This window comes from Manihot esculenta, chromosome 1, assembly GCF_001659605.2.
Source record: "Manihot esculenta cultivar AM560-2 chromosome 1, M.esculenta_v8, whole genome shotgun sequence".
NCBI lineage: Eukaryota > Viridiplantae > Streptophyta > Magnoliopsida > Malpighiales > Euphorbiaceae > Manihot > Manihot esculenta.
In genome coordinates this window covers 5,709,837-5,770,784 of record NC_035161.2, presented here as the reverse complement: position 1 = coordinate 5,770,784, position 60,948 = coordinate 5,709,837, and the positions used below count along the sequence as shown (strand labels likewise).

The following is a 60,948-nucleotide window of genomic DNA, read 5'->3' as shown; positions in this document are numbered from 1 at the left end:
GTCCTGCAAATGATAAAAAGAAAAATACATTTACCATCAATTGTTTTTTAATGGATTTCTTTTCTTTGCCAAGTGTAATAATAATAAAAAAAAAGAGATCAGTTTGAGATTCTCCCAACTGTACATGAACTTTTCTCTTTTCTTGGAAGAGAAAGAAAAGAGACTAACACATCATACCAACTTGAATTTCAAAGCTCTAAGAATTTAAATAACTGATCAAAATGCCCCACAAGTGCAAGAATACAAAACAGAATTTCTCATTTCCATATCACAATCTTTATAAAAAACTTGGATGTCAAAGCTCAAGGATTTAAATAACTTATCAGAATTGAATTTCTCATTTGGGCTAAAATTAGAAAGGCCAACTACAAGCTTCTCTGGTGCAAGAGTACAAAAATGAATTTCTCTTTTCCACATCACTATCTTTATAAACAACTAGAGAACCAATATCATCAGCATGAATGAGATTGTTACAAATAATAGTTGATTATAATTGAATTTCTCATCTTGGCCAACATTATAAAGACAAAATACAGGCTTTAAAAAATGCAATAGAGTTCCTATAGGATCCCATTTTCCAACTATTTTCATCAAGTCTGTGGTTGGGTTCAAAACTTACTGTAAAAATAAGCCATACATGAAATAAATCAAAGCAAAGTGCAGACCTTCTCTACAGAGGAATAGTTTGAGCATCTTCATAACAAGCTTCTCTAGCAAATTCAACAATCAATTTTGCAACAGAATTGGGCTTTTCCACATGGGGAATATGGCCACACTCCGGGATCTGTCGTATGATTGCATTTGGAAGTTCAGAGTGCAATCTCTGTATCATAGGATTTAAGAAGCTATGTAAGTACACTAATTTAAATTTCCAAATGTGATGCATGACAAAATATTCAGTTAACTGAAAGTCAAATAAGTTAGTTGAGCAGAAGAATTTCACGCTAATACGTCCAATCTACCAATTGCCTGCCATCCGTATTTCTAAAGCATGTTGCATAAATTGTTCCAAGTTCCTTCACTTAGAAACATATATAGAAAGAGATTCAGTGAGTACTAACCACTGCTAGTTTGTTGCTGATAATTTGGTCATCCTCACCCCAAATTATAAGTGTCCTCTTCTTAACCTGTAGTAATCAATAACCAGCAATCAGGACCACCCCATAAAAAAGGAAGGAGACATTTCCAATAAGGAAGCAAATGCTGAGATATTTCGCTAATAGAGTATGCAGGACTTAGGGCATGCCAAGATGTTCGCTTTCTCTAAATTTCATTCGCACAAACTCTACGTGTTCTTAAACATTAAATGCACTTGGACAAAATTCTGTAGAGACAACCCAATACAACTATACAAGCAACAAAGCTAAAAGATTGGATATTTGTGTCATCTACATCAAACACACATTACTCTATCCACTAGAATGTCACTTTATACACAATCAATTAAAACGTTACTCTCAGTGGAGCAATCAGTTCAATATTTACATATTCCCACTTCCAATAAACCACAGATGAAACTAAGAACATTGAAAAATGCATATTTACAATTATTTTAATTCTATATAAAGTTTTGATGGTGGGATCTTGGAGTTGGAAGAAGCTGTATTATTTGAAGCCAGATCTTCTATCTGTTCAACTTATTGTTCTCATGCACAATATCCTAGCACATTGGAAGAGAGAAAATGAGAGGCTTCTTATAATGAAAAGCATCAGATTGCCCTTGGAATATACCCTCAAAAACCCATCAAAATTCAGCAATACTGCAGGCAAGGCATATGAATAGGTAAGCAAAGCAGACATCATATAATATGGTTGAAGGACCGACAGTTCATACAGTTTTAGACAAAAATTTTGCAGGTACCTTGTCTATCTGAGCATTGACATTATAACCACCACTAACCATAAAATTCACAGTTGCATCTTCCCACCAAGGATATAAACAATGTAGGCGTCCCACCTATTCACAATCAAAGGGATCATTAATTCCAGCTTCAGTCTTGCAAAACTCAAAATGACTAGAATATAACATAGGTTAAATGTATGTGCAGGCCCCTATTATCTTTTGTTTCAATGTGCAATATCACCTTTTCTTTTTATTTTGTTCAATTGATACGTAACTTTTATTTTTGAACAAATAGACCCATCTGAGAACAAAACAATAGACATATGCATATATAGAAATACAATGAAAAATGTAGAAGTATGTACTTTTACTATTATTACTATCAATAGAATTTGTTTACTCTTTAGAAAGAAAAAATCAATGTTCTGTTTGGCTGTCAGGAAATAGAATTTCTCTAGCAGATTCTATTTCTCTCTGTTTCATCAGCAAACAAGATTTTGAGAAGTGGAATATTTGGTTTAAATATAGTGCTTCTTCATGCATTTGGCCTATAACATACAGTAACAACGTGGCTTCCCTTTTAGCAAGTCTGGTATGAGAAGAAAAACTTGTGTTCATCCAATTTATGAGAAGAAGCACTTACATTCATCCAGTCAATGCTGGTGCTCAATGATATTTCATTGAAGGCCAGCAAATTAACATATAAACGGAGCGGGACACTCTTCAATAAATAAACCTGAATAGAAAAGAGTAATTATGTTTATTGCAATAATCAATAATACAATTCAAAAGAACTGGGGGAAGGGGGCAGGGGCAGAAGCTTAAAAAAAAAAAAAGAGGTTTGTGGGGTTCTGGGTGAGGAATGGGGGGGTCCACATAATTTTGGACATAGGATCTGAAAGAGTGAGGCAAAAGTTCTTTATCATTCTTTTTCTCAAAATGAAGTGCTGCATATACTTAATAAGGAGATTGACTGAATAGAGTTTACGCAGAAAAAATAAATTATTGGGGATTCAAGACTTTCTAAGTGAATAGAACTCACACCCCAGCATATGCTAATGCTCTAGGTAACTTTGCAAGGTCTCCGGTGCCTTCAGCATACACACTTGCATCAATCAAAACCAGTTTCTCTACCTGAAAGGATAACCTAAAACATATTAATTTAAGGCAATCAGTTGCAATATAACTTACCACTTTAATAAAATATTTACAATCTTTCAAATGGGCTCAAGGCACAAATGCAAATGCTCAGTTACCGATGATGTACTCAATACTTACAGCTTCTGGATGGTTGGCAGCAAAATCAATTGCAACAGCAGCACCAAGGCTTGGTCCAACCAAGATGATGGGCCTCCTTATGTGGGACCTCCAAAACTGCAGTTGGTGTGAAGTAATCCAAAATAAGTCTTAACGCACAGAAAAAAAAAATGATAACCAAAATTGTTCAGATACTGGCTGCTTCAGACCTTGACACCATGACCATCCCACTTCACCAAGGAAAAACAACAAGGAAAAAGTCACAATTTGGAAACTCATAATAGAACACAAAATATCTTTCTATTTCTGCTATAGCAAATTTGATATCATAAGTCAATGTTATGTTATTGATATGACCTTGATATAAAATTAGCAGTTTTCTTAGATATACTAGTGTAGAATAAAATTTGCTTCATATACCCAAGTCCTCAAAATTACAAGAAAATCTAGAAACTAGGAAGTACCTGATACAAGTGATCACGCTTAGATGCAACATCACATGATGGCAGTCTTTCTGAAAACCATAGGGAACAGTGGTATAATTCGGTGCAAGCGAATAAGAAAGAGGTTTAGAATTTCAACCACGTGGAAACATGCTGAGGCATTCACAACAAACCTAAATCAGAGAAACCCCAACCAAGAATGTCAACAGCCCAAGTCTCCATGCCAGCCTCCTCAAGCAGTGGAAATGTATATCTCCATTCTAAACAAGAGCTGAATTATAAGATGTAGTGAACTCTAGAGACAGATAAATCAGCAACTTGTTTTCTTTTTTATTGTTGGTGAAACAAACTGCATTATTGAATACATTATAGAGACCTGTCAAAACCATGGAGCAGAACCACTGGACTAGTCTTGCTTTGCACCAAAGGCTTGACGCAACTACTCATGATACATCTCTCTGAGAAGCTAACCTACATTTTGAGCACAAATACAGCTGTTAATGAAACACACCCAAATTGGGATGTCTTACAAATTACAAAGAACCAAGATCAAATTTGAGACTGCAGATTCATGGCTGCCTGAGATAAGTGAATTTTTTCTTACATTCAGAAACTCTGATAAATTTTGCTTAAATAAATATTAAACACCAATATTATGTCAATTTTCATCAGAGACTCCTAGTATCCCCATCCCTCCACACACAAATTCCAAGTCCCAACTTTTTAAAAACCTCAAACATTGTTAATTGCAACCCAAATCCCATAAAACTGTAGTTTAAGCATTTAAGTGTTAATCCATCATCCGGCTATCCTTCCGGAACCAAAAGATCATTAGCCAGGCTTGAAACAGCAATAAAAGCAAAGGCTATTACACACAAGTCAAGGAGAAATGAATTTCTGCTCTGGCATTAATGGGTATATGTATATATCCTGAATTCTATCTTATCCACCTACCTTATGTGTAGCCTTTCAAAGAGGCCATGAACACTCAATTATCAGAAACAAACTTACATGCAACCAAATACCAAAAAAACCTGAGAAGCTATCAGATAAACTAATCATTAAAGGAGAAGCTAAACAATGAAAGACTAAAAAGAGACAAGTGCGTGTACAGGCAGCCTTTCGATTCTTGAAGCTAGCTTTCTAGCAAAAGGGTCTTTAATATTCTCAACTTCACTGGGCAGAAACGAAGGAAAATTTTGCGCAGAAATAGAGAAACGCTCTCGGGTTCTGAATTTTCTAGGCATTAACAATGCAGGTGTGGCTGTAAGGGTGAACATTTTCACAGCTTCCGGGGCTTCTCCGTCCGTCGTAGATTAGAGGCACCGGGAGAATTGAGGAGTGGGAAACGTCGACTGAGAACCAGTGCCGTTTAACCTCTACGACTGCCTGTGGACTGCGTTTTGCCTTATCGGATAATTTTTTGAACGTTATGATTCGTCTCTTCTCACGGTATTTAGAGGCGCGTGTCTTAATCACGCCTAGAATTCTTCGGCCCATGGGCTTTAGTTTTTCACGGGTTGGGCCTTATGGCCGGAAACAGCAACTTCTAAGCCAGAAAAATATCCAATTTAAATTTGAATTTAATTAATAATTTATTTTTTAAATCACAATAAAAAATTAAAAAATAAAATATAAAATTTCTCAAATTTATTTAGATATATTTATCAAATTAAATCTGTGAATATATATTTAAATTTAACTTAAATTTAATTAAAACTTTATAAATAATATTTTTAAAAATATAATTTAATAAAATATTTATATAAATATGTTTATAATAAAGACCCAACTAATAAAATTTGAATATAAATTTAAATTCATCCTATTATTTATGCAATTTTTAATGATAGAAAAATCAATTAAAATTCTAATGTTATTATTACTTATTATTATTTTTTATTTTTAAATTTAATATAAATACTTAATCAATTTGTAAATTAGAAAAATTAATTAAAATTTCGATATGGAATAATTATTGAAGTGTCATTTTTCAAATTCCTTTCTTCGTTAAAGCCATCGAAAATTCATGCTAAGAGCAACGAAGAAGCCAAGCGGACGACTATGGTGTTGCCAAGTCAATTAACATACACTCTATCCAACGGTCACGATTCGTTGATACGGTACATACAAATCCACCAGATTATTTATTATTATTAATATTCCATTTCCACTTTCACAAGCTTCAATCAAAACAGAATTCAGTGTTTTATCACCCATGGATCCACAGCACCACACTGGAACACCACCACATGCTCGTCCGCCGCCCCCCAACGGCGACTTCTCTCCCATTCTCACCGTTTTCTTCATCTTCATCGCTGTCATCTCCCTGGTAATCTGCCATACTCTCTCCGTGTGCTCTAATTCACTTATTTGGATTTCTTCCAATCTTAAATGTGGAGGATTTGCTTGCTTCGTTGATTAAATCATTCCGTTAAGCTCTCATTCAATCTCAAAGAATCAAAATTTATTGATTATTCGTTAATCATAATTCCCGTTTTTGTATAGACCATTTGTGATTAAACTCTTTTAAGTGTAGTAAAAGATGTTCTTTGTGCAGTTTGATGGGTGATGAACTCTAAAGTCTAATCCTGTGATTTATTACCTAGATATTACGTCAATTATATATGTATGTATGTAGTATATTGGGTGGAGAACTAGCCATATTGTGTACTTGCATTTTGCTGACTGTCCTTGTTTCAGTGCTGTTTCTGGATGTATTATGGCCCAAATATAGTTTCTGAAAAGAGATTACCTTATAGTTTCAAATATGCCATCTCTAGCACTTAGTTCCTTTTGTCATTTTATTGCACTTTTCATGAAGATCTGGAGCCTTGAATGAAGCTTTTGCATTTTATAAGACCAATACATCCAGGATTAGACTTTTGCTCTTTTCATATATGCTTACTGTTGAGTTAGAGATACTTCAGAAATTTTCTTCTTCATCGTTGACCAGGAGTTTGAATCTAAGAAAAATAGTAAACTGCACTGGCGCACTGGCATCTCTGTGGCATTGGCTTTTTGTTTTAGTGCTCGAGAGACCATGAAAATTGAGTTTGTTCTTTCTTAATTTGCTGGTTTCTTTCTGTTTCATCATGTGTTGGATTCTTATAAGCTGGATTGCTGGAGTATCTGTTCCGGAAATTTGTAATGTTTTATGATCACATCACAGATAATAATACCATCATCCTCGAGTATTCAGAATAGCCTATCCATCTTGCACCAAGTCCCAGAAGGTCATGTTGGGGTGTACTGGAGAGGAGGTGCCCTTCTAAAAACAATTACAGATCCAGGTGTGAATGTGGTACACTTTTTTGTTAAGGACTTTGCTTTCTGCGAGTGATATGATCGTGGGCTCATAATTTTTTATCAGGTTTTCATCTAAAATTGCCTCTATTAACTCAGTATGAGCCTGTTCAAGTGACACTTCAGACAGATCAAGTAAACTTTGGTTTCCAATTTATGAAGATCAAGGATTCTATTGCCACAATTGTTATTGAATCCTTCTTCTGTCTTAATATGCAGGTGAGGGATATTCCATGTGGTACTAAAGGGGGTGTCATGATTAACTTTGAGAAGATAGAGGTAAGAACGATGATATACTCATAAAAGGCTCAAGGCTTGACATTTTGTCCTTATATGCACTGATGGAATTCATAATTCAGGTTGTTAACCGGCTTCGTAAGGATTATGTATATGAGACACTGATCAACTATGGTGTGAACTATGACAACACATGGATATATGACAAGATTCATCATGAAATCAATCAGTTCTGCAGTTCTCACTCTCTCCAACAAGTCTACATTGATGTGTTTGACCAGGTGTGGAAGATTGCTAAATAAATCATAATTGTAAGATTAGTGTGCAATTGGATGTTGTTTACTCTTTGCTTCTAATTTTTTGTGATGTAACATGGGATATGAAAGGAAACCTGCTGGTGTGGTGGTTATTTTTATATTTTCTTATTTTTCTCCATAATGCTTTTAGATAGGCCATGAACCTTTCGGTATTATCTCTATCAGGGAAAAACAATAGTTGATAGGCAACTTACCATTTCCTTGCTCCGTTAGTGCCATCTGTATGCTTGTGCCTGTCAAAGATAGAAATCATTTATGAGTTATAACAACAAACTGTCAGGGTTTGATGAACTGTATTGTCTTCCAAGTTGCTTAAAGCTTATTCTCTCTTTTTTTCTGTTCTTCCCTTAATCTTGTTTTTTATATACTGATATAAACATCAAAATTCAATTTTCTCAGATTGATGAAAAGATGAAAGAAGCTCTTCAAGTTGATTGCACACGCTATGCTCCTGGAATTGAAATTATAAGTGTGCGTGTCACAAAGCCTACCATTCCAGAAAGCATAAGAAGGAATTTTGAGCAGATGGAAGAAGAGCGCACTAAGGTATAGTTATGCTGTTCTTGAAGTCTGATCAAGCTAGTTCATCCTTCATATCCTACCTTGCCTAAGACGATCAAGTTGGTCACTAGTACATGTTAAACTGTGATCTAAGTTTGTACTGAGTACAAGGGTTGACCAATTATCTCCTTGTCTCAGATTGATTAGATATTCCATGTTGGGAGGATTTCTAATGATTTATTGTGTTTTTTGAAGATTTGCATGCATTTGAAATTTTGAATATTGCATAATTTTTCAATTGTACATTTGCAAGTCTGTTTATGCTGAAAGAGTGATTTTGCATGAATTTACGAGCATCACAGATAGGCAGTCTGATACTTCTTGTGTGTTACTTTATAGGTCTTGATTGCTGTTGAGAGGCAGAAAGTAGTTGAGAAAGAATCAGAGACAACAAAGAAGATGGCTATAAGTGAAGCTGAGAAGAACGCCAATGTGAGCAAGATCCTAATGGAACAGAAATTGATGGAGAAGGACAGTGCAAGGAGGCAGCAAGAAATTGAGAATCAAATGTATATGGCTCATGAAAAGAGCCTGGCAGATGCTGCCTTTTACCGGTGAATCCACTTTGCTTGGTTTTTCTTTCTTTCAAAACATTTTTAAACAGACCTTATGAAGGCAATAATCCGCTGCTTGCTCTTTGTTTTCAGTGTGATGAAAGAAGCTGAAGCAAACAAGTTAAAGCTTACTCCTGAATTTCTTGAACTGAAATTTATTGAAGCTATAGCTGATAATACAAAAATTTTCTTTGGGGACAAGGTTTTTATCCCTAATTCTCAAAATTTAAATAAAAATTTATTACAGCCATAGCTTAAATTAATTGGGTATCTTCTTTTATGCAGGTACCAAATATGGTACTTGACCAGAGGCTGCTAGGCAATTTCCTGCAAAGGTTTTCTGGTGAGATGGCTAAGGAGGGAAACTTGGAAGAGGGACCAACAGGGATATCAGAAGCTTAGACCAAATTCAGTAACAGTGACAAGAACTTACAGTTACTTTTGAGTTGATGTCTTGATTTTGTACATTACAATTAATTGTAGCTATTTTTCCCCCTCAAAGATAGAGTGCATGGAACATATCATACGTATTTGGAACTATGAAATTTTTTCACGCATCTGAATGCATATAATACTTTTTCATAAATAAATGGTAGAAATCACAAATCGAAATAAAATTATTAGCTTTTAAATAAAATAAACTATAATTCCTTAATATTATTTCCTAAAATCTAACTTACAACCTTTATAAATACAATAATTGTATTATAATAATTAATTATGATAGATTTTAAGTATCATGAATCATGAATATTTCGCTTGATCTCACTAATCATGAATATATTGAATAAAAAATTCATTTTTTTTCCTGAGAAAACCCTCCAATTTCTTATACAGCTATACATAATAATTAAAATAAAAATTTTAACTTGTTCTTCACAAGCTCTGATCTTTCAATGGATCAGCTTCTTTGAAAATATTTCTCTACTATTCTGAAGAATGCTTCTGTTTCTCATTTATCAATCTCATATTAAATATCTAGTGGAGCAGCTGCTTCATCTGCTTCCCCACTCTTAACACTCTCCTCGTAACCTTCACTATACTCTTATGAAGCTTCATCAATGTCACTAACTTGATCTGTGAAATTCATGCCAATCTGTGCAGATGATTGTTTCTCTTTCCAATACAAGTCCCTTGAAGAGATTATGGTTCTATCAGATTCCATGGCAATGGCACGAAGCCTCTTCTGGGTGTTCTCCAGTGCTGCCTCTAGTTCTGTTATGCGTTCTCTGAGCCTTGATTGAATTACACCATGAAGACGCAAGCTCAGATCCTGAGGGGACACAGCACCAGTTGCTGCTCGAGTGTGAGCAGAGGATGTTCCACTTAAGTCATTATCTGATTCAGATAAATTGTAGGGTTGCTCATTCACCTTGTCTAAATGAAAATCTTCAAGGTTAGAATCCTTCTGTAAGCAATAATAAGAGCAGATCAAATCTAGTTAATGCCACTGTCATGGTGTGTCATCTCATCTGATTTATTAAAGTTAGGGTAATTTTTACCCACCGTCCCTGAACTTTAAAAGTATTTTATTATCGTCTTTCAATCATAAAAATCATCAGATTTTAATTTAAGTCGACAAAAGTAGTAAAGTGAAATAAAGTATGTGCTACATGAAGATAGAGAAATTATTTTAAAAATGATTTCATCCATGTTTGTATCTACACATAAGCAATTAGTCGAAAATCTCATAAAAAATGGGTGAGAGGGATTTTGGTTGACTTAAATCAAAATCGGAGGATTTTTGTGATTTGAAATTGAAGTTGAAGAACGGTGATGAAATACCTTCCAAAATTCAGGGACAGTTTGATGAAAATTGCCCATTAAGGTTACCTGAAAGAAATTGTAAGCACTCCCCAAGCTAGATCCTTTCATGTTTAGTTCCAATCTCTCTAGTTCAGCTTCAAGCTCTGCCTCAATTCTACTCATTGCTTCAGAGTTCTTCATCTTCTCATCCTCTAGTTCTTTGCTGTCAAATTTTGCAGATTTATTTGATTCCTGGGTTTGGGAAGATGCATTAGGTGTGATATATGAGGAATCTCCATTGGCCTTGGAACCAATGTTTTTCCAAGTTAACTGATCTTTTGTTTCGAGTTCGTCGTGTAATTCATGAACTAAGTTCTCAGTCTGCTGCAGCAGTTCATGTAAATTGTCTACTTCTTTTCTATTATCACCACTGTTTGACATCATGCCTAGAGTTATTCCCAAGAAGAAGAAAAGCATACCATCACTGGAAAACCCTGAAAGAAATCACAAGAGTAAGCTAAGTGATATATCTGGTACTAGATTCTATAATAGTCAGGAGTCCTAAACTGGATCTAAGACTCAAAATCCGGAAAATATCAACACAACATCACTAAGGAATAATTTTTAAGTCTTCATAAGTTCTTTGTGGACATGTTCACTAACATCAGAACTATGTAACATAAAAGATCAGTAAAGAAAACAACCTTGAAGATTTCTTGACCTGCTCAATCTAGTCTGTCCCATTTCACTATGTTGCTTCGATTTTCTTGGAATCAACTGTTGAGTTTGTGTTTCTAATTCCATCTCCATGTAAGTTTCTGCTGATGGAAGTGAATTACACACACACTTCTCTAATCTGCTGGGTTCCCTGCACAATTCAGCAGTATGACAACACTCCAAAAGCTTTTGTTGTTTCAGGACATACCCATCAAGTCTTCCCCTCAGTTGCCAATCTATTGGTAATCTTTGAAAAAAACCCACTTCTTGCATTACAAATTCAGGCAATAATTCATTAGATAAGTTGAAGAATCTATCATTCTCATAAGTCTGCAACTGCAGTTCACCTTTGATTCTTGCAGCTGTTGTGTAATCTCTCTTTACAGAAAAATTTGCAGATGTTTCTGAAAGAGAGGCAAGTCTGCATAAGGGGCAAGTTCTGTCACGAATTTGCTGCAGCAAGTTCCATGGATGAGAATGGCTGTGAAGCTCACAAGAATGTGTCTTCAATGAGCTATCTGATATTCTTGATGTAGAATTTTTCAAGTAATTTGCTTTAGCTACATATCCTGCACCAGCAGTTGCTGCAACTATCCATAAATCCATGGCCTTTCTTGCTTAACTAGAATAGAAAACTGAGTACAAGGTCATGGGAAAATCCATCAGGAGAAAGAAAGAAAGAAAGAAAGAATTTTCTTTTTTCTTTTTTTGTGAAATATGATGATCAACATCAGAGATGCAGGTTCAAGAAGATTGAAGCAGGTGCATAGAATGAAAACTCTATTAAGAAATCCAAGCCACTTAAATTGCTATTTATCCAAAAAATAAGGGAAAATAGAAATATTTGGAATCTCACTGAGTATCACTTTCTCAGCAGCAAGAATGTGGACTGAAATACTGGATGATCCTCTGAAATTATTTTTAAAAAAATGAACCCATTGTTCAACCTTTCTTCCTTCTGTAATTTTTGTTTTTTTTTAAAAATATTTTAAAATTATTATTTACTCTTATTTTTTAGACTATAATAATATATAAATGATTTATAATAATTCTATTTTATTTTATTTTATTTTTAAAATATCTCCTAATATTTAATAAAATTTAAAGTATTATTCGATGATTAATATTGCAAATTCTTAATTAATTAATTAATTAATTATATTTTAATCAATTCAATTTTTAATTTCTTGCCTTTTTATTAAAAAATTTATGTATAAATAAAAAATAAATTATTATTTAATCTTTAGATATTAATAAATATATTTTAATTAATAAAATAAAGAGCATGGAACAATCATCTCTCTAAATGGCTATTATTAGTATTTATCTTATTAAAATTATTATTCACATTATTTTACATTATAGTAATATATAAATTTATTATTATAATTTTATTTTATTTTTAAAATAATATTTTATTAAAATAATAAAATTGAAAAATTAATAAAAAATAATTTTTTTTAATATATATAAAAAGATAAAATAAATAAAAATTACAGCACTGAGAAATATTATTTTTTATTTTAAAGAAAAAAGCGGTAGATTCTGATTATTAATTTATACTTTTGGCGAATCTGTATTTGAAATTTGCAGCTTTTAAGAAGATTCTTGGACAGCGATTGTGACGTGTCATGTGTGGACTGGTGGGCTCTCCCGAGTAATACAGAAAATACCTGCGCATTATTTTTCTCTTTATTTTTTTTTTCTTCGTCATCCGAGAATTTATTGCATATACTGACTGATTAATGCTAAAGAGCATCTGGGTTTCTGCATTTATGCTTCAGAAACAGAAAATGGTATGCTTTTCGTTAGATGTTTCAGTGTTTTCACTTGATGTTGTTCATCTGTATCTTTTTGCTTCAAGATTCCCATATTCTCATCTGTTTTCCATTGTTCTTTTCAATTGGATATTCACATCTTTCTTTTTCAACGGATTCTTATATTTTTCAACAGCTTTAATTTCTTGCCAAACAAACAATGGGTTTTGTTTGATTTGACCTCCATAAGGTCCCATGATGTATGAATTTCTGAACTGCTTGCTGGGTTTTCATTTGCAGGAGTTTTTAGGAATCCCCAAATTGATTGATCATCCGATTGAGGACATTGTCTATAGTGGGTTGAAAACGTATGTGGTTGAGAGCAAAGGAGGAGCCATAACATGCATGGTGCTGTCTTTGTTCTTCTTAGGGACTTGGCCTGCTATTTTTACTCTGTTAGAAAGACGAGGTCGTCTTCCTCAGCATATTTACCTGGATTATTCGATTACAAATCTCTTGGCTGCTTTATTTTTTGCTTTAACTTTTGGTCAGATTGGGAAGAACACACCAGAGAAACCAAGTTTTATAACCCAAATTTCTCAGCTGAGAGTATGTTGACCCAATTACTTCCACAGTTTCATCTTTTGTTAATTTTTTCATACTTCTTTTTTTGGAATGTCATAGCTCTTAAGAAAATGGACTAGACTAACTCATCAAAACAAAATTTCATGGGTAGTGGTGCATTATTCCATTATAACATAATAACCAAATCCAACAGATGAATTTCGGTAATTTAGATAGAAGAATTCGACTATCAGTTAATGATTAAATCGAAACCTAATTCGCCTCCAAGCTCAAGGCGGAGGATTGAGTGTTTTATCTTTACAAGGCGCATTACTACTATCCAAAACCAAAGTGGGAATTTAACAATAACACCATCTGAAAGTGATATTTGAATCTTGTTGTGTGATTGATGCAGGAAAATTGGGTTTCAGTCATGTTTGCCATGGCTGGTGGTGTGGTGCTTAGCATTGGAAATTTATGCACACAGTATGCTTTAGCTTTTGCTGGTTTATCTGTGACTGAAGTGATTACTGCTAGTATGACTGTTGTCGTAGGTTTGTTTGTCCTCATGATGAAAGAATTTATCTATTGAAGTTTATAATGGACTATTTTTTTAAAATTCCCTTTTGAATATTTGGTTTGGTTATAACAGGGACAACCTTGAATTACTTGTTAGATGACAAAATTAACAAGGCTGAGACTCTGTTCTCTGGTGTTGGTTGCTTCTTGATTGCAGTGTGTCTTGCTTCAGCTGTTCACTCATCCAATGCAGCTGATAATATCGCCAAGCTCAGCAGTTTGTCAAGTTATTACAACCTTTGAACAGAATATGCTTTTTCTAGTTTTCCTATTTAAATTTCTGATGCTTAAGAAACCCCACCCACCCCCCCCCCCCCCAAAAAAAAAAGAAAAAAATTGCTAACTATTCTACTATGCTGATATTTTTGTTATTCATTGATATTACCACTTAAATTAAGGGAAGTTTACTATATAGTCCCTTATAGTATAGAAAAACTCATTAGTTTATAGTATAGGAAAACTCATTAATTGGTCCATCGATATTGAAAAATATATTAAAATGCCCTTAAGATTTCGAAAAATCTATTAATTAGTCATTCGTTAATTTTAGCCATAAAATATTTTACTATTTAGTCCTTGTAATATTAAAAAACTCATTAATTGGTCATTTAGTTTTGTGAGAATGTATACTAATTAGTCCCTTCGTATCAAGGATATCTTAGATTTTTATGCGATATCTAATGGTTAAAATTAATAAATAAACTAATTAATAGATTTTTTAAAATATCAGTAATATTTTAATATATTTTTCAAAATTGAGAGACTAACTAATAAATTTTTCATTACCGTAGGGACCAAATAGTAATTTTTTCTTAAATTAACCTTGTACCAGGTTACAAGTACTACCCATACAAGGAAACATTTCACACAAATCTATGGAGCCTTTCTTGTTCATCATTATTATTACTATTATTTTTTGCGGCAGTTTAGTAGTATCAACTGGCCTTTGCTTGCTTGATTTTATTGTTCTGTAGGAATAGAGGATCTGGAAAGTAGAAATGATACTGAAGAGAAGATGAAATTTGGAACGGCAGATTTTCTTGCAGAGCTTGAGAAAAAAAGAGCTATTAAGGTTGGTGATCTGCTTTTTTTTTTTTTTCCGAAACATTAACTTAAGAACTTGTGGAGGCCATCTGTTTCCTGCATGCAATTTTGTTAATTTGATAAAATGCTATAGGATCTCACAGCCAAAGCAGTCACATTCTATTTATGACTTGCAGGTTTTTGGGAAGAACACTTTTGTTGGACTATATATAGCCTTGTTTGCTGGTGTTTGCTTCTCATTATTCTCACCAGCTTTTAACTTGGCAACAAATGATCAATGGCACACCTTGAATAAAGGGGCTGCTAAGTTGGTTGTCTACACTGCGTTTTTCTGGTTCTCACTTTCTTGTTTCGTACTTGCGATCATTCTCAACATTACCTTCCTTTATTGCCCAGTGTTGAATTTACCCAGATCATCAGTTAAGTCTTATCTGAAAGACTGGAATGGCAGAGGCTGGTCCTTTTTGGCTGGTCTCCTTTGTGGGCTTGGCAATGGTCTCCAATTCATGGCTGGTGAAGCTGCAGGTTATGCAGCAGCAGATGCAGTTCAGGTTTGTTCTGTTCCACATATAAATGTTAAATGAGATCATCATTTATCCAAAGAAGTGAGATGGGATAATTTGGGTCCCTTCTCAAAATCTCAAGTTCAAATTCTGTGTTTAAAACTTGAAAAGGAACATTTTGCCCTTGAATGGGCATTGCCTGGCGCAAAACTTCCATTCATAAAATTTACGTTCAACATAGAAAAAGTGGGTTTGATTTGCCTTCTGGGTTCACCAAAACATCCAAATTTCTGGCGGTGATTTCAGGCATTACCACTTGTTTCGACTTTTTGGGGCGTAGTTTTGTTTGGAGAGTACCAGAGATCATCAAGAAGAACATATGTATTACTGGCTAGCATGCTGTTAATGTTTGCTGTAGCTGTTGTGATCCTAATGGCATCAGCAGGGCATCGAAAAATGGACATAGTAACGTGTCCGGAAACTTTACAGAAAACAGATTCTTAAGCAGTTTCCAGGGTTGATCAGCACACAACCCTTGGAAGGGAGGTGCTTCCTAGTTCAAGAAAAGAATCCAGGATTTTCTGTCTTTGAAATTATAATAAAGCAATAGTAATAGATTGGTTATTGGAGGGAGATGGGCAGACAAGAACATTTGATTGGTAAGCTTGAAGGATCCTCTGTCAGGAGCTGGTTGTCTTGATTTATTTAATAAATTCTGAAGTAGAGTCCAGCTTTTGGATGCCTGTATTGGTTTAGTCTTGTTTTCTTCTTTTATTATTATTATTTTTTGTTTTTCTCCTTTACATCAACACCATTACTTCTATGCTTCTCAAGGGTGGAGATTCAAGTGTTCTTCAAAAATCTGAAATGAAAAGACAAACATGTGAATTGTTTATATCTAAGAAAATTTACTGTTTAGTCCTTATTGTATAAAGAAATTCATGAGCAGGTTTTTTGCGTTTCAAGAATATATAAAACGTTGTTGAAATTTTAAAATGTACTGATTAATCCTTTTATTAATTTTAGCCGTTTAGTATTTTATTATTTAATTCCTTTATGTTGAATGTATTTTAAATTTTTAAGCAATATTTAACTACTATTAAAAATTTTTAAAATTTTTAATATATTTTTTAAAATTTTTAATATATTTTTTAATACCGAGAGATGAATTATAAGTTTTCATATACAATAGAGATTAAATAGTTATTTATTTTAATATTTATATATCACGTTTTTAAAATATTTTTTTAAAAAAATTATTTCATGCAACTATTAATTACGTATTAATTTTCACCATTGATTATGATGAATCTATATAAAACCAAATTGCTAATGACTAAAATAAAATTTCTAAATTTTATTTTGTTAAATTTTTCATTTGTTCAAGTTCAACACATTGGATGAATGGGATGGCTATTTGCATTGTAAAGTAAAAATGGGTATCCCTATAATATCATCAAATTTAAAGTTAAAATTCTTACATTATCTTATTAGAAATTACTAAATACATCCTTAATAATAATAATTTACTCACATAAACTTTAAATTTCATAATTTTTTAAAATACTATTTCAGAAAAAAATAATTGAAGAAAGCATCATACATATTAATAATTTCAATAAAGAAGTCAATTTAAACTAAACGAAAGCTTCACGTAAAGCAATAATAGCATCTGCCACGAGGAGTGGAATTTAATTCCGATGAAAAACATCTAATAATATAGAATAATGTTTTATCTAAATCATCTAATGTTGAAAAATTATTGGTTCCGTAGCTACTCTGATATCTAACTTCAATCTACTGATAACGACCTAAAAAAAAAATAAGAAAATAAAAAAAAGAAAGAAGAAAAACAGAGAAGAAAAACACAGAGAGTTTTATGAGTTCAGATCGATCTTATGAGAGGATCATCTTACGTCTCGGAAGAGAGAATCCTTTATTCACGAAAAGTTACAGAGAGAAAACAATCATACACAAGCACAAACTCGATTACAGATCAATAATGATAGAAAAAAATAATCTTGACGCTCTTTACACTTTGTCTACTTTTTTTCGCACACTTTTCACACACAAAACAGAGAGATGTCTGCTTTTTAAATAGCAGACTCAACGACCTTGGTTTCCAACGTAAAAAATTAAAAAACCCCTCAATTCTTTTAAACGAAGGCAGAAAAATAAAATGTCGTCATTCCTTTTAATCCTCTCAGACGTTTTGAGTACTTTAAAAAATCCATGCATTCTGAGCTCCCGGGCATTCTGAACTTTTGCATCCGAGCTACTCTTGTCCTGACAAGTCCTCAAGCTTCCATACTACCCTTGCCCTCCAGCCTTCCGGGCTTCCGAATTCTCCAAGCATTAATGAGTCTTCGAGCCTCCGGCCTTTCCTTTTTGCCTTGCAAGATTCCAAGTATTCGAACTCTCCTAGATAACTGGCTTGCCACTAGCCTTACGAGCATCTCGGACACTCCAGCCCTTCTTTCATCAAGCCTGCCTTGCTTAGCCTTGCTTCCATTAGGCAGGTCAGCCCTTTCTTCAGGTAGTTCTGCCCTTTAACAAATCACCCTGTCAACAAGTCGTCACATCTCATTATAGGTCGTCACCTCGTCTGACTATCTGTCAGGTCATCTACTAGTCGTCTAATTTCTCTTTCTATTTTTACTCAAAAGTTCCGAGCTCTTTTGAAAATTTCAAGTATCAGTCCTTCAATTCTCCACCTTACTTGAACTTCTTCAACTCATGTGAATCCTCATCCCTTCTTCGACCTGACCCTCTTCATTCTTCAGTCAGCCTTAACAAACTTAGCGTCCTTTTGAACTTGTTAATCTGTAAAGTCTTAGTGAGTGTATCGACAGGGTTTTCTTCTGTGTGGATTTTCAAAATCTTGATAATGCCTTTAGATATTAAATCTCTAATGAAGTGCAATATGATATTTATGTGTTTGGTTCTTTCATAATGCATGTTGTTCTTTGACAAACTGATGGCACTTTGAGAATTACAAAACACCTCCATTGTCTCTTGTTTGAATTCGAGCTCCTCCATCAGACCTTTTAACCAAATTCTCTCTTTAATGGCTTCTGTTAATGCCATATACTCGGTCTCTATGGTCGAAAGAGCTACGACATGCTGCAGATCTGACTTCCAACTTACAACATTTCTACCAACAATGAGTATATACCCTGACACCGACCTCTTTTTATCCAAATCAGCTGCATAATAAGAATCACAAAAACCTCTGACCTTTAGACCTGATTCCCTTATATAATTGAGTTTCAGCTTCTGAGTTCCTCTAATATACCTGAGTACCCATTTCATAGCATTCCAGTGATCTCTTTCTGATTTGCTCATGAACTTGCTGATGGCTCTGACTGGATAAGCTAACTTCGGCCTTGTTCCGATCATAGCATACATGATGCTACCAACAACACTTGAATATGGGACCATTTCTTTGAACGAATCATCAAACTCCTCCGAATCCTTACTCGAACTTAGTTTGAAATGAGCCCTAATGGAGTATTCACAGTCTTTGCTTGGTTCATTCCAAATGTTGTTAAAACTTTCTACACACAATCCTCTTGAGATAGAGTTAATCGATTTCCACTTCTATCTCTCTAAATGTTCGTTCTTAGGATTCTCTTTGCAGACCCCAAATCCTTATATCAAATTCTGTTCCAGCATTTCCTTCAATCTTTTAACCTCTGATTGATCTTTTGCTGCTATTAACTTGTCATCTACATATATCATTAGATATATTAGAGACTGATCTTCAAGCTTTCTAAAATAGACACAGGAATCAAAATTACTTCTCTAAAATGCATTATCTTGTATAAAAGAGTCAAATCTCTAGTTCCATTTCCTAGGCGACTATTTTAGACTATAAAGAGATCTTTGAAGCTGACAGACCCAATCTTCTTTCCTTTTTTCCTCAAAACCCTCTAGTTGTTTTATGAAGATATGCTCTTCCAGAGTTTCATGTAAGAATGCAGTCTTCACATCCATTTATTCCAATTCCAGATTCTGATATACTACTAATGATAACAGAACCCAGATTGAAACATGTTTCATCAAAAGAGAAAAGATTTCATTATAATATATTCTTTCTACCTGTGAGAAACCCTTAGCAACCAATCTTGCTTTGAATCTGGATTGTTCCACATATGGAATGCCCGACTTTCTCTTCAAAACTCATCTACATCCTATAACCTTCTTCTTTTTCAGGTTTCTTAATGAGAATTCAAGTGTTACTTTGCTTCAGTGACTTTATTTCCTCCTCTATTGCTTCTTTCCATTTTCTCTAGTCTTTGGATCACTTCGCTTCTTGATATGACTTTGGTTCTTCGATTTCGATCTCTTTTATAGACGTGAAGGCAAAAGCCACATTCTTAGCCTCATTATATCTTGAAGGGGGGGGGGGGGGTTGATCTCTCTTCTACCTCTATCCCTTGCAAGCATATAATCACTAAGATTTTCTTGTTCGGAATCCGCCTCTTCCTCTGGCCCTTGTCATGATTCTACATCTTCAGCATTCTCGGATTCATCATCTGAAGAGATGCCCTTCTCTTTAAATTCGGATGAATTCTCGATTGTTCTTTGAGAAACTCCACCTTGATCTTTTATCCACTTACTGTTTTTGATCTACACATTAGGAACTTGAAGGGTAACAGTCTCCTTACTTGAGATTTGCCTTGTAACCTCTTCCTCTTTCTGCAGGTCCTTGAATACTTGTTCATTGAATCTGACATCTCTGCTAATGACATCCTTCTTCTCTTCCAGCAGCTAGATCCTGTAACCTTTGATCCCTTAAGGATATCTAATGAATATCCCCTTTCTTGCTTTGGGTAATAGTTTATCCTGATTTGTATGGATGTAAGCCACACAACTAAACCTCCTCAAGTGTGAACAGAAAGGCTCAGTTCCTGACCACATTTATTCTGGAACATTTAACTCTATAGCAGTAGATGAGGACTTATTGATCAAGTACACACACGTAGATGCAGCTTCAACCCATAAATTTTATGATAGACCTGACTCACCGAGCAAGCTTTGGACCTTTTCCATTATTGTACTATTTATTCTAACACCATTCTGCTGTGGTGTATAAGCACATGTTCTGTGCCTTTGGATTCCCTGCTTCCTACAAAATGAATCAAACCTTTGATTATAGAATTCAAGACCATTGTATGTCCTCAATTTCTTGATCTTCTTTCCTGTTTGATTCTCCACTAAACATTTCTATTCCATAAACTTCTCAAAAGCTTCATCCTTTGATTTTAGAAAAAGAATCCAAACCTTTCTCGAGTAATCATCAATAAAGGAGATGAAATACTGACATTTTGACAGAGAGAAAGGAATATTTGGTGATCCCCATAGGTCTGAGTGAATGTAATCAAGAATTCCTTTTGTTTTATGTTTTTCGGTCTCAAAGGACAACTTGTGAGATTTACCAAAGGTACAGTTTTCATAGAAACTTAGAGATGATAGATTGGTACCTTGAAGCAGACCCTTTCTGACCAAAGTCTCCATTCCCTTTTGACTCATGTGTGCAAGCCTGCGATGCTAAAGGCAGGTTTGATCCTGAGTAGCCTCGGATGGATTTGCTTCACCAGAAATCATTTTGCCTTGCAAAACGTACAGTCCTTCTATTAGCTGTCCTTTCATGATAACTCTGCAGCCTTTGATAATCTTCAGTATGCCTTTTTGAGTCTTGTACTAGCAATCCTGCAATTTAAGTGCATCAAGAGAAATAAGATTTCTTTTGAGTTCAGCATTATACCTCACTTGAGTTAACATCACAGTCGTGCCATCATGTATCATGATCAGTACTGTTCCGACTCCTTTGACGTTGCAGGTTGTGTTGTTTCTCATCTTGACTCTTACTCTATCTTTTTCTTCAAATGTGGAAGAATATTCTTTTCTTGAGGTCATGTGGAATATGCAGCCTGAATCCAATATCTACTGTTCTTTAATGTTTGACTCAATGGTGGATAATACTTCTAAAGTTTTTACAGTCAAAACTTTAGAATTTTGCATATTGTTGTTTGCAATTATTGCTTCACCCTTCTCATTCTGAGAACCCTTTTGATTGTTTTTCCTCGAGTAGCAGTCCTTCTTGAAATAGTCTTTCTTGCCACAATACTAGCATTCGGCTTTGCTCTTGGACTTCGATCTTGCTCTCGATTTGCTTTTGTCCCTATTCTTGTAGTCTCTATACTCAGATCTTCCTCTTGCTACCATACTTTCACTCTGATTTCTTGTACCCTTACGAGCATTGAGCTCTGCTTCTTTGGACCTTGTTGCAGTCTTCACCTCTTCAGCCATGTTACTAGTTCTTGAATACTTCAGAACCTCTCTCAACTGTTCATAAGGGGGAGACAAAGAATTTAACAGGTACACTGCTTGGAATTTTTCCTCTACCTGAAGATTCTGCAAGTCGAACAACATCTTTTGAAAAATATCCAAGTTCTCCACAATAGTCTTGCCCTTGTCTATCTTGAAACTCGAAACCCTCTACATTAGATACATTCTGTTAGGTAAAGATTATTCCAGGTAGAATTTTTTCAAAAGTCTCCAAATTCTAAAAGCAGTCTTATCATGTATCACTTTTTTGAGAATATGATCCGAGAGAAACAGAACTATCAAGTTCTTAACCTTCTTACTCCTTTCTTTTCTTGACCATTTGACCGGCTCCTCAATCTCTTTCTCTTTGGATCATACTTCTTGATTCGAGATGATGATTAAAATAACCCCAGGAGATTCCGAGGTTTCTGGAGTTAAAGAAAGAATTCTTTTCTGGACTGGAGTTCTTGGTTTCTTTGACTCATTCTCTTCCTCAAGATTTCATGTTTCTGAATCATCATTAAGAGCATCTTGTAGCCCCATGATCTCGAGACTTATCTCGATCTTTTCCTTCTAAAAATGAAATCTCCTCTCCCATCAAACTTCTCAACATCAAGTTTTTGCATCATCAACTTCATTCCTTTCTTAACTAGACTTCAAGAAAATTGACCGGTGACGAAGCTTCCTACTCACAAACCTTGCTCTTATACAACTTATAATTACTTTGATATAGTAATTTCGATCTCCAGTGAGCGACGTAATAGAAAACAAGAAAAGAAAGAAAAGAAAGAGGAAAAACAGAGAAGAAGAAGAACACAAAGAGTTTTACGAGTTCAGATCGATTTTTTGAGAGGATCATCGTACGTCTTGGAAGAGGGAATCCTTTATTCATGAAGAGTTATAGAGAGAGAACAATCACAAATGAGCATAAACTCGATTACAAATCAATAATATGAAAGAAAACAATTTTGATGCTCTTTACACTTTGTGTACTTTTTTTCACATACTTTTTACACATAAAACAGAGAGACATCTGCTTCTTAAATAGCAGACTCAACGACCTTGGTTTCCAATGTAAAAGACTGAAAAACTTTTAAATGAAGGCGAGCAAACAAAATGATGTCATTTCTTTTAATCCTCTCAAACGTTCTGAGCACTTTAAAGAATCTATGCATTCTTAACTTCTGGGCATTCTGAACTTTCGCATCTGGGCTACTCTTGTCCTGACGACTCCTCAGGCTTCCGGGCCTCTTGCCTTCCAGCCTTCCGAGCTTCCAAGTTCTCCAAGCCTTAGCGAGTCTTCGAGTCTCCAAGGTTTCCTTCCTGCCTTGCAAGCTTCCGAGTATCCGAGCATTCTTGGACAACTGGCCTGCCTTGACAAGAATTCCGGGCACTCTAGCCCTTCTTTCATCAGGCCTGCCTTGCTTAACCCTGCTTCCATCAGGCCTGCCTTGCTTAACCCTACTTCCATCAGGCAGGTCAGTCCTTTCTTCAGGCATGTCTGCCCTTCAGCAAATCACTCCGTCAACAGATCGTCACACCTCGTTATAGATCGTCACCTCGTCTGACCATCTGTCAAGCCATCTACTGGTCGTTTGATTTCTCTCTCTGCTTTTATCCAAAAGTTCCGAACTCTTTTAAAGAATTCGAGCAGCAATTTTTCAAGTTTAATTATTTTAAATTTATATTGGGCAAGCCAACCGGAATAACTAACGATATCTCAAGTTTTAAAACTACTTTATTTTTAAAATTCAAATTTAAAATCAATAGTTAAGGTGAAAAAAATCATGTTATTCTATTTTATGAAGAACATTAGCGACATTTGGTTTAACGGTTAAATATAGTTGGTAAATTAAAATAGCTAAACTAATATTTTTGATAAATTTTTTAAAAAATTAGCTAATAGTTAATTAATAAAAATTTATCAGTTCCATTTCAAATTATTTTTTTTCATTTGAAAGATGCATAAAAATTAAGTACAATTGATATGATATACAATAAAAAAAATAATTTTCCCTCTTTTTATCATAAAAATAAAAATATTCGATAAATAAAAATGGACACTCAAACGTAAAATGGCATCCATTTTCTACTTCATCTCTAAGAAAGACAACTTGGTTGGCTTGGGTAGGGGTTAGCATTCGGTCGGTTCGGTTCAAAATCGAATAAACCGAAAATCAAAATTTTAGTGTTTATGAAAACCGAATCGAATCGATTTTGGTCAGAAACCGAATCGAACTGAACTGGTCTGATTCGGTTCAATTCGGTTCGGTTTGATCGGTTTCAATTTTTAATAATTTTTTTATTTTTTACACTTTATTTTTAATATTTTAAATTTTAATTAAAATATTTTAATCTTAATATGATTTAATTTCTCTATATTATTGAAAAAATATATTATTATCACTAATCGGTTCGGTTCGGTTCGGTTTTTTCAGTTTTTTTCTGATTAAAACCAAACCGAATCGAAATAACTAAAATTTCTGAAATTAAAAACTGAACCGAACTGAAATATATAAAAAATCAAACCAAATTTTTAAATTAATTCGATTTAATCAATTTTTTCGATTTGAACCGAATACTGGTCAGCCCTGGCTTGGGATCAGCTCTTTATTAAAACTCTACTAGGAATAGAGTGAGGGGAACATGTGGCCCTTTTAGCCACAAAACCCACGCACCTCATGTGCTTCATGTGCATTATTAGTAGGGAAACCACGGATGTAACTTAATTAAATTTTTATATTTTTAGGAATATAATTAAATAAGTTTAATTTAATTTTTTATTCATCAAATTTTTATGTAAAAATTAATTTTTTACATAATATAATATTATTTTTTAATAATAAAAATATTTTTTACATAATAAAATTTTATTTTTTAATTTTAAAAATTATTTAATATTTCTATGTATTATTTTAAATTTTTATATTAATTAAAATATTAATTTTTTATATTTTAAATTATAAAAATAATATTTTATTATTAAAAAATTATTTTATGTCACGACTCATCTGATATTTAATATAAGTATATAAATAAATTGATAAAAAAATTTTAAATTGAATAACTCTTGAAAAAAAAATACTAAGTGTTTAATTAAATTTATTTTTTAAATAATTTATATAATTATATTTACAGATTTAGTCTGATAATAAGTGCATCACACTAAATTTAAAAAATTTCATATTTTATTCTTTCAATCTCCATTTAAAAAAAATATATATATTTAAAAATATTTATATAGCTGAATTTTACTACAGAAATATTTTAAAAATTATTTCTAATAAAAGGCAAAAGAAAATCACTGATAACTTTATTTTTTTTATAAAAAAATCAAAATGTAATTTTTAGAAAAAAATATATTGAAAAGGCTTCCATAAATTTAACGTTGTATTTAGGAGGAAGTAGAATAAAATATAATTTTTTAAAATAACTTTTTATAATTTTAAACATTATATTATCATTTAAAAAAATAAAAAATATATATATTTTTTAAATATCTTAAGAATCCACTAACTTTTCTGGACATACCCTTCTTAAGGATGTTAAAAGGAAGCAAGCATATTAATTTTAAAATCCGACCGATAATAGAAAAATTTGTTAGCTAATTTTTTAATTATAAAAATATATTAAAATATTTTTAAAATTTTAAAAAATCTATTAATTAACCATTTAATATTTTAACTGCTAATATTTTAATATAAAAAATTAATCAGTATATATTTTTATAAGTTAAAAAATTAATTAATAAATATTTTTCTGTAATATTAAAAATTATTTAATAAATGTTTTAAAATTTTAAAAATATTTTATTATATTTTTAAAAATTAATAAATTAATTAATAATTTTTTTACACTATATAAATTAAATAGTAAATTTACATTCTAAAATTAATGGTAGATCCTAACACAATCTAAACTTAAATATATATTATTCAAATTCATTTATATATTATTCCATCAAATTCAAATATTTAAAATATTTGACTTTGACAACCCAACATGAATTAAGGGAGGGTATTCGATATAAATTAAAAATTAAAAATTTAATTTTTTAATTAAAATTAAATTAATTTTAGTTAAAAATTAAATTAAATCGAATTAATTTGATTCGATTTAATTCAATTTTTTAATTTAATTAATTTAAATTTTTAATAAATTTTTTATTTTTTATATTTATTTTTAATATTTTAAAATTTAATTAAAATATTTTAATTTTAATATTATTTAATTTTTCTGTATTATTAAAAATAATATATTATTATTAATTAATTTAATTTAATTTTTTTAATTAAAATTAAATTAAATTAAAATAATTAAAATTTTTAAAAGAATAAAAATAAATAAAAAATTAAATTAAAATTTTAATTTAATTTAATTAAATTTTTTTATTTAAATGGAATATCAGTGGATGCATGAATCTTTCCCTGTGCTGACGTAGCTTTCTAAACATGTTCGTGGTGACAAACAAATTACCGCAGCATGTTGACTTTTCACCCAATGATAGGAGCCAATAGGAGCTTAAGAGTAGCAAGCAGCCAGCTGAGACCGGCAACGCAAAACGTTAAAAATCTAAGTCCTACGCTGCATTTGGATACCTGGAAAATGATCCACTTCCCCAAAAATCTCTCCCACTCTTCCGTCTTTATCTTCTCCTTCTCAGCTGCTCTTGCTTTCCATATTTGAAGGTCCCTCTTAGAAGGTATCCGCGTGTCAGAATCATTTGAAAGATTCCAAATTTGATAGCAATCAGAATCAGAATCTTTTTTTCTGAACCATAGTCTCCTCACTGGCGTATTTGTTAGGTTTCCCATTTTGTTTCTTCAAATTCGCATTGTTCGTTTGGTACGTTTCTCTTCTTCAAAGCCCATCATTGGTACGTCGCTGTTTTGCTTCTTTGTTTGGATAGGGTGACCAACTGGGTTCTTTTTCTTTCAATGGCTATAATTCTTCCTTTTGTTTTTTTATCGTACGGTGTTCAATTCTTCTGATTCTGTGAATTCTTTCTTTCTTTCTTATTCTTCTTCTTAATTTTTTTGTCTGCCCATCATCTCTTTTTGATGTTTGTTATATGGGATTTTCCTTTTCTTGCCTAATTTTCTCATGAAAACGTCAATGGTGTCTCCATAAGCGTGGAAATTGATTCTTGCTTTTAATCTTCAGTTTCATTTTTAATCTCTAGTTATTGAAATTTCTGGGTGGTTAATATGTTGACAAGTGACTTGATTTGCTGCTTTTGTTTTATATTATTTTACTTTATTTAACATATTAAATGGACCCAAAGGAAATCAATAATTGGGAATTGCTTCTTTTTTGTAGTTTTTCTCAGGGATATATAATAATTTATCTGTCTTCTAAAGATGTATCTAGTGGAAAGCAAAGGTGGAGCCATAGTATGCATGCTACTTGCTCTCTTTTTCTTAGGCACCTGGCCTGCTATTATGACTCTGCTAGAAAGAAGAGGTCGCCTTCCTCAGCATACTTATCTTGATTATTCAATCACCAATCTCTTGGCTGCTGTAATTATAGCCTTCTCTTTTGGTGAGATTGGCAAAAGCACACCTCAGTCACCAAATTTTCTCACCCAACTCTCTCAGGTACTAGTAATCTATCTATGCTTGGCTTAATCTTTACATGGGTAGTGCTAAAATGAGCCAATTAGTTTTGGATTCTGCTGAGTTCATTAGTGTTGATTACTACAGGACAATTGGCCCTCTGTTATGTTTGCAATGGCTGGTGGAATTGTCCTCAGCATTGGGAACTTGTCCACCCAGTATGCTTGGGCTTTTGTTGGTTTGTCTGTTGTGGAGGTCATCACTTCTAGTATAACTGTTGTTATAGGTCAGTGCATTGAAGGAACTTTGAGACTTTTATGTGAACTTATAAGCCTTTAATTTTCATACCCGTTTGTTGTTTTTTATTTTCTGTGACAGGAACAACTCTGAATTACTTCTTGGATGATAAAATAAATAAGGCTGAGATTCTTTTTCCTGGAGTTGGTTGCTTCCTGATTGCCGTTTGTCTTGGTTCAGCTGTCCATTCTTCCAATGCTGCTGATAATAAAGCAAAGCTCCAGAATCTAGCAAATGATTACGAACTTCAAACTGAGTATGTATCTTTCTTGCTTTGACATACATAAATCAAAACATTTTGATGGTTTGCAATGGTTGTTTTCCTTTTCGTGTTCTCCATGTCTAGTAGGACTAGCCAGAAGGCTGGTCCAGGCCGGTTTCAGACCTGAACTGATCAGCCATGGAATTTTTAAACTTATTCCAGGGACAAAGATTCTTCCACAATCAAAGAAGATTTTCCAAACAATGGTATGGAGTTTGCTGGAATTCTGCTGCATTTTCTTTTTAGCTCATTCTGTTTGTATAATCTTATTATTATTATTGTTATTGATCAGGAAGAAAGGATCTGGAGAATGGAAATGCTCCTCCAGAGAAGGCAAAAGCTGGAACTGCAGCTTTCCTCATAGAGCTTGAAAACAGAAGATCAATCAAAGTTTGTCCCTCAATTTAGTTTAATCTGTTACTTTAATCAACTGTTTCATTGAAAATTTTTTTTGTGGGTATGGCTTTAATTGCAGGTGTTTGGGAAGGGAACTTTGATTGGATTGGCTATAACTTTCTTTGCTGGTTTTTGCTTCTCACTCTTCTCACCAGCTTTCAACCTAGCTACAAATGATCAATGGCACACTTTGAAGAAAGGAGTTCCTAAATTAGTTGTCTATACTGCATTTTTCTGGTTCTCAGTCTCCTGTTTTGTACTTGCCATAATTTTAAATGTCACTTTCCTTTACTGGCCTGTACTGAACCTGCCCAAATCAACATTTAAGGCTTATGTGAATGATTGGAATGGCAGAGGGTGGGCCCTCCTGGCTGGATTATTATGTGGGTTTGGGAATGGCCTTCAATTTATGGGAGGTCAAGCTGCAGGATATGCAGCAGCAGATGCTGTTCAGGTTAGTGTTTTTATTTATTTATTATTTAATAAAAAGAAAAATTACTACATGATCCTTATAGTATAAGAGAACTTATTAGTTAGTCTATCCATTAACTTTAGCCGTTAAGTATTCCCCAAAAATCTAAAATGCTTTCGATACGAAGAAATTAATTAATAGATTTTTTACAAAACCAAAAGACCGACTAATGAATTTTTTCAAATCACATAAACTAAATTGTAAAATACTTAAAATATTAAACTAACAGACAGACTAATAAGTAAATTTTTTTAAATTTTAGAAATATTTTAATATATTTTTTAAAATTAAGAAATCAATTAATAAATTTTTTTATAATATAATAATTAAATAGTAAAATTTCCTTATTGCAATTGTTTTTCGCTTTCAGATTCAAATTCGAACTCAAATTCTAAATTATTTTGATATGGAATGTTAATTTCAGGCACTCCCACTTGTGAGTACATTTTGGGGCATAGTGATCTTCAAAGAGTATAGAAAATCTTCAAGAAGAACATATATTTTGCTGTCAAGTATGTTGTCCATGTTTATTGTGGCTGTCGGAATTCTGATGGCGTCTTCAGGCCACCGGAAATAAGTACTCAATCATGTCATTATCTTCTAGGATTTGTATAAAGCATAGATTATTGAAATGATTGATAGCAGGCAAAGGCTGAAAACCAGCTTGGTCAGTTTTAGATAAATATTTACTTGATGAAATCTTTATAGAACTTATTCTAATCAATAATTATAATAAAATTATTGTAAAATTTTTCATTAGGATTTTATTTGGCATTATTATAAATGTATACTTCAGTCAACGACTTCTAAATAAATAAATTTTCTTTTAGCTGCTTTTTTCAGTTTTTTTTTTCAAGTACTTCACTATTTGCTAATAAATAATTTATTTTATTGATAACTTCAAATCCCATTAATATGCCTTCATAGATTTTTCTTGAGAAAATCTTATCACCAATAATATTTCTCTTTTCTAACCAGCCACTTATTTTGGTTTAATCGTCTGTTGACAACTTGAGATTATGATAATTGGGCCCAAAACCCTACTGGTTTATCATACCAAATCTCAATCTACAATGGAACAGAACCACAACTCCATGTAGTGGGGCAAGTGCCTCCCTCAAATTTCTTGTTTAGATAAAATACTTTTTTTGAAAAAAAAAATCAAGTTGACTTAAATAATATCAAACGGAAATCAAAATAAAAAGATAAATTATATTTTAACTTTTAAATTTTAATATAATTTATGAATCAATCCTCACTTAAATTACTTTAAAATCCATCGGATCAGATTAAAAATTTCTCCAACTATTAAAAATATAAAAATATTATTATTATTATTTTTAAATAAAATATATTTTTATTATCATTTTTAAATAAAAAATTATACTTAACTTCTTAAATTTTACCATAATTAATAAATTAATCTCTGTATAATAAATCCATCTTCATCTATCATAATTTAAACATTTTGATATTTCATTTTTTATTTTAAAAAAATACTTAAATCTATTAACTTTTATTTATAATATCTCATTTAATTAATTTTTAATATTTTTATTCTTTAATTTCTATTCATTAATATTAATAATTTCAAAACTTTCAAACAATACTTATAACTTTAACTAGTTTTAAGTAATAGCAAATGACTTTTAAATAGATAGTAAATTTTTATAAAAAATATTTTAAAAAAAATTATATTTTCAAAAAAAATTTGATCATCTACTAGTTTTAAACTAATATCTAATAGAACTAATATTTATAATGAATGAAAAAACTATAATTTCAAATAGATTAAATTATTTAATTTTAAAAATATAAAAACTGACATGTGAATTACATTAAAACTTAAAAATCAAAATGTAATTTATACAATATAAAATTATTGAAAATAATTTAAATATTCATAAAAATATTTTAAATATTTAAAATATTTATTTTTTTTAATCGGTTAATTAATAAAATTATGAATAAAAAAATTTCTAATTTGAACATATTAATTATATAAAAATTTAAGCGTTTGATTTTAGAAATATAAAAATTAATTTATTAATTATATTAAAATTCAAAAAATTAAAATGTAATTTACTCAAAATAATAAACCAAACCGACCCAACTCGCTGGGTTTCTATAAGTGTATCTAAATATTGGTCAATGATGTCAATCTTATATTTAATTTCTTTTTTACTCTTGTAAATACGAAATGAGTAACGAGTCAATCTCTTGGCTGCAAATTTAGGTGTTTCTTCCATATATAAATTTATTAACACTTTTTTATTTTATCATTATATTCAAACAATGGAATAAGTTATTCTCTTAGAAATTTTTTCTAGGAGAAATATTTTCCACATACAAATTAATTTCCATAAATAAATAGATCCTTAAAATTGCATTCAAAAATAAAAACTTCAAACTAATGCTTTTTTTTTTTTAAGAGAAATATTTTCTAATTTTCTGGCATTTGAACCTCTTAAAAAGATTAGTCAACAAAAAATATTTTTTTAATAAAAAAATTAAACTATTTTAATGTTTTTCTATTTTTTAAATATAAAATATTTTTCGAAAACAAATGGATCATATCCCTTCAACAAAAGACTGCCTGCCTAATAAAAGGATGCTCGATTTTACTTCAATCGATCAATGCTTGAACGTTTCAGAGAACTCCAGTTCTATGAACATTTTGTTTTCTAACTGAGACAACAATTCAAGGAACCATAAACACTACTGGCAGAAAAATCACATGATCAAACAAAGGCCTGTGCGTTTCTACCAGAATTCACATCAGGTGGTTCACAGATAAAACTATTTAAAATTGCTATCTCGGGATGGCACCATAGCAGTATTATAATCAAAATGAAAAAAAACTGATTATCACTGATAATAAAACAGTAACATTCCAACACTGAAAATTATTCAGCATGTTTTCAGTCAAAATTAAGTAGAACTTATAAGCTTAAATTATAGTAATATCACAACCATGCAGATAACTTATGAGATCAATTTCATATTAAATTCCAAACTTCATCAACTACTGCAATACCAGCAATATAGTCTTTATAAAATGTTCCAATGTCACACAAATTTTATCTTTGGAATTCCTTTCATCCCATTTTTCATTAATATAATTAGCCTAGATCTTTAATTATCAGGAAATATTTAATCCAGTAGATATAGTTAGACATTGTGTAAAATCCTAAAGAAAAGTTTAATCCAAGACTAGGTCTTTTTAGTTTTGATTGGCCTAGCAACAGTTGTTGCCTGTGAAAACTGAACTCAGAGTCAGAGCTTGTTTTACTCACAGAGCCTGTATCTTATTTGCGATATCCATAGGAAATGAACTGAGGAAGAGTGAAGAAAATAGGTATTTTAATGGTTTTTAGTATCAAGATCACAATAACCAATTTGAAGGCTGTGGTTTAAAATTACAACCCCAAAACTCTTAGATCAATTTTTCCATTGATTTATATTCTCCCAATTACAAGTGACTTGAAGAAAAAATGTCCACCAAGTTTTTTGACTTGTTGGATGTGAGGTTTATATTCTTGTTCTGGTTTCTTGCTTAGCTATCAATATTTGTACCACTGATTTATTGACAAGCGAGTCATATAAATATGAGAGCTGCCACGGAGAAGATATAAATTCTCGTTGGCAAAAGTACCATCAGTTTCCTCAAATAGTTCCATAAATTGTTCCGTCACCATTCTAAATAAATCTTATCAATGTAAAGTCCATAGTAAAGTTGGGTGAGAGTACCTAGTCAACCTTATCATCTGAAGGCTCACATCTCCAGTTTGCCCTCCAAATGATTGAATGCGAAAGAAGACGTTCCGTTTTCCAACCTGATGAATTTAACTGCCAGATTTTGAAAAGTCAAAAGGAGGGAAAACAAATGCACATCAGAATTATAAATGGCATAAAAATGCTATCTAGATAAATAGTACAAGGCTTGAAAAACATACTTTTTGAAGGAAAGTTTTGTAATGTTTATCCATCCATGATTGACTCTCCGAATGCACAGATGTAGTTTCTTCCGTAAGTTTTGCCATAACAAGTGCATGAATAAACGATTGCAAGACATCTGAAGATGTTGAATTTTTGTGCATCAAAATGCTGATGATTCCCTTCCTCTCCACTAGCAAGTACTTTGCTAAAGAGACAAAAAGAGACAATTAAAATGAGTTCACACTTTACAGCTCTCTGCATCAAAATTCAATTGCTAAAAGGAGTGACTAGGGATTGACCTTTCCTATGAGATCCTGCAGAATGCAACAGCTCTTTCCTGTTTAAGAATGTTTTCAAATTGTCAGATTTAAAGACGAGAACAAAAGTAATTAAAATGCAATAATTTTTTTAGGTGCTGGTTCAAAGGAGCTCAAATGCAGACATGCCAGTAGTTGAGCCATGGTCTTGTCTCAAAAATGAATTGAAGTATTATAAGCATTGATCTATCTGTTCAGATGTTATTGACAACAATTGTCATTTAATCCAGTCAAATAATGCTGCTATAACATCAGGTGATTCTGCAAATGTCTTTGACTATAAAAGAAGCGGTTGTGCATTGCCAATGACTAATGAAGGCTCATGCCAGGGAAAAACTATTATCAGTTAACAAATTTGAAACTCACATTTCCTGTTGATCAAGTGAAGAAACTCTCACACCCAAGTGTATTTGCTTATGCAATAATTTAACATTATTTGAGCTCCAAAATGTTGTCCATTTGGGTAAAATATGCTCCATCCTCGAGACCTGTTCAGGGGAGAGAACTGACAACAATAAACAAATTAGGACAAGAACTACATTTCATGCTGGTATTTTAAAGTGGAAATGAAACCCTGTCCTTATAGAACATGCTAATTATTTTGTCTTCGACGTATGAAAGAATAAAATGAAGCATGTCCATGATATAGAATGAGCATTTAATAAGCTTTCCTTTTTTTTCCATTCTACAAGTTAACATGCTAAGCAAATAGGATGACTGTGGTGAGGATTGGCTAAGAGATTCCCTAGGAGTCTTCACCCACTATTGCTGAGCCTTTCATAATGTAATCATCACTTACCTTGGCCTGTTTCCATAAAATGCTGCAAAAGAATTGAGCTCCTTTGCGTATTTATAGATTTCAGTACAAGGCACCGAACAGCCCTGTAGTTTGCTGCATGTAAGGAAAATAAATATGCAGTCAGCTGTATCATGAATTGCACACATTACCACTTAACATCTAAATACTGTAATTAAGCAAAAGGGTGAACATAATATACATGAGAGTTGGTAACTGAGTAAAACTATTTGTTTTACTTTTAAAACCATGGAGAAGTTTGTTCTCTATCTAATTCTGTGCTAGACAATTATATTTAGTGACACAAGGAAGGTTCAGCTCTAGCTAGTCCTTTCAGTGTATATGTCGCCTATTTTGCTTACGAACACTATGATCTTCTAAGACAAGTATCAAGTATGTATTCTTTCTAATAAAAACTCGCATGCAAATTTACTCATTGTGGACCTAGAAGGTTAATTAATTCATGAACCCATATTTCCTAATGGCATCTTGAATTTAGATGCCAGGTTCCTAGGCTAGAAATACTTTTCCACATGAAAAAAAGTAGCAGCAAAAATTTACCATACATATGGAACATGGTGAGAGAGAGGAATGAAAACCAGATAGCCAAGGGATATCCAATTGTTATGCGAGCAAGGACCATCCCCAATGCCATGCCAGTCATTGTTGCCACTGTTTCTTGACTTCCTTCCTATCAACATACTGGAAATAAGTTAGAAGTTACACTAGCATAAACAAAGAAAATCTCTTAAGCTTACATCCCAGAGGCCCAAGTGATATAATGGTACCTTGGCAGATATATCTGCTGCATTATTCTCAAGGGCAAAATGCTGGGTCAATGCTGCTCTGGTTGCACCACTGGCAACACCAGCTAATTAGAGAAACAACACAGAAAAAAAAATAAAAAATTCAGCTTAATAGTGATAGTGAAGGAGCATCATTAATTACTTCAAGTTTTGATATTTCTGTTTTAGAAGAAAGTTAAGAGAAAAAAGAGTAGCTTTGCAGCAATTAAAATTAAATCCATTGACAACTCAAATTTTTACTAGAGTTGTGCTCTAACCATCAATATAAAGAGCATGAACATCTTTGCTAAAACACATACACAGCATAAACAAAGTACAAAATTCTCCAACAAAAATTGTGAAAATCATTTAGCTGGTTTCAGCATTTTCCTAGAGGACCTTGCACCCAAAATTTAGATCTATGGAGACTTACTGAATGATCTGGATAGGCTCCCTAAGCAAACTACGAATACAAATGCTGAAGGAAACAAAGGAGATACAAGATCCATCAACATTCCTGCAACCAATATGAGCTTTCTTGAGAACAACAACAAATTAAACGAGATCCAAGCTCACTGCATAGAAACTAGCAATTGCTAAAAATAGATTGGTAGAAGCCAATTGGACCTGACAATCTGCATGTATTACTCTGTAACTTTCTATATGCATGCTTTGAGAGAGAGAGAGAGTGGGGGGGGGGGAGGGAAAAAGAGAGTTAAGGACACACCAAGATCATTCATAAGATCTGCAACCAAACGCCACATTTTGGCATTGCTATCCAGATTTGAGCCCTGGCAAAGCATAGAATTTAAATTATCAGTTTAAAAAAAGAAGTAATTTTGATACCATCCAACAAGAATGACCATATCAACATATTAACTCTTCAGCAGCCATTCAATAAGAAGTGAAAACCAGAAAATGTGTTTTTCATCTCATTGCTAGAAATAAAAAGCTTAATCAACTTATTTGTAAAGGTATAGTATTAACTCTATGCAGATTGACAACAGACAGAGAATACAGCATCAACACATAAAAGCATACCTGGTAAAACGTAAATAGAATCCCTCCAAGCATTCCAGTCAAGTCCCTCAAAAACCACTATAGCAATTTCAATAAAAACAGTAAAAAAGTTGTCATAGACATAACAATTAAAAGCCTTAATTCAGCAAGCAAAAAGATATTTCAAGATTTGCACTCCTTTAGTCCAATCATAGGAATATCCAAAAGGCATAAACATTCAACCAAAGATATTCCACAATAAACTGGGGTGGTGCAAGCAATCCTACACCTGAAATGTGGCGCCAATGACAGTCGCTGATTTCTCTCCAACCCCAATTGCACTCAATAGAGCCTTGAAATGACAATTAAGAGAGAGAGTTAGACCCACCATGCCAAAACTGAGAAAACTTCTAAAACGTGAACCCAATTAGAACTCACTTGTGTAGAAAGCATGGTCCTTATGTAAGTGGAAAGGCCCTATAGAAATTAAGCAACCAACCACAGTTAGCAAGGATCATTACTGCCAAATCCCATCACTTGGCAAAATTCAGCCTACTTATATACATAACTACTTGTGATTGTTACCTGCAACGAATCCCATATTTGAAAAGGAACATAATCTGCTGTTACACTGCTTGGAAAACCCTGCATAAATACAAATAAATAACGAAAAACAAATTTAAAAAAATTAATCATTTTACTAAAAAAAATCAACGAACAGACTTGCCTCAGGTACAAATGCTTGAAGCACGCGTCTCCAAACGTGATCAAAACGGCCACCAGATCTGCGAATCATTCAATTCAAGAATGTAGAACATTCAAAAAAAAAATGGAAACAAGTGATAATAGGGAGAAAAATTGAGCGACCTTTGGATGGAAAGAGAAGGAGAAGCGGTGATGGTGGCAGTTTTTGAGAGCTTGGTTGAAGAAGAGCCATTCCATTCTTCAACTATAACGATCTCCCTCTTTGCTTCGCCGGACGCTCCTTCCATGGCTGACCCTGTCACCACTTGATCGTCCGCTTAACTTCGAAGTCTTGAACACAGCTGGGGAAAATTGCACCGTGCTCCTTCAACTTTTGTACTAAACCCATTATGCCACGCCAAAGAAAATATCCCATAGAATATTGACTGTACTATATATTTTCATATAAACATCAAACAAAAAAATAAAAGTTTAATTTTAAATAAAATAATAATAATAATAATTTTAACCATTCTCTAAAAATATTTTATGAATTATAAAGATCTTTATTCATGAAATTAATTAAATAAATATTAAATTTAATAATTAATACATTATTGAATATTTTTATACATTTAAAATAAAATAATTATAAGTTATAAAATATACCTCCTTTAATAATTAATATTTATAAAATTAATAAATTACAACTTAAAAGTAGATAAATTATAATTTAGTTTCTATGTTTTGCTATAATTAACATGATGTTATCATTTAATTTTAAAATTAAATATTTAATTTTTTTTTATCATAAGTTCCTTTAAATTAGAAATTTCTCAAATTATTTTTTATGTTAAAAATATAAAAATATCTTTATTATTATTTTTAAATAAATAAATTACACTTAAATACTTAAATATTTAAATTTTAATATAATTAATAGATTGATTCATAACGTATATACTTAAATTTTTTTATAATCAATCAGTTCTCATTTATTATAATTTAAATATTTTAAAATAAATAAATTATATTTAAATATTTAAATTTTAATATAATTAATAAATTGATTTAAAATATATACTTAAATTCATCTATAATTAATTTATATTTATTTATTATAATTTAAATATTTTGATCCTCCATTTTAAAAAAAATTACTTAAATTTTTATTATTTTTTATTTATAATATCTCATTTAATTAATTTTTAACACTTTTTATCCTTTAATTTTTATATAATAAAATAATTTAATATTTATAATTTTAAAATTTTAAAAAACACTTAAAATTTTGATTATTTTTAAGTGGTACAAAATAATTTTTAAATATACTGTAAATGGATAAACTATACTAGTACTTAAGTTTTAATTCCTTGCATTTTTTAAAACTTAGACTTAAATCTCTATAATCAGTCTCATTTATTATAATTTAAATATTTTATTCATTTATTTATATAAAAAAATACTTAATTTTTTATTAATTTTTATCTATAATATTTTATTTAATTAATTTTTAATATTTTTATACATTAAAATAATTTAATACTTATAATTTTAAAATTTAAAAAAATATTTAAAATTTCAATTATTTTTAAGTGATATTATTTAATTTTTAAATAGATCATAAATAAATAAACTATATTTGAATATTTAAATTTTAATATAATTAATAAATTGATCCTATATTTTTAAAAATATACACTTAAAGTTTTTAATAATCAGATCACTCTCATCTGTTTTACTTTAAATATTTTTATTTTTAATTTTTAGAAAGCACTTAAATTTTCATTAATTTTTATTTATAATATTTCATTTAATTAATTTTTAATACTTTTTATTTTTTAATTTTCATTTATTAAATATTTTAATACTTATAATTTTAAAACTTTTAAAAAATATTTAAAATTTTAATTATTTTTAAATGATACCAAATATCTTTTAAAATAAATTGTAAATTTTTAAAATTTTAATAAAAAATTTACCATTCATTAATTTTAAATTAATGCCTATAATGAATTGAAAAACTTAATCTCAAGCTTATTAAATATAAAAAAATTTTAAAGTTTTAATTTTAAAAATATAAATATTAATTTATTAATTATGTTAAAATTTAAAAATAAAATATAATCTAGATAAATTATTTATTTATATTAAAAAAAATTAAATATTTATAAAAATATTTAAAATATTTAAAATATTTATTTTTTTAGACCATTTCACTAACATAATTATAAAAAAAATTGAAGAAAGGATTAATTATACAAAAATTTAAATGTTGAATTTAAAAATATAAAAATTAATTCATTAATCACGTTAAATTTTAGAAAATAAAATATAATTTATTTAAAAAAATGAATGAATAAAATTATGAATAATTATATAATTAATGACTCAAAAAACAATTATACAATTAAGGACTGAAATTATAAATAATTATAATACATAGAGATAAAATAGTGAATTTAGCAAAAAAAAATTAGTAAATAGTGATTTTCCTTTGAATTGGACTCTGCTCAACCTTCAAAACCCTGCTGCTGAGAAGACTTGTGGAGAATTCGAATCTGCAAACCATTGATCACAGAATGTGGAGAAGAGCTGTCACCTGCCTTCCACAGAAACGTTTTTTCTCCTCTAACCCTGAAACTCCTTCTACCTTATACTCCTTCTTGCAGCCCTCCATCTTTGCCCTCAAAAAATCTCCACCGGAAAACAGAGCCCCCACCGATGCCTCTACAGACCCACCAACGCCAACGCCACACAACTTATCTCTAGACCACATAAACACCGTGGAATCAACCATTCATAAGTCTCTCCTCACCGGCGACACTGATGTAGCTTGGAAATCCTTCAAGTCTCTCACCGCTAACTCTGCTTTCCCCTCTAGGTCCCTCACCAACTCCCTCATCACTCATCTCTCCGCTCCTGGTGACACCCTCAATCTCAAAAGGGCGTTTGCCGCTGTTGTCTATATCATAGAGAAGAACCCAGAAGTGTTAGATTTTGAAACGGTCAAATTGGTTCTTAGTTCGATGAAATGTGCCAACACTGCTGCTCCTGCTTTTGCCTTAGTCAAGTGTATGTTTAAGAACAGGTACTTTGTTCCTTTTGGATTGTGGGGTGATTTGGTTGTTGAAATTAGTAGGAAGAGTGGTCAATTTGTTGCCTTTTTACGGGTTTTTGAAGAGAGTTGTAGGATTGCCATTGATGAGAAATTGGATTTTATGAAACCTGACTTGGCTGCTTGTAATGTAGCTTTAGAGGGATGTTGTCGCCAACTTGAGTCTGTTAGAGATGCTGAAAATGTCATTGAGACAATGTCTGTTTTGGGTGTTAGGCCCGATGAATGGAGTTTTGGATTTCTTGCTTACTTGTATGCATTGAAAGGACTTAAAGATAAGATAACTGAGCTAAAGAGTTTAATGGATGCGTTTGGATTTTCCGATAAAAGGATGTTTTATAATAATTTGATTATCGGCTATGTAAAGTCTGGGAATTTGGAGTCCGTTTCAGCAACTGTTCTATGCATCTTGAGGGAAGAATATGAAGGGTATTTAGATTTAAGCGAGGAAACTTTTTGTGAAGTGGTTAAAGGTTTTCTCAAAGATGGAAGACTCAAGGATTTAGCACATTTGATCATTGAAGCTCAAAAGATGGAGCCCGTGACTATTGTGATTGATAAATCAATTGGATTTGGTATAATTAATGCTTGTGTTAATCTTGGATTATCGGATAAGGCACATTTCATTCTTGATGAAATGAATGCTCAAGGTGGTTCTGTTGGTCTTGGGGTCTACTTGCCAATCTTGAAGGCATATTGCAAAGAGAACAGGACTGCTGAAGCTACTCAACTGGTTATGGAGATTAGCAACTCAGGGCTCCAGTTAGATGAAGGAAGCTATGATGCTCTAATCGAAGCATCCATGACCAGCCAAGATTTTCAGTCAGCTTTTACTTTGTTTAGGGACATGAGAGAGGCAAGAATACCTGACTTGAAAGGGAGCTATTTAACCATAATGACAGGATTGATGGAGAGTCATCGACCTGAGTTAATGGCTGCATTTTTGGATGAGGCCGTTGAGGACCCTCGAGTTGAGGTGAAAACTCATGATTGGAACTCAATTATTCATGCCTTCTGCAAAGCTGGGAGGCTAGAAGATGCAAAGAGAACTTTTAGAAGAATGATATTTTTGCAGTTTGAACCAAATGACCAAACATATTTGTCCTTAATTAATGGGTATGTGACTGCTGAGAAGTACTTCAGTGTTTTAATGCTTTGGAATGAGGTTAAGAGAAAGGTTTCAAATGACAAAGAAAAAGGAATTAAATTTGATCAAAATTTGGTTGATGCATTCTTGTATGCTTTGGTTAAAGGGGGCTTCTTTGACGCAGTTATGCAAGTTGTTGAAAAATCTCAAGAGATGAAGATTTTTGTAGATAAATGGAAGTACAAGCAAGCATTCATGGAGACACATAAGAAGCTCAAAGTGTCAAAGTTGAGAAAAAGGAATTTCCGGAAAATGGAAGCACTCATTGCTTTCAAGAATTGGGCTGGTCTAAATGCATGAACATCAAGCATTCCCTGTGGCTGTGCTTAAATATTGCTTAAGCCTTTTGCTTACCGCTCCGGCTATGCTGCTTATAATCATATTGCAAGTGCCTGCTTCAATCTTGAAGTTTGTGTAAATGTTTGAATCCAATGAGCTGCTGAGTCAACCAAGTCTCAATTCCAAACCTGTTGGAATCAGCTTCGAGATCCCTTTAGCATATTGGATTTCATATAAACTTCCAAAGTGGAAATGAAGGTTTATGTAGAATGGGAGCATTTCTGAAAATTAGCTATTTGAATGAATGAATTGAAGATGTGCATCGCTTCAGGGGGGGGACTTCTCAGACTTTTCTGAAATTCTGAAATTGGGCTGGTTTAAACAACCTGGTTAACCAAAAGCAAGGTTCATACCATGAAGGTTGTTAGTGTTTGCTTAGTGTCATGAAATGGAGTAAAGTTTTCTTAGTATCATTAAAAAAGTAACATGAAAGAATCTTTGGCATATGGAAGCTCTTATTCATTTTTTGGATCATCCGAATGGACAAGTTCTTGGTGATATTTACCTCTGTTTGACCTTGAATGTGTGGACAATGAGATGGGACAAGTTTTTATGATTGTTTCACTTAGATATGATAACTTAACTGGTGTGACTTGAGGAATTTGGTCTGCACTGATAATGGAGGAATCAGATGAAGTCTCACATGCAGAAAAATTAATTTCTTCTGGCTGTTTGGGATTCTCTTTAGCTGTTGAATATCAATTGATGATACTGCGAGATACACCTTTTGCAGGTAGCATTTCATTGCTGTAGCATTATATCTGTATTTTGTTCTACTATTATAGTTGGTATGTAAGTTGCCCAAGGTCTTTTCGTCAGCATAAACTCCTGTAGTTTGTACATTGAGGAAAAGAAAATTAGACATTCCAGCCCTAAGCTGGCTGGCTGGGCAGTAAAAAAATTGCTTTTCCTATCCATAAAGTGATCTATTTTTTTATGCCATATTAGTTGATGGTTGCTACTAGTTATCTTTTCACATTGACGAGTTTGCTTCCTTTTCTTCACTATTTCATGGGTCCACAACTGGAAATGTGTGCTTTATAACTAGAAGCCACTTGATGTCTTGAAGAAAGAGTTCTCTTTTTAGAAGAAGAGAGAGAAAGTCATCACTTCCACCGAAAATAGCTCTTCCTATTCTTTGTTAAATATCAATCACTTAAACACTACTCTCTAGTTTGTCTTGCTTTGTATTCCAAGTTTAATAGTTTCACAACTCTCCCAACAGTTCACCAATGTCGTCGTCTGCCTCAAGTGCATTGATGTCCTTCTACATTCCCATCTTCCTCTGTTTAATTTGCTCCATCTCTGCTGCCAACCATCCTATCCCACTCAATGGTACCTGTCATGATACTTGTGGCACAATACCAGTGAAGTTCCCCTTTGGCACCGAGTTTGGATGTGGACACCCTGAGTTTTCTAGATATGTGAGATGTAACTCAGGCACTCTAGAATTTTCTACTGGCACTGGCATTTACACTATCTCCTCAATTGATTACCCAAGCAACACCTTAATTGTCACAGATCCACTCATGTCAACATGCAGTTCAATGCAGAACTCAGGAAGCTTTAGCTTGGATCGAGCTAGTCCATTCACTTTAACAGGAGAAAATATCTTTGTTTTGCTAGGATGCTCTACCACTTCTCCTGTATTTGACCCAAAAGAAGATTTGTGCAACACAGGTTCAGGTTCTCGTGTTTGTAAAGGACTATATTCTTGCAAGGGAGTCCAAGGAATTGGGTTGCCGCATAACGCACCGATTTCTACATGCTGTGTTTACGAGTCGCCTATTCAACTTGCAGGCTACACACTGGATCTTCCCAAGCTCCAATGCTCCTCATATACTTCTATATACAGTTTTGGAGGCAATGAGGGAGATCCAATGAAATGGGAGTTTGGGATATCTCTGCAATATAATGGTTCATATTATAGTAATATTTGCAAGGATTGTGAATCTAGTGGAGGCTTGTGTGGCTTTGCAGGTATTGATCAGTCATTTGCCTGCATTTGCCGGAACGGGAAGAATACCACCACCAGTTGCTTTGCACAAGGTTAGTTCACTTTTCACACCAATTTTTTGTTATGTTCAAGCATTTAACTGATCCAGCAGGGCTTTTGGGTTGTTCTTAATTTTTTTTTTTTCGTCAGCTTGAATTTGTTTATCTGAAGTGTGGCCTTGATTGATTAGGGGTTGCCTGGAGCGGGACAGTGGGATCAAAAGTTCAAACCAAGTTCAGTCTTGCAGGTGCAATGCCTTACTTTTTCAAACTCTACTTTCTATGCTGGTTACTTTTTGCCCCAAAAGTCTTCTCGTGCTTGAGATTTTTGTCCATAGCCACTGTAGTGCTTTTTCAATACCCTTTTCATTTTCCCTCAATTATATCAGGGAAGCACATGATAGCATCTAGGCTGAGAGTGTTAAACTCATCAAAGAAAAAGTAACGGCAAGGAAAACAAACAATGTGTATTGGGTTATTAGTGCGATATTCAGAAGTGTTCTGAAAAAATTGCATGCACGAAGTTGTGTTGTTTTCTTAACCTTCCCTTCATTTTTATCCCTCTCATGTTCATGTGTTTCTCTGACATTTTTCTGTTCTTTCCTTCTGTGGGTTTTGTAGGAATTTTGCTTCCATGGTTAGTGGTGTCCATTTGAAACAGGTAGGATATTTTCAAAATTGTATGTGGACAAAAAAGTTACAAACCCAAAGCTTCTTGCAATTTTGGGTGGTTGTGGTGCTGTAATTTCCATTAATTTTATTAATATCTACATGAAAAATATTCTAAAAAAGATCCTGATTTTGGATTTATGTTGTTCTGGATAATAGCTGTAAAACATCTAATGGCATGCTATTGCTATGTATGGCATCCTATAACCATGTTCGGTTCCCATAGATTTTTGTCCCTTTAAAAAAAAAAAACTATTTCAATTTGGTTTCTTTTTTTTTTCTTTCACTTTAAAAGCCATTAAAAACTCACTTTAAAATTATTGTTTAAATGCAATGGAACCAATCCAGCCAATGAAACCTTGACAAGTGTCCGTTAGCTAGACGTAAGAATTTGGAGTGGATATTTTTTTAATCCCCTCATTAAACTCTTGCTAAAGTTGATATTTGAGATTTTGACTTATCGCTATTCTTTTTATCTCATGATTTTTATTTATTTTATTTTTTGTATATATTAAAAAAATAATTTTTTATTAATTTTTTTATTATATTTTAAATATATTAAATTTTATTAAATATTAAAAAAAATTTTAATAAATAATTTTTCTTGTAATTTTTTTTAAAAAAAAAGTAAGACTTTATAATACACCTCAAATTTTAAGATACAACAATTATTAAAGTTAATAAAATTTGGAATATTTTTTCTTGCTATTTCCCTTTGATCAAATTGAATTTTTTATAATAATCAAAATTCCCCTTTGGCCATTCTTTTTAAATTTATAAAAAATTGTCACTGAACCAATCCTTGATAGGTTCAACCAAAAACAATCTAATTAATTTAAACCAATCAAATTAATGCAACTAAAAATGAATATAATTCAGTTTTGAAAATACTCCACAAAATCTAATTCATTCTACAATGGGAAAACCTTCTTGTGCCTAAAATAAATCAAGAAAGAGAAATACAAGAACACACATGCAATACCTGTTATAATCAGAACCCAGTTAAATGTAGATGGACAATCAAAGATTGAGGCAGCGAAGTTCATCCCAAATATTCCTGTCACAACAGCAAATATTGTAGCCACAAAGGTTGCTGCAGTTAAAAGCAACTCAAACTGAATCAGTTGATTCTGCACATTTCCCTGTCCATATAAAAAGGACATAATTTTCAACTCTTCATATTTGTTTTTTCACCCTATTAAAAAAGAGGAAGCATCATAAAATGTACAAGTCATCAATCACTTTACCAATTTGATGTTGATCAAATCTTCAGTATCATCAATATATTCTTTGAGCTGCATTGTCAATTGAAAACCAATGTAAGGCATCATCATTGTCCACACTCTCGTGCTGCAAGAATTCTTCTACTTCACCTATAAAAGAAACCCATTCCAAAACACATGCAACACTACCCCACTTCTATATATGAAGATTATATGATCATTTTTTCGCACGTGCATAATTCTATGCAACCTAGGATGATCCTGCACTTCATTTTGCCTAGTTGAAGAGGGTATTCTCACCAAAATTAGTGGGTTTGAGAAAACATACATTTTTCCATTCAGCTGATTTCTTGAAAGGGAGAATTTTAGAAATGCCTCAAGCCTTGCCAATTGTTAAATACCCTAATTGTAAATAATAACAAATGCAGCGATCCTTATAATTAGATGGATTCAAACACAACTTATGCAGGGAAACATCTTACCGAGAACAACTTGCTAAGAGTGTTGTCAATAACAACAAAGTATGCTTCAAGCAACATTTCAAGTTGGTCAACATTTTCTTCATTAGTGGAAGAACTTGTTAAGCTTCCATGTTTGCTTGAAGTGACAATACTGCTAAACGTCCTCTGCAGTTGCTGGACCCCACTGAATGACCTCACAGGCGAAACCGGCGCAGATTTTGAAACTGCCCTGGTCTCACCTGAGATATTATTTTGAAAATATGAGTCACCAAGTGCATAAGCTTCTGCCCTCTCTCTCTTCTCGGTCAGATACATCTCAGCCATGTCGCCATCATCATCCATGAGATGTTCTATCTCATCACGCACCTATAATTTCAATCTAGAGGCTAACATATAGAGGAAGCGAAGTGGGAGCAGACCAACACAAAAAGAGAAGAGGAGAAGAAATATGCACACACACACATATAACTTTTACCTTCTGAACTCGTTGAGTCAATGTAAGGAGTTGGCCTTTGAGTCTTCGTACACGTTCCAAATTAAGAGTATTGATAGATGATGCTAGTTCATCCAACACTGGATAAATCTCTATTTCCAGTTCTTTTACCTGCCAAATCCAAAACAAAGTGATCTAGGAGATTTAGCCATGAGTCCAAGAGTTCCATTGGTGTGTGAAAATGCTCATTAGCTACCCATTGTCCATATCATGTGAAAAATATCATCAGCCACAGAAAGTACAGCCCAAAAATGCAGGGGCAGATGATCAGAATATGATCCTTAAACTTTAAAAATTGTGTACTATGGAAACTATAAAAAATTCAACTGTACACTTGTCAAACTCACAACAAATTATTAATATCGCATATGACTAAAGCTCCTATTGATCCATGTTGCATGCAAAATACCTAAAGTAATTATTTGTATGTACTCACGATTAATTATATTCACCAATCAACAACACATCAGAAGTGACCACCATTGATACCATATAACAATTGCTAACTAACTTTACCGATTCAACTCTTCAAAATTATTTATTTCATTTCATTTTTGTAGTATACAATTATTCTTCTTGCGGTAAAGTAAAGCGATCCACTCAACTTAATTTAATCTCATTCCCAAACTGCTAGTTCCAAACTTGTTAAGGTTGGGTAAAGGTTACAACAATCAATGATCTTAAAAAGAGATCTACACGTGACAAAATTCAGAAATAAAATACAAATAGTTGCATTTTCTAGACTTAACAAGATTTTCTAGAGAGAAATATTTTATAAAAAAGAAGGCTAGAGGACTTTACCAAACTGGACATGGACCATTAGCTATTGTGAAGATCATAGCATACCTGAGCATCAAGAGACATGCAAGTTAACTCCAAAGCCAATTCCAGAGCTCTAAATTCAAATGGCAAGTCCTCTGAATTGAAATCATAGCTTTGTTAAGCAAGTACGAATCATTCAGTTTCATAAAATCTCAAGAAATCAAACCAATTGTTGTTGACATTTATAGAAATTGTATCTTCTTTAAGGAAATTAATGGTTTTAAGATCATTCAGATCGATAAGTATATGGATCAGATGTAGTTACCAGCTTGATCTTTGTTTGTCTGGAGACGCTTGCAGAATTCTGACTCATATTGGACTACACATCCATCTAAAGAGTTCATCAGGATGACCTCATCAGCTGTGATTATGCATCTAATTTGTTCAAGACTGACCACAATAGCTTTCTCCCTCCCTAAAATTGTGGAAGGGTAAATGAAAAGGGGGTCCAATAGTCGTAGATCTCTAGCAGGTAACGAACAATGTTTCATTATAGTAGCCTTATCAAGCTCCAAAATCTTTGAGTCGCCATTCTGATCAATCTTTATCCAAGATCTGCTTCCATGTCCATGACCTCTCTTCTTCAGGCCTGGCAAGCCAGAAATACCATTTCCATACCCATGTAAATTAAGCCTTCCAGTGTTGTGAGGAAAGGCAGAATCTGGAAGATCACAACGTAGACCTCGACCCTGAGATTCCTCCATTTGACTTGGAATTTTTCTTGGTCAAGTGACAACCCAGATTTTCCAGGAGGGGAACTGAACCAGAATTCATTAATGGTTTTGCGTATGAGTTGGTCATTGAATATATTGCATATAACAGCTATTCTTAACAACGTTACCCATGTTCGTTATGCATTTCTGAATTGAAACCTGAGAGAAAAATGCATATCACTTTAATAAAGAAAGTATGAACCCAATAAATATTACTACTCGCATATAATAATGTAAGCAGCAATAATAATACTAAAAGATGAAATCTCGAACAATTCATGTGAATGGTTATATAAACAAGCACAATAGTCCTTACTATTCTCAGGTGTTTCACTGCGAAAATGCAAGAATCATTCTCCCACCTTTAAGTAAATATACTTAAACCTAAACCGTTCAAGCCCAAAATAGGATTCCACCAATAAACAACATCCAGCAATCTACCCCCTCGATCTGACCTACTGAAAGAAAAACCTCAATTTACCTCTTCAATTTCAACGAAAATGGAACTGTACCAGGAAAACCAATAATTCCTTCAATAAACAACATCCAGCAATCTACCCCCTCGATCTGACCTACTGAAAGAAAAACCTCAATTTACCTCTTCAATTTCAACGAAAATGGAACTGTACCAGGAAAACCAATAATTCCTTGTTCAAATGTATCGAATATTGAAAAAAGAAGAAAGAAACCCTAGAAGCAGAAACGAGGATCTGTACCTTATGAAAACGAGAGAAATAATTCAGATGTAGATAAAGCACCTCCGGTAAAAGGTTGAGAGAATAAGATCTGTGTGCTCTGCCGAACAGAAAGAAGAGATTGAGTTCAGGATAGAAAGTAATACGAGGCTTTTACAGCCACCATTAAACAAGTTCCAGGGATTCAATCCGAGTCTCAACTCGGTTCATCCAGCCACAGTCCTATGGTTTGCTTAATCATTTTACCTCGTTTGGAATAAAGTCGAGGAAAACAAGGTTTTCTAAGATACAGTTCTATATGATTAGATTTTTTTATGATTTTTAAATTTTTAATAAATTTTTATCATTTAAAAAAAAAATTAAATATTTAAAAATTATTTCTCCCCTTATTATTATTTTTTTTATCCATACATCATATATTATATTTTCACAATGCTCATAGGATTAAAGAATTACAAATGAAGAACTAATTATTACTCAAATTTACATAGTACACAAATTTAACAAGCTAAAAACAAACTGACAAAGTATTTAAGACTCAAACGGTCAAAACAAACATGTCTTATTTAAATTTTTTATATTTACACGGTATTTATTAAATAAAAAATATTTTTTTTTCTATTAAATTTTTCGTGTTTATTTTTCACTTGGATAAAATTAATTAATTTTACTAAACCATAAAATATTAAATAATAATCTTCTCAAAAATTAATTGTGACACCGCTGGATTATAAGGTTCGATGATCAGTTGAATATCAAATGTTGTCAAGTGTTCGATTGCAAAAAATATGCAACCATGAGATCGTAAGCCCCGTTCTGTTAGCCCACTATAGTGAGCCGAGTGGATAACTGTGAAACAACGGCCAATTCTCTTAGGACACAGGATCCGCAAAGGCTCCGCACGCGTCTCAGCCCCGCCGCTAATTGCGATCAAGATCCTGCGCCTCAAGTTCTCCCGTTTCCGGGACTGCACTCTGCAGACAAGGGCCCGGGGACTTTCCTGGGTGAAGAAGTAATCACCCAGCCACTCCATCCCATGGTCAGTCGTGCAAACGCCCTTGGTGGAGATATTATAAAATTAATATCTTGTTGATTCCGTCCGATGTGGGATAACATCTGTTTTCAAGAGTTGTTTTTGCACTTTCACACTCCAATAACAACACAACACGTAATACTTCTTAGATGACATCAGCCTGTGTTTTTAGTGTTTTTTAGACACACACGTACAAGAAAAAATAGATGATTATTACAATCATGACAATTTTAATAAATTTTTTAGTCTTATATAAATTTATATACGCACGCTTTAAAATTATTGTGTCATGAAACACACCCTAAAAAATCTCCACTCAGCATATCAGTTCACTCCTATCACTATAATTGAATTAAATTTTAATATGTGTAAATTCGATTAAAATGTAAATTTTAATTTAAATTTTAAATTTAAGAAAAATAAATTTTAAAGTTCGAACGCCAAAAGTTTAAATTTGAATTCGAATTTGAATTTAATTTAAATTTTATTTATAGTTTCGAATTTGATTCGTAATAAACTCATTTATCACATTAATATGTAAATTTAAATTCTATTTAAAAAAATCGAATTTAAACTCATATACGTTCGAATTTAAATTCGATTATATTATAAATAAATTCAATATAATTTAAATTTATTTAAATTATAAATAAATTTAAATTATAAATAAAATTTAGATTATAAAATCATTAAGAGAACGTTAAATTAAATTTTTTTATTTAATTAAAATTTATCAAATTTAAAATTAATAAAAAAAAATATAAAAAGTTGTAAATTTATGGAGAAGTCACAATTATTTGTATTCTTTTAATTTTTTATGTGGGTAGTCACAATTTTTCATATCCATTCAACTTTTTTGTAAAATTGGTATTGGCGAACGAGTTTATTCATGAGTTTGTACGTGATTTTATTTATGATTCAGCTCGCGAATTTATTTATAAATTTAAAAAGAGCCGAATTCGGGAGTCTAAATGTGTCGAATACTGTTAACATCAAATTCGGCTCGTTTAGAAAATGAACTGAGCTCAATTGATCTTTTATTGAGCTGAATTTTAAATAGTTTACGAATAATTTGATTCGTTTATATCCCTACAGATGTTTTTGTTTTTAAAAATATATATACATAAAGATAAAACTAAATTATTGTAGAACAGTGGTATTGGTATTGTAGACCAGTGGTAATGCTTGTGATATTGGTAAATGACTTTCATATATTATCGTTTGATTTAGACCAGTGGATGTTTAGTTTAATTATCAAATCCTAATTATCGATCAACCAAACATGTCTAATTTAAAATTTTAGTCTATTTTTTGTTTTATTTAATTTCTTTTTTTTATTAATTGTTATTAGGTGTTAAATAAGAGTTAGGGAGGCCAAGTATGAAATTAAAAATAAAATTTAATATTTATTATTTTAAAAATTTCTACAATCAAATTCAATTATCTAAAAAAATAATTAAATATCATGTAATTTAAATTTAAATTTATAGATTTAATGTGGTGATAAGTGCATTATAATTCTTGTAAAAATAAATAAAATATTATTTTGTTAAATGAAATACTATATACCCTTGTTTGATATGTATTTTTTTGAGAAAAAAATTGAATTTTATTAATAAAATAAAATTATTTTTATTTATAAAATTATTATTTATTTAAAATTATTTTAAATATAATAGAATTTAATTAAAATTTTTTAATTAAATAAATTTAAATTAATTTAATTTATTTATCATTCTTATTATTTTTAAATTAAACATAAATATTTATTCTTATAAATAATAAATTAAGATTATTTAAAAAAATAACAAAATAATATAATAATTTTTTAATATTAATTATAAATGCAATAAATATTAATAGTCAACATCAAATTAAATTGATTTTTTAAAAAATAATTATTAATTAAAAAAATAAATTTAAAATTAAAACAAACAAAAATTATAAAGGATAAAAAACATAAAAAAAATTTGCAGAATCAATTAACTAATTTTGATATAAATAGATTTAACTGATTTTATTTATGGTAAGATCTTAAGAATTTTAACAAGATTTACTTTTAATTTAAAATCAATTTCCTTAAATTTTTATAATCAATTATCATAAGAATTTAAGAGAATTAATTAAATTTTCATACTATTAATTTTAATAAATATAAAAATTTTAAAAAAATATATTTCTTTTGAATTTTTTAAAAATTATACATATTCCACTGCTAACAAATATAATAAATAATAATTATTTCTTACTTGTTGAAAAATTTTGATTGGTTAAAATCAATGAATATATAATAAAGAGACGGAAAACATAGGGTAGAACTAGAAAATTTTTTTAGAGGGTGTAGTGGGATGAGCTGTATTCAGTTTAAATTAAAAGAATTGATTAAATTAAATTAATTTAAAATTTTGATTTGATTTTTTATTTATTTCGATTTATTTAATTTTAATTTTAAAAATTTTAATTATTTAATTCATTTTAAACAGAAAAAAATTAATAAAATCAAATCCAACTGAGTAATGATAATAATATATTATTTTCAATAATATAGAGATTCTATTATATTAAGGTTAAAAATATTTTAATTAAATTTTAAAATATTAAAAATAAAAATAAATGATAAAAAATAAAAATTATTAAAAATTTAAATTAAATCAGATCGGTTCAGTTCAATTTAATTTCTGATTAAAATAAGTTCAGTTTAATTTTTATAAATATTAAAATTTTAATTTTTAATTTATTCAGTTCGGTTCAATTTTGGACTGAGTGCATATAACTATAAAATAAATAAAAATAATATAAAATATCAAATTATAAAACTTATATTAATTAAAAATTATAACAAAATATATATAATAAATATAAATATTACGAATTTTTATTTATGAAAGCAAGTGTCACAAATTTATAATTTTAATATGTTTAAATAAAATTTAAATATTTAAAATTTGAGAAAAAATATAAATTTAAAAGAGATAAATGGCACAATATAATAAAGTTAAAAATATATTAATCCATTAAAAAATTTTAAAAATTATTAAGGGACTAAATTAAAATTATATTTTAAGTCTTATTATTTTGATATTTTGATAATTGAATTATGATAAAATTATTTTTAATATTTTGAAAATAATATTTTAAAAAAAGTGATTTAATCAGCAACGGTAAGAGATGAGAGTGATGCAAAACAGGCCCTAATTCGTTTAACCTTTGACGTGGCAGAAGGTGGTCATGACAATCTTAAGGTTTCAAAAACAGAAACAAATCAGTTGTCAGATTCTTTTAACCTTATTTTTCTCATTTAATTTTCCTTTTTTTTCAACAATAATTCCCAACAGATTTTCGAGAATTTCATGTTGGGAAGTTATTCTGTAGTTTCAACGAAACCAGGGGATTTTGTTTATTTATTTATAACAGTTGCTTGATTCTTCATTTATATATCTTTTTGGCCATTTTCATCTGATATATCGCTTGAGTGAGTTTCATTGAGGAAGCTTCAGAATTCGATTACTACTGGAGAAAAGGAGTTGCGAATCGCCGGTGCTATTCCGGCATCGTATTTCACACCGGTCGAGATCAAGCTGAATTGGGTTGTTCTTGTTTTCAGTTCAAATGGGGTCGGGTAGCTGGAACAGAAGCCATAAGCAATCAAAATCAAACACAAATGTTGATGTTAGTGATGGGAACAAAGCAAGTAATGTTGATGATGTTGAGAAAAATCCAAACCCTAGAGTTACATATGGAAGCAATGAACATTTAAAGAAGACGAAACCTGCAATAGATCTTAATGAAAGTGATCATCATCATCATCTTCCTGTTTTCCCTTCTGATGGTGTCTTGCCTTCTGCTTCGGAAAATAGCGATGAACACAGAAGGAGTTCTTCTTTGACTGATTTAAAAGATGAAAAATTTGGGATTTTGCAGCATCACAAGCCTTCGGGATCAGAAGAATCTGAAAACAGCTTTGTTGATCAATCAATAACATTTCCAGTTCCAGATTTCATCCCTCAATCCAATCATGAACACGTAGCTTCGATGATGCAATCTCCTCCAATGCAAGTCATGGAAAGATCAAAAGGTGGTGGTGGAGGAGGAGGAGGATATGATCCTTCGAGGATTCCATCAGGTATATTTGAAACAAACAAAACAACACCAGTTGAATGGAGTAGCACTTCCAATGAGTCTTTGTTTAGTCTTCAACTAGGAACTAGTTTCTCCAGAGGCAGCCGGCTTTTATCAATGGAGTACAAGCCTGGAGAAGTAGATTTCCAATTCAGCCCATCCCCTCCTGTTTCAGTCACAGATTCAGAACCTCGGATGTCAGTAATGGATACAGATAATCAGCCTTCGGTCCCCACGGAGGAAACAAGAGAGGAAACTACAGAAACAAAGAAGACTGAGAAGGCAACCTCCAAGGAAGCATCCAAGCCAGATGATGTTGAAGACACAAGCGATAGGAATGAAAAAGCTTTAGAAAGATTAGATGAAATTGAAGAAAGCAACCTCCCTTGCTGCTACTGTACTTGGCCACAATGCCATTGTATATGGCCAAGCTGCTACTGTTCCTGTTGGAACTGCGGCTCTAAAAGATTGCGTTGGTGGTCGTGTTGTTCTCCTTCTCCCACGTATGCTTCTCTCTCCATGATCTCTTTCATTTACAAGCCTTTTGTCAATCTTTTTCCAGTCAAATAGTAAAATTCTGAGCTGTTTTATTGATGATAAACCCATTTTGGTGCAGTTTTGCAGCTAGGTTAAAAACTACAGCAGATGGAATTGCACAGAGTAAGTCTCAGCTGCCACCACCAGTTCATGAAGCAACACCAGCAGCTACAAAAGCAAATACAAAATCAGCTTCTGGTTGCTGTTTTAATTGGTTTTCATGGAGTTGTTGTTCATGTCGCCCTTCTTGCTGCTACTCATGGCGGCCGTCTCGCTGTTGTTCATGGAATCCATTTAGTTATTGTTCTAATTGTCACACTTGTAGTTGTTCTTCTTGTCATCAACCGTGTCGTTTATCTTCTTCATGTTGTTGCCCGTGTCTTTGCTCTTCATGTTGCCCGTGTAAAGTGGCTAAGCCAGTTTTATAAATAATAATTTTTTCTACAAATTAATTTTTAGATAAATTTAATTTATTTAATATATATTCAACCTTATATGATAATGAGTTTAATAACCATAAATTAAATATTTACATTGAAATCTGTATATAATTAATTAAATTTTATACAACCAAATGCATAAATTTACATGCAAATATTTAATAAATTTTATTTTTATATGAGCTTTGAAACGGAGATCGAAAAATAAAACTTAAAATTTTTTAAATTTATTTAAATATTTAAATGCACTAAATCAGACTTTTTATGAGCTCATAATTTTTAACTTTTTTTTTTCTAAAGGTTATAAGTATTTAAATTAAAATATAATTTTAGAGAAAAAAATTTTAAAATTATCCAATTTATTTAAAAAATTTTATGATAAAATAATATATTTGCCCTTGGTTTTCCCTCAATCATATACAAAAGCATTAGATGGAAAACAAAAGAGAAATCTCAAGTCATGTTCAGCAACAAGAACTTCACAAAAGAAATAAATAAAAACAAAATCTATTTTCTAAAAATTCTCATTTTTCATTATCCTAATTCACAATCACATCCCCACTTTTCTTCAAGAGGGTGACATGAATCTGCAAGATTTAAAACAGTGAACAACCTGAAGTATTTACCACAATTTGCCTAAGTGGATGATCAACATCACCTCCACCAGCATGCTTCACAAACTCTGCTGGAGACATAAAGCTTCCATGGCATACACACATTATCCTCACTTCCTCTCCCTTACCATACTTGTACAGAATCCCTTCTACTCGCCTCCCATTAGGACCACCTCCAATCGTGAAGACACACGGCATGTCTTCCATCACATTTGTTGCGCTTTTTCTTCCTTCATTTTCTGCAGAATCAAGCTTCTTGGATGGATTCTCCATCTCTTGTCTGGAAGTTCTACTGCATGTGTTTTTGCTTGTCTTTGTCTCTGCAGAACCAACAGCTTCTTGATTGCTTTGATCTTGCAAGGATTGATTACTTGTATGATTTCTTGCTTCACTACCACTGCTTGATCCTGTGATGCAAAAGAGGTATGCAAGATAAATTTCAGATGATGAGTCCTATTTAAATTTTATATAATGGGACCCACTTGTTTGTGTCTTGGGTCCATGGTGAACCGAATCTAAATAAGTTTTTTCCTTATTCCAAATTCGAAATTCAAATAGCATTTATCCAAGAAACTAAATATTGCACATTGGAAATTAAACTTGTAAATCACCTATACCTTTCACCCTTCACCTTCTTAATTTTTATGAATATATCTGTCCATTGTGGTTGAGAAACTCCCAAAACATCACAAATCCAAAACTTGGATTCTTATATTTAACTTTACTTCCTCTGAATTTGAAAGTTGCAGGTTTTGGGAACTAAGAATTGTGAACTTAGCTAATAGCAACAACCATCAACTTCTCATCAAGGGAAAATCTATACCATGGTGGTGAAGCACAACTCTAAATAGAACAAGCTCCTAAAAACTTCAACAATCAGCACATCAATGAGTCAAAAGCTGAAAGTGAAAAGTTTGAGACATAATACTGGATAGATCTGTGAGGAGCATGGATCACTCTAGAAGATTTAACCAATATCCAAGCTATCATGTATCCACTCGTCAAATTCCTATATAAACTACAAAAATGGAACGATCACAGGGTTACTTTGCTTGATAGGATCTGGATATTGTACATGCTTAACTAATCTCAAGACCATGCCATGCCAGATAGTTGACCTGCACTAAGACAAACTAGTCAGCACCTCTGCTGTTTGATCTCAACCAGGCTCGTATGGCCGGTTGGAGGAATAGCCGATAGGTAATGGATGTACATAGTCTCCACTAAAAGGGAGAATATTCAGCCACACTTTTCATACATCATAATCCAAGTGAGACATCTACCAAGAATATTCAGCCCCTGCTATACAAAAGGGGCATTGTTTATGCTCGCAAGAATCACTAAAATTCACTGCACCCCTCCTTCAATCCTTCATCACTCCACTCCCTCCAAACACGCTTGACATGTGCCACTCATCACTACAAGATAATCCATTTCATCAGATTCTTGTTGCAAATTAACTATCCTCATTTCCAACTTCTAAGCAAACATTTGATTACCCTTCTAGGGATTTGCTCCCGATATGCATACGTTTGACTAGCACACATCGTCCCATTAATGGCAAAACCAATTAAGAGAGTATCCTATAAAATCTCTCCCTCCTCCCCATCTCAAAATGTTTTTACCCTTCACAGCCCCCCCCAAAGTGGATGCACAATAAGAATTGTTTTTTCATTACAAAACAAATTTGTAGTTGTCTAAGCATTTTAGGTGCAGTCTAGGAAGAAGAAGATTCTATACTTGCGCACTTGCCAAAAGGGTGCATCTTTATGACAGCAAAAATCATGGCAGACATCAAAATGAGGCAAACATACAACAAATGAAGCCTCCCTTTCTAGCAAAAACATATTTGACTCCACTCAACCTAACCTGACAAACTATTTAAAGTAGTTTGAGTAAAAGTTGCATTTATTGAAAACAAAATTTAGCACTTTTTCTCATCTCTTTCTAAGGGCTCAAATTTCAGCAGATATTCATACAACCATTCTAAAGAATAGTAGTGTTAAGTGCTAACTTAGATATCAAAATATTACCAAACATATCCATGCCAATTCCAAAACTCTCCCAAAAATAAATGAAGTGAAACAAACTAAAACTCTCTAAAAGAGAAGAAAATAGAGGGATAAAGTAATTAAAAAGGAAGAAAGAAATGAATGAATAGAACCTTGAACAGGATTGCTGTCCATTTCCGACATCCCAGATGAGCTTCCTCCTTGAGACTCCACAGACCCTTGTGAGCCCTGCTGCGGCCCCATCAATCCCTGTAAAGTAGGACCCCTGTTCAGGTTCATTGCCCCAATAACGCCCTGCCTAGTCCATGTAGGGACAGAATTTCCTCTACTTGCATTCAAGCCCCTTTTCTCTTCCTCCAAATTCAAGTCTCCTCTCAAATTAGCATTCAGGTTCTTTTGCTTTTCGCTTCGTCTTCTCTTGGCTTCCATTCTTCTCAAGCTCTGCATTTCTTTTCTCTTCCTCCACTCCTCCGTCTCTGTAGGCAAAGAAGATGTTCTCATAAGGGCAGAATAAGACGCAGGAGGTGTATTAAATGCATCATGCTCTCTCACTAATGGTATTGAGCCAGCTATTGAAGATGATCGCGTTAGTTTCTTCGCAGACTTGTCAACCCCAAATCTGCCTCCCAGCGATAGCCCCAGATTTAGCTCAATCTCCTCAGCGTCTTCTCCTTCACTCGGTGAAATCTGGTCTTGCTGCTTGTCACTTGATATAAATCTTTGCAACAGATCTCTTGGGTATCTGTTTATTTCCAAACACAACATCTCCATTGCTTTACTACTAGTGTTTCTGCTGCTGCTGCTGCTTCTGTTTTGATTTTCTTCTCCCATGTTTGTTTTTGTTTTCTCGAAAACAAAAACAGACAGAGACGAGTATTTCGGTGGACTACACAGTATTTCTGCGGCGCTTAAACAGCGTATGGAAAACAAAAACAAATTTTTGATCTGACTTAGAAAAACCCATGTCTAAAAAAGACTTGATTTTTATTATCTTCTTTAATGAATAAGCACTAAAAATCATTGCAATTGAAACCAAAGCCACAACCAACAAACCCAAAACAGAATCTTAACTTTTCTCTGCTATTCAATCAGAAAAAAACTGGTTACTTTTGTTATAGACGATGAGATAAGCACGAACAAACAAGAAAATAAAATTTTTTCCAAAGAAAAACGAATAAATCAAGAAACCCAGAAAGGAGCAACGAGCTGATTAGCGATAGTAAGAGAAGAAGGGGGGGGGAAACAAACAGAAACAGAAGAAAACAACGACAACAGAAGCAGCACGGAGAGGGAGAAGAGGAGACGAGAGGGGGAGAAAATAAAACCAAAAAGAAAGAAAAAATAAAAGAAAAAAATATTTATGGATAGACGAAAATGCCCTTCACGTTAGAGAAGAAAAAGTGCAAGGAAGAGGGTCAAGTGGGAATCAGGAGAGGAGAGAGATTGACACGTGGATAAGACAGACAGGAACTTTTATTAAAAAATAATTGGGGTTATGTTGTCGTTTTGGAAGGGAAGACAAGTTGCGCGTTCCATGTGCAATCGTGTCGCCGTTGTAAAATAAAGCTATAAAAAGTAGCCACGTCTCGTTGAGTTTAGGCGTCTGGGAATTGGACACGTGGTAATCAATAGATTTTGGACTTTTAGTACTCTCTCTCTTTGTCATTGTTGGATTGGTCTGTTGTAGACTTTTTATGTTTAAATTTTTAAATAAATTACTTAAACTTTTGATAATTTAATTTTTATATTTTTTAAGAAATTAAATAATTTAATAAAATTAGAGTAATTAAATTATTTTTTCTATTTAAAAAATATCAATTAAATAAAAATAATTTTTACACTTTTAAAACACTTTAAATTTCTTTTTTGAGTTATTCCGACAACTTCACCACTAAAATAATAATAATAATAAGTATTCACATCACGTGGAGTCTAATGGATCAAGTTGCACATATTTTAATTAAAATATTTTCAAAAAGCTAAGGGCACAGGGGTTGTAGCTAGGTGCCACGTTTCGAAAAGTTATGGATCAATACACGTGGCGAAGTCGGTAGGGGCGCCTGCCCACTACTCAATGCATTGTCGAGTGGCGAACAATTAGTCGAAAGAAAGGTTATCTTGGTAATTTGGAACTTTTTTTTGTCCGGGTTTAATCCCTTCGCCTTCGCGAATCAAACCGTTTTGTATCAGATTGTCAGTAAATCGGGCGACTGGCAACGGTCCGGTTTCGTAAAAATTAACGAATACAGAAAATAAATTTATCTGAAAAGAAAATTTAAATTATTTTTATAAGAGGAATCGAGTATTAATAATTTAATTTAGTGAATTTAAGATAAATATTTTAATCAAATCATTGAAATTAATTTATATAATTAAACGGGTTTATTATTAAAATAATTTTAAGTTTTAAAATTTATTTATAATTTAATATATTCTTGAAACAATTTATTCAATTAACATAGAATTAAGAAAATACCATTAAAAAAATATATTTTTATATGAATACTTTTTTTTTGAAAAAATGAATGCTTTTAAAAATACCAATTGAATTTGCATTTTATATTTCATTTAATTGATTTTTTTTAAAACAACACTTTAACTAATATTTTCGAAAGTAAAATGATTATTTAAGAAGAATTATATTTAATTTATATAGTTTAATAAAATTAATTAGTCAAATTTTCTATAAATAAAAATATATTAAATGTAATATATTATTTTAGGTTGTTAATTATTTTTTATTGAATAATTATTATTTTTAAATTATAGAGGTCAAACGGTTATTAATTTGAAATTAAAAGATTAAATAATTATTATTTTGAAATTATAAAAATTAAATAGTTATATTTTAAAATTATAAATACTAATTTAAAAAATACATTTTAATCATTTTATACAAAAATATAAGGATTAAATATTTTAAATGGATTAAAAAATTAACGAATTAAAAAACGCTATTTAGTTTTAGATTTTTAATATTTGTTATATTGTGTCATATTTAACTATATTGTAATGTAAATATTAATATTTTATAATTTTTTTATTATTAAAATTGATTATTTTATAAATAGAATGATTTAATGGTTGTTTTGAAAAAATACAAATTCAATAAATATTTTGCATAAGTAATTACATTGGTTATAATAAAAGCTTGTAAAGTTTAATAAATTAACACTAATGGCATCCAAATGCCCTTTCTACAGTACATTGTGGAAGCTTTTGTACGCTGTGAATTTTTACGGATATCACCTTATTGCTCATCTAGAACAACTTTTACTTTTCCTTCCGATTGTATATTTTTTTAAAATTAAAATTACAGAAATTAAATTGATAATATAACAGCAATAGAACTGAGTTGTGACTAGAGAGAACCTACAAAGAAGAGAACGTGAAATAGTGGTAGCTGCGCACGGCAACTACTCCAACGCTCAAATCAGTATACTAAAAAATAAAGTGAATGCAATGAACTGCTTAGAGTTAACGTACCTTTATTTCTATGATTCTTCTCCTTTTATATTATTAGAAGGTGGAGGTAAATATAGCATATCCTGATAATCTTGCGACAATGTGGCCGGCTGCTTGATAAGAGATGTACCCAGCTAACAAGTTAGTGATTCCGTGATTACAGATTTAATGGAGATACTCTAGCTTATGCCTATCAATGATAATTTTAGCGCTGGACTGGACTGTGCTTGTTAATGGTAACTTCGTGCCAAGACTCGCTTCGTAGAGGGAAAGGAGAGTCTTTGATGATGATCCAGGTGTTTGAGGTGTCTAGATCTTCCTTCCTCGGGATAGACCGCCTTTCCTTCGTATATGTGCCCTTGCCACGTGGCCCTACCTTATAGTGACAGCTCACGGCTTACATTGAGCGGTTGTTATGTAACATTAGAGGTCCCCTCGCTAGTTTTTGATTCTTCAGATTTGAAGGAGATATCCCTTATCGAGGTCTGGGGCATGTGGCTGCCCAAGATTGGCTTCTTACTGCTCACACCACTTCACCTATCTAGCCTTTCAATGATGACTGCAATACTTATTGTGTCGCATTTACAACTCGCTGTCAAAACCGTCCTATAAGAGCCATTCATCTTACCAAAGTGCTTTTTTTGCTCTCTTCTGCAATCTTTTAGAGAAACTTGCTCCGTGATTTCCTTCTCATTTCTGCTCCTTACAGTCTTATTTTCCTTACAGTAAGTCTGTTTTTCTTTTTCTTCAAAATGGACAGGAACACCTCTTCTTCCCTTTCCTCTAGCGA

General features: G+C 32.1%; 10 protein-coding genes across 25 annotated transcripts; 5 read left to right on the top strand and 5 right to left on the bottom strand.

The window, feature by feature from the left end:
- Positions 1-467: 467 nt before the first annotated feature.
- Positions 468-4,979, bottom strand: LOC110624949 (uncharacterized hydrolase YugF). Of its 4 annotated transcripts, none has more exons than XM_021770430.2 (11): positions 4,656-4,979; positions 3,920-4,014; positions 3,717-3,814; positions 3,565-3,614; positions 3,310-3,330; positions 3,122-3,217; positions 2,888-2,977; positions 2,487-2,579; positions 1,862-1,957; positions 1,062-1,127; positions 468-823 (listed from the first exon to the last, which is right to left on the bottom strand). In XM_021770430.2, the coding sequence occupies exons 1-11, from the start codon at positions 4,821-4,823 to the stop codon at positions 671-673; spliced, it is 1,026 nt and encodes a 341-aa protein (XP_021626122.1). In that variant the 5' UTR covers positions 4,824-4,979; the 3' UTR covers positions 468-670. The 4 variants fall into 4 exon arrangements, with proteins under 4 accessions (XP_021626122.1, XP_021626133.1, XP_021626127.1 ...); XM_021770441.2 differs by having other exon boundaries at positions 4,498-4,797; XM_021770435.2 differs by lacking the exon at positions 3,310-3,330.
- Positions 4,980-5,722: 743 nt separating this feature from the next.
- On the top strand, positions 5,723-9,968 carry LOC110624920 (erlin-1). 3 transcript variants are annotated; one of them, XM_021770401.2, is made up of 10 exons: positions 5,723-5,875; positions 6,716-6,836; positions 6,917-6,984; positions 7,069-7,128; positions 7,209-7,367; positions 7,803-7,949; positions 8,304-8,518; positions 8,612-8,720; positions 8,804-8,930; positions 9,623-9,968. In XM_021770401.2, exons 1-9 carry the CDS (start codon positions 5,762-5,764, stop codon positions 8,918-8,920), a joined length of 1,110 nt encoding a protein of 369 aa, XP_021626093.1. In that variant the 5' UTR covers positions 5,723-5,761; the 3' UTR covers positions 8,921-8,930; positions 9,623-9,968. The 3 variants fall into 3 exon arrangements, with proteins under 3 accessions (XP_021626093.1, XP_021626084.1, XP_021626076.1); XM_021770392.2 differs by having other exon boundaries at positions 8,804-8,952; XM_021770384.2 differs by lacking the exon at positions 9,623-9,968 and having other exon boundaries at positions 8,804-9,099.
- Positions 9,319-11,776, bottom strand: LOC110624917. The gene is made up of 3 exons (XM_021770370.2): positions 10,969-11,776; positions 10,352-10,758; positions 9,319-9,926 (listed from the first exon to the last, which is right to left on the bottom strand). Exons 1-3 carry the CDS (start codon positions 11,585-11,587, stop codon positions 9,564-9,566), a joined length of 1,389 nt encoding a protein of 462 aa, XP_021626062.1. The 5' UTR covers positions 11,588-11,776; the 3' UTR covers positions 9,319-9,563.
- Positions 11,777-12,588: 812 nt separating this feature from the next.
- Positions 12,589-16,216, top strand: LOC110624936 (ureide permease 1). Of its 4 annotated transcripts, none has more exons than XM_043954263.1 (7): positions 12,589-12,777; positions 13,039-13,347; positions 13,718-13,856; positions 13,955-14,107; positions 14,856-14,953; positions 15,102-15,476; positions 15,735-16,216. In XM_043954263.1, the coding sequence occupies exons 1-7, from the start codon at positions 12,727-12,729 to the stop codon at positions 15,930-15,932; spliced, it is 1,323 nt and encodes a 440-aa protein (XP_043810198.1). In that variant the 5' UTR covers positions 12,589-12,726; the 3' UTR covers positions 15,933-16,216. The 4 variants fall into 4 exon arrangements, with proteins under 4 accessions (XP_043810198.1, XP_043810205.1, XP_043810200.1 ...); XM_043954267.1 differs by lacking the exon at positions 12,589-12,777 and having other exon boundaries at positions 13,122-13,207; positions 13,291-13,347; XM_043954270.1 differs by lacking the exon at positions 12,589-12,777 and having other exon boundaries at positions 13,091-13,207.
- Positions 16,217-26,320: 10,104 nt separating this feature from the next.
- LOC110617887 (ureide permease 2) lies at positions 26,321-29,577 on the top strand. Its single transcript, XM_043954254.1, has 7 exons — positions 26,321-27,358; positions 27,464-27,602; positions 27,695-27,869; positions 28,038-28,081; positions 28,168-28,265; positions 28,351-28,725; positions 29,168-29,577. The coding sequence occupies exons 1-7, from the start codon at positions 27,122-27,124 to the stop codon at positions 29,318-29,320; spliced, it is 1,221 nt and encodes a 406-aa protein (XP_043810189.1). The 5' UTR covers positions 26,321-27,121; the 3' UTR covers positions 29,321-29,577.
- A 2,724-nt stretch (positions 29,578-32,301) lies between these two features.
- LOC110617621 (protein root UVB sensitive 3) lies at positions 32,302-36,688 on the bottom strand. Of its 2 annotated transcripts, XM_021760540.2 has the most exons (15): positions 36,447-36,685; positions 36,307-36,364; positions 36,165-36,224; positions 36,018-36,056; positions 35,869-35,931; positions 35,622-35,678; positions 35,308-35,371; positions 35,014-35,097; positions 34,584-34,666; positions 34,357-34,486; positions 33,799-33,891; positions 33,366-33,504; positions 32,982-33,019; positions 32,700-32,887; positions 32,302-32,592 (listed from the first exon to the last, which is right to left on the bottom strand). In XM_021760540.2, exons 1-15 carry the CDS (start codon positions 36,569-36,571, stop codon positions 32,494-32,496), a joined length of 1,320 nt encoding a protein of 439 aa, XP_021616232.1. In that variant the 5' UTR covers positions 36,572-36,685; the 3' UTR covers positions 32,302-32,493. The 2 variants fall into 2 exon arrangements, 1 of the variants encoding a protein (XP_021616232.1); XR_002488407.2 differs by lacking the exon at positions 32,302-32,592 and having other exon boundaries at positions 32,783-32,887; positions 33,366-33,487; positions 36,447-36,688.
- A 2,055-nt stretch (positions 36,689-38,743) lies between these two features.
- On the top strand, positions 38,744-41,084 carry LOC122721173 (pentatricopeptide repeat-containing protein At1g69290). Its single transcript, XM_043954233.1, has one exon. The coding sequence runs from the start codon at positions 38,846-38,848 to the stop codon at positions 40,826-40,828; it is 1,983 nt and encodes a 660-aa protein (XP_043810168.1). The 5' UTR covers positions 38,744-38,845; the 3' UTR covers positions 40,829-41,084.
- Positions 41,085-41,154: 70 nt separating this feature from the next.
- LOC110627353 lies at positions 41,155-43,735 on the top strand. 3 transcript variants are annotated; one of them, XM_021773650.2, is made up of 4 exons: positions 41,155-41,600; positions 42,548-42,916; positions 43,054-43,110; positions 43,484-43,735. In XM_021773650.2, exons 1-4 carry the CDS (start codon positions 41,486-41,488, stop codon positions 43,516-43,518), a joined length of 576 nt encoding a protein of 191 aa, XP_021629342.2. In that variant the 5' UTR covers positions 41,155-41,485; the 3' UTR covers positions 43,519-43,735. The 3 variants fall into 3 exon arrangements, 2 of the variants coding, with proteins under 2 accessions (XP_021629342.2, XP_021629326.2); XM_021773634.2 differs by having other exon boundaries at positions 42,093-42,916; XR_006350036.1 differs by lacking the exon at positions 41,155-41,600 and having other exon boundaries at positions 41,609-42,916; positions 43,014-43,110.
- A 623-nt stretch (positions 43,736-44,358) lies between these two features.
- Positions 44,359-48,214, bottom strand: LOC110626700 (magnesium transporter MRS2-5). 5 transcript variants are annotated; one of them, XM_021772746.2, is made up of 8 exons: positions 47,960-48,214; positions 47,560-47,701; positions 46,796-47,402; positions 46,555-46,625; positions 45,691-45,819; positions 45,237-45,581; positions 44,779-44,826; positions 44,359-44,673 (listed from the first exon to the last, which is right to left on the bottom strand). In XM_021772746.2, the coding sequence occupies exons 3-8, from the start codon at positions 47,232-47,234 to the stop codon at positions 44,443-44,445; spliced, it is 1,263 nt and encodes a 420-aa protein (XP_021628438.1). In that variant the 5' UTR covers positions 47,235-47,402; positions 47,560-47,701; positions 47,960-48,214; the 3' UTR covers positions 44,359-44,442. The 5 variants fall into 5 exon arrangements, with proteins under 5 accessions (XP_021628438.1, XP_021628460.1, XP_021628454.1 ...); XM_021772768.2 differs by having other exon boundaries at positions 47,606-47,701; XM_021772762.2 differs by having other exon boundaries at positions 47,560-47,698.
- A 6,344-nt stretch (positions 48,215-54,558) lies between these two features.
- On the bottom strand, positions 54,559-58,011 carry LOC110629713 (ninja-family protein AFP2). Its single transcript, XM_021776807.2, has 2 exons — positions 56,846-58,011; positions 54,559-55,088 (listed from the first exon to the last, which is right to left on the bottom strand). Exons 1-2 carry the CDS (start codon positions 57,522-57,524, stop codon positions 54,664-54,666), a joined length of 1,104 nt encoding a protein of 367 aa, XP_021632499.1. The 5' UTR covers positions 57,525-58,011; the 3' UTR covers positions 54,559-54,663.
- Positions 58,012-60,948: the final 2,937 nt, after the last annotated feature.

Excerpts from the sequence above, each read along its gene's own strand:
- LOC110624949 (XM_021770430.2), bottom strand. The coding sequence starts at position 4,823 with ATGTTCACCCTTACAGCCACACCTGCATTGTTAATGCCTAGAAAATTC. Across the intron at positions 3,218-3,309 it reads GGGATGGTCATGGTGTCAAG|TTTTGGAGGTCCCACATAAG; the intron begins GTCTGAAGCAGC and ends CACCAACTGCAG. Across the intron at positions 824-1,061 it reads TCAGCAACAAACTAGCAGTG|AGATTGCACTCTGAACTTCC; the intron begins GTTAGTACTCAC and ends CCTATGATACAG.
- LOC110624920 (XM_021770401.2), top strand. The coding sequence starts at position 5,762 with ATGGATCCACAGCACCACACTGGAACACCACCACATGCTCGTCCGCCG. Across the intron at positions 7,368-7,802 it reads ACATTGATGTGTTTGACCAG|ATTGATGAAAAGATGAAAGA; the intron begins GTGTGGAAGATT and ends CAATTTTCTCAG. Across the intron at positions 7,950-8,303 it reads TGGAAGAAGAGCGCACTAAG|GTCTTGATTGCTGTTGAGAG; the intron begins GTATAGTTATGC and ends GTTACTTTATAG.
- LOC110624917 (XM_021770370.2), bottom strand. The coding sequence starts at position 11,587 with ATGGATTTATGGATAGTTGCAGCAACTGCTGGTGCAGGATATGTAGCT. Across the intron at positions 10,759-10,968 it reads CAGGTCAAGAAATCTTCAAG|GGTTTTCCAGTGATGGTATG; the intron begins GTTGTTTTCTTT and ends GATTTCTTTCAG. Across the intron at positions 9,927-10,351 it reads GTGCTTACAATTTCTTTCAG|AAGGATTCTAACCTTGAAGA; the intron begins GTAACCTTAATG and ends TATTGCTTACAG.
- LOC110624936 (XM_043954263.1), top strand. The coding sequence starts at position 12,727 with ATGCTAAAGAGCATCTGGGTTTCTGCATTTATGCTTCAGAAACAGAAA. Across the intron at positions 13,348-13,717 it reads CCCAAATTTCTCAGCTGAGA|GAAAATTGGGTTTCAGTCAT; the intron begins GTATGTTGACCC and ends TGATTGATGCAG. Across the intron at positions 14,108-14,855 it reads CAAGCTCAGCAGTTTGTCAA|GAATAGAGGATCTGGAAAGT; the intron begins GTTATTACAACC and ends ATTGTTCTGTAG.
- LOC110617887 (XM_043954254.1), top strand. The coding sequence starts at position 27,122 with ATGTATCTAGTGGAAAGCAAAGGTGGAGCCATAGTATGCATGCTACTT. Across the intron at positions 27,603-27,694 it reads TAGTATAACTGTTGTTATAG|GAACAACTCTGAATTACTTC; the intron begins GTCAGTGCATTG and ends TTTCTGTGACAG. Across the intron at positions 28,266-28,350 it reads AAAACAGAAGATCAATCAAA|GTGTTTGGGAAGGGAACTTT; the intron begins GTTTGTCCCTCA and ends CTTTAATTGCAG.
- LOC110617621 (XM_021760540.2), bottom strand. The coding sequence starts at position 36,571 with ATGGAAGGAGCGTCCGGCGAAGCAAAGAGGGAGATCGTTATAGTTGAA. Across the intron at positions 36,365-36,446 it reads CCTTCTCTTTCCATCCAAAG|ATCTGGTGGCCGTTTTGATC; the intron begins GTCGCTCAATTT and ends AATGATTCGCAG. Across the intron at positions 36,057-36,164 it reads AAATATGGGATTCGTTGCAG|GGCCTTTCCACTTACATAAG; the intron begins GTAACAATCACA and ends TAATTTCTATAG.
- LOC122721173 (XM_043954233.1), top strand. The coding sequence starts at position 38,846 with ATGTGGAGAAGAGCTGTCACCTGCCTTCCACAGAAACGTTTTTTCTCC.
- LOC110627353 (XM_021773634.2), top strand. The coding sequence starts at position 42,100 with ATGTCGTCGTCTGCCTCAAGTGCATTGATGTCCTTCTACATTCCCATC. Across the intron at positions 42,917-43,053 it reads CACCAGTTGCTTTGCACAAG|GGGTTGCCTGGAGCGGGACA; the intron begins GTTAGTTCACTT and ends TTGATTGATTAG. Across the intron at positions 43,111-43,483 it reads AACCAAGTTCAGTCTTGCAG|GAATTTTGCTTCCATGGTTA; the intron begins GTGCAATGCCTT and ends TGGGTTTTGTAG.
- LOC110626700 (XM_021772746.2), bottom strand. The coding sequence starts at position 47,234 with ATGGAGGAATCTCAGGGTCGAGGTCTACGTTGTGATCTTCCAGATTCT. Across the intron at positions 46,626-46,795 it reads GACAAACAAAGATCAAGCTG|AGGACTTGCCATTTGAATTT; the intron begins GTAACTACATCT and ends ATTTCAATTCAG. Across the intron at positions 44,827-45,236 it reads CTCTTAGCAAGTTGTTCTCG|CTCAAAGAATATATTGATGA; the intron begins GTAAGATGTTTC and ends TTGACAATGCAG.
- LOC110629713 (XM_021776807.2), bottom strand. The coding sequence starts at position 57,524 with ATGGGAGAAGAAAATCAAAACAGAAGCAGCAGCAGCAGCAGAAACACT. Across the intron at positions 55,089-56,845 it reads GGACAGCAATCCTGTTCAAG|GATCAAGCAGTGGTAGTGAA; the intron begins GTTCTATTCATT and ends TTTGCATCACAG.